The following is a 72,089-nucleotide window of genomic DNA, read 5'->3' as shown; positions in this document are numbered from 1 at the left end:
GAACCGGTAGTTGAGAAGGTTAATGAAGATAACACAGTTAAGGATAAACCTTATGTTAAACCATACCAACCACCACTTCCTTACCCGAGTAAAATGAAGAAGGAAAAACTTGAAGCCGAGCAATCCAAATTCTTGGATATGTTTAAACAGATAAATGTAAATCTTCCTTTCATTGATGTGATTTCAGGAATGCCAAGATATGCTAAATTCTTGAAAGATCTGATCACAAATAGAAAGAAAATGGAAGAACTTTCGGCTGTCACTATGAATGCAAATTGTTCAGCAGTGCTGTTGAATAAGATACCAGAAAAACTATCTGATCCAGGAAGTTTCACAATTCCATGTTTTCTGGGTAGTCTTAGTTCAATAGAAGCATTAGCAGATTTAGGTGCTAGTATAAATCTAATGCCGTATTCACTATACGCTAAACTAGACCTTGGAGAATTGAAACCAACCAGAATAAGCATACAACTAGCCGATAGATCAATAAAATATCCTAGAGGGATAATGGAGAACATGCTAGTTAAAGTTGGTACTTTAGTATTTCCAGTAGATTTTGTTGTTTTGGACATGGAAGAAGATTCTCAAGTTCCTCTCATATTAGGAAGACCATTCTTAAACACGGCTAAAGCAATGATAGACGTGTTCGGTAAGAAACTGACCCTAAGTATAGAGGATGAGAGTGTTACCTTTTCAGTTAATAGAGCAATGCAACAACCACAATCTGCAGATGATACATGTTATTATATTCAAACTATAGATGCACATGCAGAATTATTAGAAGAATTTCCAGAATTACAAGGAACGGGAGAATGTTCTTTAGGAGAAGGTAATGAACCAATTGATGAAGCTGAAATGTTAGCTACACTTATAGCTAATGGATATGAACCAACAACAGAAGAAATTCAAATGCTAAAAGAAGAAGACAGATATCGATATAAATCATCGATAGAAGAACCTCCGAAATTAGAGTTAAAGCCACTTCCAAACCATTTGGAATACGCTTATTTACATGGTGAATCTGAATTACCTGTAATAATATCGTCTTCTCTTACTGAAAATGAGAAATCACAACTCATTTCTGTGTTGAAAGCTCATAAACCAGCCATTGCATGGAAGATTCATGATATTAAAGGAATAAGTCCTTCGTATTGCACACATAAAATCCTTATGGAAGAAGGTCATAAAACGTATGTGCAACGTCAACGAAGACTAAATCCTAATAATCTATATATACTCGTAGCCATTGATTATGTATCTAAATGGGCGGAAGCACAAGCTCTCCCAACTAACGATGCACGAGTTGTAGTCAATTTTTTAAAACGTCTTTTTGCAAGGTTTGGAACACCGAAAGCTTTAATAAGTGATCGGGGTACTCATTTCTGTAATAATCAACTTGAGAAAGTTCTTAAAAGATATGGAGTAACTCATAAAATCTCCACCGCATATCATCCACAAACAAGTGGACAAGTTGAAAATACCAACCGAGCTTTAAAACGTATTCTAGAGAAAACCGTAGGATCAAATCCGAAGGAATGGTCCATTAAATTGGAGGATGCACTCTGGGCTTTTAGAACAGCCTACAAAACTCCAATTGGAACCACACCTTTTAGACTTGTTTATGGAAAAGCATGTCATCTTCCAGTAGAAATTGAACACAAAGCATTTTGGGCTTTGAAAACATGTAATCTTGATTTACATGAAGCCGGACGTCTACGATTAAGTCAACTAAACGAATTAGAAGAATTAAGACATGAAGCATACGAAAATTCATTAATCTATAAAGAAAGAACGAAGAAATGGCATGATAAAAGAATCAGAAATTCAAAAGAATTTAAAGAAGGAGACAGAGTTCTTCTTTTCAATTCACGATTCAAGCTATTTCCTGGAAAATTGAAATCAAGATGGTCTGGACCATTCATAGTCAAAAGAGTTTTCCCATACGGAACGATAGAATTGATAAATTCAAATGGGATTGAATTTAAAGTTAATGGTCACAGAGTTAAACATTACATACATGGTCCGATGGAAGTCGACAACGAAGTTAATCACAATTTCGATACCACAGCTAACTAAGTGTGGGGAGAATCAAGTCTTTAAAGGATAATATGTATTTCTGTTAGAGTTAGATTGTCTGTTTTCGTGTAGTTCTCGAAAATGGAACACGTATGGTCTTTCCCTAGCAGACCCTAAAGAACTAGTCTTCTCCCCCCATTCTGAATTTTTTATTTTTTTAGGTTTTTACGAAATGAAGACTGCCTGTGAACTAAACCATGGTCTAATGCTACACGCTTTGATCACTAAACGTAATAATGACATACTACTGAGCGAATTAGTATCAGTAATCAGAGAAAGAATGGACGGAGTTAGAAAAGGATCCAGATGCGAAGATAATAAGTTACAATTTGGTAAAGGAAAATCAAAATCTGCAGCGAAAAGAAGAGCACGACACCTAGAACGATGTCACAAATGCGGAAAATGGTCACATGGAGGTAAATGTTCAAATAATCAAACCTATTCAAATACCGAATTTGTTACTTTATGCAGAGACGGACCGTTCATATGTTTAGAAGAAAAGACAATGAATGCTCGAGGTTACGCCTATGCAGCCATGGAAAACTAATTAAACCGACTATCTTATGAATATAATAGATCATATAACTAAGAAATCTATTTCACAGGTATGTCTGTACAATTTTTATTTTTATTTTTATTTTTAAACTTTTGATAATAAACGCTAATTTGTTCGCTAAAAAGTATTAAATTGGTATTAAATAAAATTAGGTTTGGCGACCGAAATTATTGATATCATTCAAAAATTTATTACATCACTGCGAAATTTAACGTTTATTCTTAAGGTATAAATATCTTTAATCAATCAACCCAAAATATTTCAAAAATTCGTCATGAGTTAAATTAGGTCTTGGAACCGAAATTACTTTACCGAAAAGAGGGGCGCATATTTTTGATAATATTTGATTGATTAAAGTGGGATAAAAAGACAAAAAGATTTTTAATTTTATTTTTACCATATTTTTAAAAATTAATATTTAAATCTTAAATTAATATTGTAAATTTTGTAAAAATAATATATTTAAAATTGTAAATATTTGAAAAATTAATATAAGTTTGGTATGAATTTATAATATGAATTTTTAAATTAAGTTTGGTGTGAATTTTTAATTTTTAAAATATGAAATTTTAATTTTATGCATTTCAAATTTTTAAGTTTGGTGTGATTTTTTTTTTTAGTATTAATTTTGAATTTTATAATTGAGTGAATTTAAAAACAAAAATTTACTTTATCTCATTAAGTTAAAAATATGATTTTTAAAATTCGTCGTAAGTTGAAGACTAGGTCTTTGAACCGAAATTGCTTTACCCGAGGGAGGGACGAGAACTTTTATTATCATTATTTTTAATCTTATTGATTAAAAGTATGCCAAAAACATTGAAAAAAAATCCAAAAATCTAAGCTTTTAAAACAATCGCTTGAAAATGACAAAATTTTAAAATTTTGTCGAGGGACGGACTAGGGCATCGTCCCAAAACGACCTCGTCCTAAAAAGAAACAAAATTTTTAAAATTTTATTAAATTTTATGTTTTAAAAGTATAACCTTTTTATAAAAAAAAAAAAAAAAAAAAAAAAAAAAAAAAAAATACCATAATTACACCCCATGCGAGTCGCATGGGGGTAAGAGCAAAACCATGCGACTCGCATGGATCAAAAAAACTGGACAGGATCAAATATTCAGTCGCTGCTTCTGTCTTTCACAAACACACATACACAAACACGAAAACCTCCCAAACTCTCTCAATTTTTCACCAATTTTCACCAAATTTCTTGCAAAAATTTCACAATAATCATGCCTAGATTCAGTAGTCTCAACCCCTTCACGAGAAAGGTAAAGATTTCACCCCTAATCTCTTTAAATTCGAATTTTTGTGTTCTTGAGCTAGAAATTTTATATTTTGATTTTGTTAAATTTAGGTGTAATTAGAGCTAAATTGTTGTTATATTATGCATGTATATCCTAGATAGAAGCTATTTAACATGAATTGAAGCTAAAAACTTCAAATTTTTAAGAATCTAGGGTTTGTGTTCTTGAGCAATTTGGGGCTTTTTGATATAAACAGGTTATGGCCGATTTTTGTCATGAATTGTTGCTAAATTGAGTAGTGTAACATGTCTAGGTAGTTAATTGATCCAAACTTTGAGCCTAAACATGTTTTTGAGAATTAAAGTGGACTTTTTAAGTCCAAAAATTCATGAACTTGGATAAATTGATATAAAGGCCATTTGAAACTTGTTTCATTGCTAGTAGTGATTATTTTGGCATGTTATTTGAGATAAATGCTTATGAACCTGATGTACATTTTTCGTATATGCTTATTTGATAAAGTGTAGACTTGACAAAAATATGAAAATGAGCACTAGTTTGATTTGAATGCCATGTAACAAGTGTTTAATTGCTATAATGATTATTGTTGACATGTTTAAGAGTTTAAATGTGATAAAACATTGTATACATTTTCGTATGTAAAAATGTAGAATTGTTATTGTTAAGAAAATGTGTATAAAATGTGTTATGAATTGAACATGTCATCATAATTGTTTCAAGTTATTATTTTGCTAACACTAATGCATATTTGGATGCACAATTTTTGTGTTTAATGTGTTTTACAGAAAGCCGATACTGGAGGTTCAGGAGCATCATCGTCCAGGCAACCAGAGCCCGAACCGGAAATGTTTCATGAACAAGAACAACATATGCAACAAGAAGAAGAAGAACATGAGGAGCAACATATTCCTTATCACGATCAAGATCAATTATTCGTGAATCAGTTTCGTCAATTCGCTCCACATCAAAGGATTCTGAGCTTAGACATTAATGAAGATCAGTTACACCCAAATCTGAGATTTGATCGATGTTGGATAGAGTATCCAGATTATCAAAAGAACATGCACATTCTCTACTTTAAGGTTGTTGAAATGCCAAGGGCAATTGACTGGGTACCTTTGGAAACAGTTGACCTTGCCGAACCGATTCGGGAATTATTGGTGCAAAGGTATGGTAATTCTCAGTTTAACGATTGGATGCGCCTATTTTCCATTCGTAGAACCATATATAGGGAATGGTGTATAGAATTACTTAGTACTATTAAGTTAAACAGTGATGTTAGGAGGATAGATGATAGAAGCTTTATTAGATTTCTGTTAGGTGGACGCATGTACAGAATGTCCATGATAGATTTAGCTAGGGCCTTACAGATTTACACCCCTGCTGAACTTTTGAGCCCCGACTGTAATAGCTTGATTGCCCAAGGAGAAAGGGTAGATAGGGAATTTGATATTAACGCTGTCTGGAGGCGTATGTCCCACTTTAATGAATTTCACGCCAGTGGAAATCATACATACTTAGATATAGACAGAGCTGAACTCCGGGTGATTCATAGATTCTTAGCAAACACAATTACACAAAGGGGAAGAAATAAGGAGAAATTGACCGTAAACGATTTGTTCTACCTCAAGTGTATTAGAGACCCGAGGAGTTTCGTTAACATTCCCTATTGTGTTGGTTATTATCTCGCTAATGTAGTTTCGGGGATGAAATCGGGGAGTATTATAGGTGGTGGTATTTTCATTACTCTCATTGGAGAGTATTTAGGTGTAGATAAGCACCAAGGGGGTCCAATGAACGAAATAGAGGACGGAGGTGAAACTATAAGTTCAAACCTTTATCACGGTGCAAGGGTATTATTAATGAGACGTGGTCGGGTATATCGATACGAGGGACCTCAGCGACAGGTAGAAAGAGGTTCGGATGACGAGATGGAGGATGCGAACAACATTATAGGAGTTGTTCGGGAGACTGCTCTTGATTTAGGCGTTCGTATGGAGGATGAATACATGACGAACTATGATAGGCATATGCAGTACGAGGCATGGCAACGTCGGAATGACTACGAGCATTCCCGGCAACGAGAGCATGGCCGATGGGATTATCATCAGCGCCAAATTATAAGCCAGTTGCAGCCTGGCGAGATGTATTATCCGACCCGACCCGCATACTATCCCGCACATCAGCCAGAAATGAGACCACCCTATGATTCATATGATTATGACGCAGCATACCAGTTCACCTATAATCAGCCATGGAACCCGGACGCGAACATGAATTGGGATCCCTATCCTAATTATCCTCCTAACCCACCTCCTGATCAGTAGAGATAAGTTGGTAATTTTTATTTTTATTTTAAACACTTAACATTTTATTACGTTTATGTAATGTTTGATATTCTTATTATTATTGTGTACTAATATTTTTCTTATAGTTTGAAAGTGGGATGCCAAAGTTCCATTTCAAATTGCATGTATGATTATATTTGTATTGTATGTATTCTATTTTATGCACAAAACAGGGTAAAACAACGCATTTTCAAAGACTGGCATTAAGTTCAGCAAAAGCAAGTAATTTTGACGACAATGATGCAAAATGTATGTGAAATAACAACAAGACGGAATGAACAAATGACGTGCACCATTTATCATTCAGCAAACAAACGCCAATATATTTGGAAACTTTGGTAAAAATTTAATCATTTTCACACTAATCACCCTCAATAATTTAAATTGTTACTGATTTCTTGCAAATGAGGGCATTGCAAGATCTTAAGTGTGGGAAGGGGTTAAATTCTTTCGGATTTTAAAATTTTTATATTAAACACTTGGTTACTATTAAAAATACTAGTAAAGCAGTAGTTGTATTAGAATCTAGTGCTCTCTGATAAAAAAGAACAGCCCTAGTCTTATATACTGACTACCCAATTCTAGTAAAATTTTTCAAAATTTTTAATTAAATGAATTCAAATCATGTTTATACATATTTATGAACGATAAAACTAGGTTTTAACACCGAAATTATTGTTACCTCGGAAAGGACATAAATTGAGAAACAAACGAAAATGTTAAAATTCATTTAAAATGGAATAGAGGACGATAAAAAGGAAAATAAAAGCCAAGTGTGGGAAAATTTACCAAGTTATTTTAAACATATGTCACATATATCTGTAACAAATAACTAAAAATACTTTTGCTTTGGACTAAACTAAACTGTTTTACCCGATGAAAGAAAAGAAGAGATGGATCTACACGATGAATCAATTCCATCACTAAAAGGAAGTAAAGTCTTCCGAAAAAGACACGCGCTTCTTGATTTAGGTCATGAAGTTGTCGTCCAGACCAGCTGTAGGTTGACGAAAAATCTAGAAAAGTCATCACTAAAATCAGCAGGAAATCCACGGACCTCAGCATTAAACAGGGTCGCCAAGTGGTCAGATTTATCCTAACCATGAGAAGGATTTATCTCGTACAATGGGGGGGCACCGTGCAAATTAGCTGGATAAGACTAATGAATCAGATCCCCAGAAAGGATAATCTCCTTAAAGATTAAAAATCAGCTTTTAAGACTGATATTACTCAATCCTAGAGATTGACCTTAAAGATTGAGAATTCAAACTCATGGAATTCAATGATATCTAAACTCGAGCTGAAACGAGAAAATATTTTGATCAAAATTATAAACCGATTTGTTTTCTGAAAACCCTATTTTCAATGCGTTCATTACCATTGAACGTAAAATCCTAGGAATTCACCTGGAATTCATTAGGTCACCTGAACTAAATCGGGTGTCAACCGTAAGAACGGTGGTTGCATAGCATGGTCAAAGACAGGACCTTGTGCCATACCGAAAAATTATAAGGGTGAGCTTTACTATTGCTCCTACCAAGGATAGTAATTGCGTCCGACACGTTATAGACCATAATCAAAAGCATGTCACGGGACATTGCCTTAACAGTTGCTTGTTCAACGCTTTCCTTTACAACCGGACAGTAGTTTGCCGAAAGGTAATATACGGGACAAGTAAACTGGACGTGTTGCTTTCCAAATACAAGGTTAGCAAGTGGGTGACACAAAACCGCAAGTTTTGAGCTAAAATTTTCAAATTTGAAACCCACCAAACCCACAAAAATATTTTGCAAACACCGGTAAAGGGTTATTCCGGAAAACTTATCTAGGGTAAAAACTAGATTTCAAAAGATCAAATGTTTTCATAAAGATCCAATTTCCTTAATGGATCTAAATTTTTATAGTCATGTGGGACTGTAAACCATATCGTTACTACCATTGTTTATACCGCCGTATAGAAATCACTGATGTACAAAGTGTGAAGAATAAAGAAGTGATTCTAGTATTTCAAGACAATATTGCTTGAGGACAAGCAACGCTCAAGTGTGGGAATATTTGATAATGCTAAAAACGAACATATATTTCATAGCATTATTCCTCAAGAAAGACAAGCTTTTAGTTGCAATTGTTCGATTTACAAGCAATATTCGTTTAAATATTAAAAAGTGAAGACAAAAGGCAGATTCGACAAATTGAAGACAAAAAGGTCCAAAGAGCTAAAAAGTACAAGATACAACTAAAAAGGTTCAAAATATTGATGAGGAACGTCTCAAAATGACAAGAGTACAAGTTACAAGACGCAAAGTACGCGATATAAAATAATACGCGAAGACGTCCGAAAATCCGGAACCGGGACCTGAGCCAAGAAGAAACGCCCGACGCAACGGACCAAAAATATCTAGTCTACTATGCACAAGAATATAATATAATATATATATAATTATATATAATTATATATTATATATATTATTATTATTATATTACGTCGGCAAGAAGAAAACAAACCAATTTGGCTGGATCCAGGGTGGCCATGCGACTCGCATGGCCAAAGGCACAAATCCATGCGAGTCGCATGGAGTGAGATTGCTGGTCAGGTCCTATATAAAGCCAGTTTTGTGCCGAGTTTTAATCATCTTTTTTCTTCCTCTTCATACGTAAATATATTTATATTTATAATTTATATTTTAATTTTAATTATAATTCTAATAATAAGGGTATGTTAGCGAATGTTGTAAGAGTGTAAGTCGAAATTCTGTCCGTGTAACGCTACGCTATTTTTAATCATTGTAAGTTATGTTCAACCTTTTTACATTAATGTCTCGTAGCTAAGTTATTATTATGCTTATTTAAAACGAAGTAATCATGATGTTGGGCTAATTACTAAAATTGGGTAATTGGGCTTTGTACCATAATTGGGGTTTGGACAAAAGAACGACACTTGTGGAAACTAGACTATGGGCTATTAATGGGCTTTATATTTGTTTAACTAAATGAAAGTTTGTTAATGTTAATATAAAGATTTACAATTGGGCGTCCCTATAAATTACCATATACACTCGATCGGACACGATGGGCGGGGTATTTATATGTACGAATAATCGTTCATTTAACCGGACACGGGAATGGATTAATAGCCACTAGAATAATTAAAACAGGGGTGAAATTACATTCAAGGGTAATTGGTGTAATTGTTAACAAAGTAGTAAAACCTTGGTTTACACGCAGTCGATAACCTGGTGTATTCATTAAACAAAGTATTAAAACCTTGTTACAATTCGAATCCCCAATTAGTTGGAATATTTAACTTCGGGTATAATAATAATTTGACAAGGACACTTGCAATTTATATTTATGACTGATGGACTGTTATGGACAAAAACCAGACGGACATATTGAATAATCCAGGACAAAGGACAATTAACCCATGGGCATAAAACTAAAATTAACACGTCAAACATCATGATTACGGAAGTTTAAATAAGCATAATTCTTTTATTTCATATTTAATTTCCTTTATTTTATATTTAATTGCACTTTTAATTATCGCACTTTTATTTATTGTTATTTTATTTAATCGCACTTTTAATTATCGTACTTTTTAATTATCGCAAGTTTATTTTATCGTACTTTTATTATTCGCAATTTCATTATCGTTATTTACTTTACGCTTTAATTTAAGTCTTGTATTTATTTTATATTTTACATTAGGTTTTAACTGCGACTAAAGTTTTAAGATCGACAAACCGGTCATTAAACGGTAAAAACCCCCTTTATAATAATAATATTACTTATATATATATTTGTATTTTTATAAAAGTAAACTAATATAGCGTTGAGCTTTGTTTAAAGATTTCCCTGTGGAACGAACCGGACTTACTAAAAACTACACTACTGTACGATTAGGTACACTGCCTATAAGTGTTGTAGCAAGGTTTAAGTATATCCATTCTATAAATAAATAAATATCTTGTGTAAAATTGTATCGTATTTAATAGTGTTTTCCTAGTAAAATAATAACTATTTTATATACACCTCGCTTCGCATCAAATGAATAATTTCTAACATTAGAGATTACATAATTACCACAGAATGTTTCTCCAATGAAGTTATAGATTAATACTTCATCGGTTATTGTTGTTGGTACTCCTTGGTATCTATGGTGCGTGTGATGTTGATGCTCGAGGTACAGATTGTGATCTTGAGGTGTGGGATGCGGATGTTATTGTTGGTTGTGATGATGGTACTGTTGTTACCGGTGCCGATTCTGGTGTTTGTAACCTTTGTACCATATTCTCCAAAGCCATTACCCAAGCGCAAAGCTCGCCGACTTCTTCTATTACTCCGGGATGATTGGTGGTTCGGACGAGTGGGTGAATAAGATCTAGAATGTGAGATAATATGTAATCGTGACGAGACACTCTGGAAATGAGAGAGAAAATGGTGTCTCGAACCGGTTCTCCGATAAGTGCTTCAGGTTCTTCACCAAGAGGGCAATGTGGTGGATGGAAGGGATCACCTTCTTCTTGCCTCCAATGATTAAGTAGACTATGAACCTGTAGCGACCCGACCAAATCGTCATTGAAGGCGCCGACTACTTAGGTCCCGTTACGTGGTCGTAGTCCCTATATGAGACTCGTTTGACCAAAATTATGTCGCATTCTTTTGAAACGTATCATGCTTGCAAAGTTTAGTTTACAAAACCGTTCGACGATAAGTTTAAGTTTACAAGAGTATAAAGTATAAATGAAATAACTTGTGACATAATTAGTTTAAAATCGTGGTTGCTATAAATAGCGTAAGTATGTAAACAATATGTTTGAATCCAAAGGTGCTATCACTAGCGTATGTATGTATGTATGCTTGACCCCAAGCAAGAAATCAGAGTGTATGCATGCATGCTTGACTCCAAGCAAGTATGAGTGTACGCGGAAGCATGTATCAAATAGCCAAGTATGAACCTGAGAAACATATAGAAAACTGTCAACGAAAAACGTTGGTGAAATCATAGGTGTTTTAGTAATCGTTGTATTTGAACCACAAGATTTAGTATTAGATGATTATCAAAATCATTTGCATTCCAAAGTTGTTGTTTGTATCCCGGGCACCCAATTATCAAACTTAACTGTTTTGCACCCTTTGCGTAGTGTTAGAACATACACTAGACCCGAAAATATATTTCATCCGCTAACGGTAGCGAACCGTCCGAATGAGGCTCGTCAAGCCCATGTGATCACATAATATAAGTTCACGTTTACACCCTGCAAGTGTAACTAATGATAATTGAATTGAGGCTTTTTGTTCAAACCCGTACGTGGAATGTTCGTTTTCGTACTTGTGTTCAATGTATAAAAGTATGATACGTATATGTTTCTCATCCCATAGTTTAAAGCATAAAAGTTGTTTGAAAGATGGGACTATGATCTCACCTCGAGTGCACGAGTATAAAAGTACTTCACAAAGTAAATGTGTGCATGATAGTTGCTTAGCCTTGACCTAAACAAATAAGTTTTATCAATTAACCGGTTACGACACAAGGTCGGGCGAAATGTGTTCAATTAGTCCTATGGCTCGTTACGACTCGATTATGTAGCATGTGAATCAAATTGTCAAGTTTCATGCAAGATACAAGTACAGAAACAAGTTAGGAAGGTTGCATAATCATTTGGTTAAGTTTGACAAAAAGTCAAACTTTGGTCGGTCAAAGTCAACGAAAGTCAACACAACTATTTTTCTGAGGTTTTTATTCATATATAAGCATGTTAGAATAAGTTACATGTGAATCGGATGTGCGTAGCATAGCAAACATTTTTCGAAATTTGACAAAGTAGGTCAGAACCCAAACACGGCTATTGCCGCGCCGCGGCCAGAGGTGTCGCGCCGCGACATTAGGCGTGGCCTGGTACCTGGTCAGTTTCAAAAGTTCAAGTCTTGATCCAAAATTCAATTTAGCACAAAACGCAAACCGTAAACACTTAGAATACGCATCTTATATCATTGGAAAGCTCTTTTGACAAGGAATACAATTAACTACCTTTCACCAATCAAAAACATCAATTACAATAACCGAAAACTCATCAATTGATCAAGAAAGGTTTATTTTCAAAGTTTCAAGTTCGTAAAACGTATTTTATGATTCGGGAATCCAATTTACACATACGATATGCCGTTTCGAAGGTAATTAAGCATACATTGCATCTAAACACTTGCTAACAACATTAACAAGCATTCAATGCATCAAAAGTTCATTTCAAAGTCTATCAAACCCTAACCAAAATTCACAAAATCAATAATCGCGTTTATGAAGTTTCTTTGATCAATCTATACATCAACATGAAGCTAATGATGCTAGTAACACTTTTAAAACATGAACTTTAACAATCTAACAACATTTAATCATCCAAAATCAAAGATTAAGCATACGATTTTCATTTTCAAGCTAGTCACACCAAAATCAACAAATCAAGCAAACAAATCATATATTCATGTTATACACGAGCCATAGACACTAACTAACACAATTTCAAGTCAAAAACACGAATTTATAGAAATCTAGAGTTTTTAGGAAGTTACTCAAACTTGATGAAATTGGTATCAAAATGTAGAGGATGAAGAGAGGATCACGAAAATGTAATTTGTTTTGAAGTTTGCTTCCAATCCCGAATTTAGATGATGATTTTATGAAGTTGGGGTTTGTGTTCAAAAATGGGAAGTAGAGAGAAAGGGAAGGATGAAGGTGGGTGGTGATAATGAATGGATGAGATGGGGTTTGACTAGTTGACCTAGTCACTAGTTAGGCCCCTTTGCAACTTTGGTCCCTCGAGTTTCAAAGCGGGTGCGGGAATTAACCAAACGAATATTTTTAAAGACGTTCGAGTAAACGGGTGACGTTATAATTAAATAACGAGGATATTATGAACGTTAGTTAACGAAAGATACAAATTTAAATAACGAAGGATATTATTTAAAAAAAAGACGGTGTTAAAATAAATTAAACGGAAAAACGCGGGATGTTACATTATCCACACCTCAAAAGAAATTTCGTCCCGAAATTTAGTTGGAAGTAGTAGTCGTTGTTTCTTCCTCGAGATCTTGTGTTGTCGGTTCTACGAATAAGTGAAGGTACTTCCTTGGGCATTTCAACGAACTTTGATAGTCGGGGTTTTTACGTTGGTTTAAAGTTTGGTTCCACGATTTATAGTTTCACCAACGTTACCTCCTTGGAAGTGAGGTTTATCGTTGATAGTAAGTTCATCAAAGAGGATAACAAGTTCTTGTCTCGCAAGACATGCCTTTAAGTTTGATACACAGAATGTAGGATGAACGGAATTTGTTTGAGTCGGAAGTTCGAAGCGGTAAGCAATGGGCACAACACACCCCAAAATTTCAAAAGGACTAAAAATATCGCGGATTTAGCTTTCTACGTTTTCGACACGGATTACACCTTTTCAAGGCGCGACTTTTAAAGTTACGCGGTTTCCCACATGGAATTCGAAAGGTTCACGTCTAACATCGGCATAGTTCTTTTGGCGACTACGATCCGCCTTGAGCCTTTCTTGGAATTGAATTTTTTTTTCGGTTGTTTCATGAATGATTTCGGGTCCGGTGGTTCGCTTGTCACCTACTTCGGTTCAACAATTTAAGAAAACGACAATTACGGCTATACGGGTCCTCGAAAGTGTGACGTTAAGACTTGAATGATAACCATCGTTGTAAGAGAATTTGGTTAAAGGCAAAAACTTTTCTCAAGTAAATTTGCAGTTGATAACACAAATTCGTATTACGGTTTCCAAGGTTTGAATCGTATGTTTGCTCGGTCCGTCGGGTTGTGGTTGATGTGCGGTACTCATGTCTAAACGTGGTCCCGAGACTTTTTGTGAGGCACTCCAAAATCTAGAAGTGAAACGAGGATCTCGATTCGAAACGAGGTACATCTCTTTAAGGTATATTTGAAAGAGTTTGTTAGGACGTGAAAACGTTTGTTGGAACAAGTTTCTGTTTCTCAAGAATTTCGCGCCGTGGAAGATTTATCGGTTTCCGAAAATGTTCGATAGGACTATTCACCCTCGAGGCGAATACTAGTATAGTGTGAAGAGTCTCTCTCTCCATTGAGAATTTAGATAAAATATTTCCTTAAACGGAAGTACGAGTGTAAGGCGAGAGAAGTTTTCGCCTCGATGTGAGCATACCAAGCATTTTGTAGTTCGTCTATAAAAACTATAAGAAAACGAGATAGTACACACGTGTAACATATGTTTGAAGTCGAAATAATTTGTCATTCATTCGGAAGCATCAATATGGTTCGACAATAATCGAAGATGTGTCCCGGGTATGGTTGTTATCAGTATTCTCGGAGTTTTCGGATGTTCAAACAAGAAAAATAAAGTCATGTACATGGCACATGGTGGTGATTAGGTTGATCGAGTCCAACCACCATCATGTGTCATTAGAACTTTGGTATGACTTACCGTAATATAACCACGTTGATCGAGTGTCGTTATATTACGCTAACTCATACCTCCATTCCCACATCACTCTATAGATTCAAGTTCGTGCAATCGTGAAGTTTAAAATAAATAAAGTGTAACGACGTCTCTAACGTGACTCGTATTGAATCGAAAGAATTAGTGCAACTATAAAGAAGCGTTCCCCGAGGGAAGTGTATAAATGATTGTTCACGTCATTGCGGTTCAAGTCAAGCGATAATGCCCTTAGGCACGAAAAGAGTAACGAATCATGATAACAGAAAGTACGCAACCGTAGTGATAATTAGCGATGATGATACTCACCTAGAGTAGTGATGGTAGTAACAAGAAGTGGTAGATAGTAAGGAACGCCGGTGTGACACCGATAGTAAGTTGAAACGGTGGCGAATCATAATCTGGGAGACAGGGTTCCCGGACAAGTGTGACCAATGAAGTCGTTGTTATCCTTACGCGCATGAATCTCGAATTTACGTGTGTTACCAGGAAGTGGTAGAATACGGATTCGTATGATGAAAGTTTGGTACCATTATGGAGTTCACCTAAGAAAGATTCAAGTATATATGCACAAGTAGACAAGTAAGTGCTATCTATAGCAAATGTATGTCAGAATGCAATGGCTAACTATCCGGTTGTAGTCTAGATTCACTAATGCGTCCCAACGACTCTGTCAGACACACTAATGCACATCCTAGTTCCCTACAACCAACGCTCTGATACCATCTGTAGCGACCCGACCAAATCGTCATTGACGGCGCTGACTACTTAGGTCCCGTTACGTGGTCGTAGTCCCTATATGAGACTCGTTTGACCAAAATTATGTCGCATTCTTTTGAAACGTATCATGCTTGCAAAGTTTAGTTTACAAAACCGTTCGACGACAAGTTTAAGTTTACAAGAGTATAAAGTATAAATGAAATAACTTGCGACATAATTAGTTTAAAATCGTGGTTGCTATAAATAGCGTAAGTATGTAAACAATATGTTTGAATCCAAAGGTGCTATCACTAGCGTATGTATGTATGTATGCTTGACCCCAAGCAAGAAATCAGAGTGTATGCATGCATGCTTGACTCCAAGCAAGTATGAGTGTACGCGGAAGCATGTATCAAATAGCCAAGTATGAACCTGAGAAACATATAGAAAACTGTCAACGAAAAACGTTGGTGAAATCATAGGTGTTTTAGTAATCGTTGTATTTGAACCACAAGATTTAGTATAAGATGATTATCAAAATCATTTGCATTCCAAAGTTGTTGTTTGTATCCCGGGCACCCAATTATCAAACTTAACTGTTTTGCACCCTTTACGTAGTGTTAGAACATACACTAGACCCGAAAATATATTTCATCCGCTAACGGTAGCGAACCGTCCGAATGAGGCTCGTCAAGCCCATGTGATCACATAATATAAGTTCACGTTTACACCCTGCAAGTGTAACTAATGATAATTGAATTGAGGCTTTTTGTTCAAACCCGTACGTGGAATGTTTGTTTTCGTACTTGTGTTCAATGTATAAAAGTATGATACGTATATGTTTCTCATCCCATAGTTTAAAGCATAAAAGTTGTTTGAAAGATGGGACTATGATCTCACCTCGAGTGCACGAGTATAAAAGTACTTCACAAAGTAAATGTGTGCATGATAGTTGCTTAGCCTTGACCTAAACAAATAAGTTGTATCAATTAACCGGTTACGACACAAGGTCGGGCGAAATGTGTTCAATTAGTCCTATGGCTCGTTACGACTCGATTATGTAGCATGTGAATCAAATTGTCAAGTTTCATGCAAGATACAAGTACAGAAACAAGTTAGGAAGGTTGCATAATCATTTGGTTAAGTTTGACAAAAAGTCAAACTTTAGTCGGTCAAAGTCAACGAAAGTCAACACGTTCGGGTCGGGTCCCGAACTATTTTTCTGAGGTTTTTATTCATATATAAGCATGTTAGAACAAGTTACATGTGAATCGGATGTGCGTAGCATAGCAAACATTTTTCAAAATTTGACAAAGTAGGTCAGAACCCAAACACGGCTATTGCCGCGCCGCGGCCAGAGGTGTCGCGCCGCGACATTAGGCGTGGCCTGGTACCTGGTCAGTTTCAAAAGTTCAAGTCTTGATCCAAAATTCAATTTAGCACAAAACGCAAACCGTAAACACTTAGAATACGCATCTTATATCATTGGAAAGCTCTTTTAACAAGGAATACAATTAACTACCTTTCACCAAGCAAAAACATCAATTACAATAATCGAAAACTCGTCAATTGATCAAGAAAGGTTTATTTTCAAAGTTTGAAGTTCGTAAAACGTATTTTATGATTCGGGAATCCAATTTACACATACGATATGCCGTTTCGAAGGTAATTAAGCATACATTGCATCTAAACACTTGCTAACAACATTAACAAGCATTCAACGCATCAAAAGTTCATTTCAAAGTCTATCAAACCCTAACCAAAATTCACAAAATCAATAATCGCGTTTATGAAGTTTCTTTGATCAATCTATACATCAACATGAAGCTAATGATGCTAGTAACACTTTTAAAACATGAACTTTAACAATCTAACAACATTTAATCATCCAAAATCAAAGATTAAGCATACGATTTTCATTTTCAAGCTAGTCACACCAAAATCAACAAATCAAGCAAACAAATCATATATTCATGTTATACACGAGCCATAGACACTAACTAACACAATTTCAAGTCAAAAACATGAATTTATAGAAATCTAGAGTTTTTAGGAAGTTACCCAAACTTGATGAAATTGGTATCAAAATGTAGAGGATGAAGAGAGGATCACGAAAATGTAATTTGTTTTGAAGTTTGCTTCCAATCCCGAATTTAGATGATGATTTTATGAAGTTGGGGTTTGTGTTCAAAAATGGGAAGTAGAGAGAAAGGGAAGGATGAAGGTGGGTAGTGATAATGAATGGATGAGATGGGGTTTGACTAGTTGACCTAGTCACTAGTTAGGCCCCTTTGCAACTTTGGTCCCTCAAGTTTCAAAGCGGGTGCGGGAATTAACCAAACGAATATTTTTAAAGACGTTCGAGTAAACGGGTGACGTTATAATTAAATAACGAGGATATTATGAACGTTAGTTAACGAAAGATACAAATTTAAATAACGAAGGATATTATTTAAAAAAAAAGACGGTGTTAAAATAAATTAAACGGAAAAACGCGGGATGTTACAGAACCCATCCCCAATTCATCCAAAATAAATGATGGCTAATTGGTTGATCCATTTCGGTCACACTGCTTTCGGAGCTCGAGTGAAACTCCATATCGGAATTCGAGGGACTTGAACTAGTGTAGAGTTCCATTTCGTACGATTGAATAAAGGATTTTTCGATATGAAATGATTTCCGGCTATCGGATGGTATTCTAATTACATAGAATATCTATATATATAGAGCAAAAGATTTCATAGATTACGGAGGAATTTACGGAATATGTTAGGCAAAGTTTACAGTAACAGATACGCTAAGATATGAATTTCGTCTATACACTATTCATGTAATCAATGCAGTAAGATGTGTCTAGACTAAGAATGATAAGCAGGTAATTTTCTAAGGGTGATAAGCAGATGATTTTCGACTAGAAATTATAAGCAAAACTTTTGACATGCAGTTAAGGTCGAAGTCCAGACTCACTAATGCATCTTAATAACTATCCGTTAGATACACTAATGCAAGACCTGGTTCGCTAAGACCACCACTCTGATACCAACTGAAACGACCCGTCCATATTACTATAAACGTAGTACGTTATTCATTGGTCCCATAGCGAGGTATTTGACCTCTATATGATACGTTTTAGAAAAATATTGCATTCGTTTTATAAAAAGCACACAATTATTATACATAATGCATGTTTTAAACAAGTGGGCAATTATTTAAAAAATAATCCCCATGATACATCGGTTTCCAAATACTACACACGTGACTTAACAGTCGAATATAATACATGACAAAGGTTTTATTGAATGCAACACTTCATTTAAACAAAAGCATGAGACTCCATGCACAGCTTGCTCAGATAATGCAACAGCGGAAGACTTTCTTAAGGACCTGAGAATAAACATGCTTAAATAGTCAACACAAAGGTTGGTGAGATATATAGGTTTAAAGCTAGCATCGATATAAATATAGACTACAAGATTTCATACTTACAAATATTTCAATAAAGATATTCTATAAGTTGTTGAGCGCTTCGGTAACCATACTTAACCATTAATATGTCATATTCCCTTTATTATGAAATCTCCCTACACTGTACCAAGTGTAGTAAAAACGAAGTACTATGCAACCGTTTACGATACTAGAGCGACTAGCCCGGTTGGGGTTGTCAAACCCGATAGATCTATCAATAGGATTCTCGTATACATGTTCTTACAACATGTAAATATTAGTTACCAAGCTATTAGGGAAGATATGCAAAGTGGTACAACTCAACGTAGAATATATTTTAAGTACTTGTGTCTATGGCGTAAAACATAAAATGCATGTATTCTCATCCCAAAATATTTGTAGAGTTTAAAAATGGGACTATATACTCACGGTAGTAAAAGTATATTAATAATAAGTTTTCAACTTATTAAAAATGTGGCCGTCGTCCTTGGATTCACGAACCTGTAACAAATATATATATATATATCAAAATGTAATACAACTATTATTCATATCATATCTTCAATCACATGTGATTGTTTAAGTTCATGCTTTCAATCACGTGTGATTGTTTAAGTTCATATTTTCAATCACGTGTGATTGTTTAAGTTTATATTTTCAATCACGTGTGATTGTTTAAGTTGTCAAGTTAGCAGTCCAATGTTAGTAGTCCAAAATTAGTAGTCCACAGTTAGTAGTCCACAGTTAGTAGTCCATAGTTAGTAGTCCAAAATTAGTAGTACATAGTATACACGTGTTGTATAAGACTCAATCATGACCCACAATACCGCTATTGTTTTTGATTTATCTGACGTATTGTGTAACCTTGACATGTTAGAATACATGTATAATACAAGAAAAGTTAGCTAGGATATGGTTAGTATAGATTTTAATGAATTAATCCCGTAATCAAATTATCCATTTTTAATTAATATTGTTTTGCCCATAATTTCTTCGTTATAAATCCGTTTTGAGTGAATCAAATTGCTATGGTTTCATAATGAACTGTAATTTGTGAAACTAAACTGAAAAAGTGGTGGTTTATAGTCGGAGTTACAAGTTATAATCCATATTTGAAAGAGGTAGTCATTTCCGTCGAAAGAACGACATCTTGATGACCGTTTTGAAAAACATACTTCAATTTTGAGTTTAACCATGATTTTTGGATATAGTATGATGTTCATATGAAATATCATTTTTCCAGAATAAAAACTTTTAAATCAAAGATTATGATAGTTTTTAATTATCCAACCCAAAACAGCCTCCGATTTTACTACGACGGCGTATGTCCGGTTTTACGGTGTTCTTCGTGTTTCCAAGTTTTAACTCCTTAAGTTAGTATATCATATAGATATAAAACATGTGTTAAGTTGTTTTTAAAAGTCAAGTTAGAAGGATTAACTTTGTTTGCGAACAAGTTTAGAATTAACTAAACTATGTTCTAGTTTATAAACTCTTATATAGATAGCTATAGACATATGAATTGAACAAGAGTTGAAACCTCAAGTTTAGAATGTAAAGTTGCTGGAAAGAAGTAGTAGAACAAAACTTAAGAGAGTTCTTGCAAGTGTGTGTGAAAATTGGAAGTAAAATTTGAAAAATGAATGTGTAAAAATGAGTTAGAAATGGTGCTTATTTATAGGCTTGAAAATTTGATTTTTAGTGAAAATATCTAAGATAAGTTAAAATGTATTAAGTCATGGATGAAATATTAAATTGATTAGGTCATGGATGACATATTACACAAATAATTGCAGATTTCTATTGGTATATACCAATAGTAAATACTTTTAGAAGCTGTGTACAATACGGGTAAAAATACCGTATGAATGCGAGTAGAATTCTTGAGGAAATTGAACGAAAATACGAGTATAGCTATCCTTTATATTTATTGGTATATTATAAAGTTTATTTAATACTTGTAAGGATGTATTTACACTCGTAATACTTTATATGTAAATACATTTTAACATAAGTTAATTACGTCGTTTAAATAGTAACATATATATTGTTCAAAAACTCTTTAAATTAGTAGTATAAAAATATATATATAATACTTTGTTAATATACATAATGAGATATTTAATTATCATATTTTCAAGTTAAATATATATAAATCCATATATATACACAATAATTAAACAATTAAACAATTAAATCAAGTCATGACGTTCGTGAATCGTCAGAATAAAAGGGTGACCAAAAGCTTGTGTAAAACTATTTCTGGATGTTCAAGACTTATTAAAATTCATTGCTTATCAAGTTAGAATATTTAAATCATGTAAATAGTATAATTAAGTAGTCGGAAAAATCCGGGTTGTTACAGTACCTACCCGTTAAAGAAATTTCGTCCTGAAGTTTGATCGAGATCGTCATGGATGACAATAAGTATGTTTTCATGACGAATACGAGTTGAAAATTAGATTTTTATCATCATTGAGTAATATGGATAAAACAATTCGATTATGTGAAGTGTATGAGTGAAGCTATCGCAAAATAGTGAAATGAGGAAAGTAAAGATTCGTCTTAACTTTTAACGTCGTCACGGTTGATTTCCGGATTAAATAAAATCTTTTTAATCTTAATAAGATTTGATTCTTCGGTAATTAAGGAAATTAGAATTTTCTTCGATTAGGTGCGTAATCTGCCTTGATTGCTATGTCTGATATTTTGCTATAAATTAACACCTCCCCTTTGTTTCCTTATTTTCACATCTCTCATCTTCTATACTTTCTTCCTTAATTCATACTTCCAAAACATTCGTCAATATGCTCCATCCAGTTCTGATTCTTGATATACTCCTAACTTTCATATCTGTCATTCTTCTTTTTCATCTACCGCCGGAAGAATCTATTTACTTCTACTATACTCTTGGTTTTATAGTGTTTTTAGTTCTCCCATGTCTTTATATTGCTATATGCATCGATATACATGGTTTGTAATTTCTGAGTTATTGTTGAGCTTTATTTCTTCCCTTATATTTCGGAATCCCTGCTTCTGTCTTTCTATAATCACTGACATCCACAGTTAATGCTCTCTTCTATTTGCTGCGATTTATACTCCCATTTCTATTTTGGAGCTTCATCCTTTTGTTTTCTCTTCCCGACTTTAAGTCAAGCGAATAATAGTCCAGAATTCCTAGACATGAATTTTTGGAATGAACATCGTTAATGTTCTAAGAAGGAAATTGTAATGGCACGATCTTGATTTGTCAAATTACCAGAATACCTCGAAAAAGACCGAATCATCAAGAAGAATATTTTCTTGATATGTTTAGAGGTTAAGTAGAATACCAGAGTCGTGTAACATGGCACATGATGACGTTATGATCTGTGAATCATCATATTCTATTTAGAAACTCAGCATGACTTACTGTAATATAATCACATTGATCAAGTGTCATTATATTATACTAACTCATGCTTCAGTTCCTAACACTACTTCAAAACATTCATATTTTAAACTCGAAGGTTTCAGAATTTAGAAACTAAAATAGTTTCTTTTATGATGTAACACTGATAGCGCGAAAAGATGAAGTATTTCCGATAAGAATAGTCATGAAAATATCTTCAAAAATATTGAGGATATTTATATTGAAAGATACGATGATATCTTATAATTTTTAATATCAGAGGATGATGAAGAATATTGTCCGCAAGGGTTCAGAATTAGGAGCAAGGTATTCGTTAATGACTTCAGTAGATACTGAATCATTTGGATTCTTTGAAGGTAGGTTTCGTCCTTGTGATTTGTCCACAGCCTTCTTCATGGTTTGCTCAATCCGTTTTTCAGTACCAAATCTTCTCTTTTTCTGAGCTTTGCCAACACACTATTCTTTATCATCAAACTTTTTATTGTTAAGGTCGTTTACAGTTTTTTCTTCTTCATCAGCATTTTTCAAAATTTCGAGAACTAGTTCGTAGTTTAGGGTGTTTTTCAGAAACTTCACATTCGAAGTCTGTAAGTCTTGGAGGTAGACGTTATATGTATATATATAACTGTTGGTGTAGAATTGTTGCGAAATTCGGGAATAATGATTCAAGCTTTTTGGTATGGTAACTACCATTACAAGATGCAGATGAGTATGTGATAGGGTTTCTATGAATAATTATAGTGATTTTTCGGAGAGGCTTAAGGATCAAAGAAGTTGTTGGTAAGTTTACTGCTAATGTGGCGAGATATGAAAAGGTTCCCCGGTAACAATGATGAAGGGGTAATCATTATAATAAGGCTTATTCGAATGAACAATTGAAGGTGATTTGCTGGAGCCGTGACAAAACTGTCTATTCTGAAAAGAGATTGAAAAGTTATTTTAGCTAATAAATGCCAAAGGGTCTGACACGGATACGTGTTAAACTATGACTTTGGTTTCGAGAGTTTTTCAGGTACATAACTGTGGGTAACATGTGGTTCAATCATCATCTCGATTGTTCATTATTTGAAGTGTCTTCAGGAATTTCGAAAGGTTTGAACACAGATTGTAATCGTTAATATACATATGATGTTCTAGTACAGTTTTGAAGTCAAAGTATAGCTTTGAAAGATGTAGGAATCTAAGAGTGATGTCTTCTGTTAAATCTTGACTTGGATTTTGATTTGTCAAAATTAGAATATGTAATCAAATTTGGATGAAAATAGTTGTTTTGATTTCTATGAAAGAATGTATATTTTTGTGAAAGTAGTGAGTATAGTTGATGATTTGCTGAATTAAAATCTAAGGATATAACATATTGATTGTGAATTTTTATATATCTCTCGGGTATTACCTACCCGTAAAAAAAAATTCACAAGTAATGTTTTGTACCAGAGAATTTTATTACAATCTTTATGAAAATATATGTATATTTTCTTCAGATGTAATACATATTTGATGAGTTAAGTTCATTTGATCTTAGGCTGGAGTTAGAAATGAATAATCTCTAACATTAGAGATTACATAATTGCCACAGAATGTTTCTCCAATGAAGTTATAGATTAATACTTCATCGGTTATTGTTGTTGGTACTCCTTGGTATCTATGGTGCGTGTGATGTTGATGCTCAAGGTACAGATTGTGATGTTGAGGTGTGGGATGCGAATGTTGTTGTTGGTGGTGGTGATGGTACTATTGTTGCCGGTGCCGCTGCTGGTGTTTGTAACCTTTGTACCATATTCTCCAAAGCCATTACCCGAGCGCGAAGCTCGCCGACTTCTTCTATTACTCCGAGATGATTGGTGGTTCGAACGAGTGGGTGAATAAGATCTAGAATGTGAGATAATATGTAATCTTGACGAGACACTCTGGAAATGAGAGAAAAAATGGTGTCTCGAATAGGTTCGCCGATAAGTGCTTCAGGTTCTTCACCAAGAGGGCAATGTGGTGGATGGAATGGATCACCTTCTTCTTGTCTCCAATGATTAAGTGGACTACGAACCCATCCACAATTCATCCAAAATAGATGATGGCTAATTGGTTGATCCATTCCGGTCACACTGCTTTCGGAGCTCGAGTGAAACTCCATATCGGAATGCGAGGGACTTGAACTAGTGGAGAGTTCCATTTCGTATGATTGAATAAAGGATTTTTCGATATGAAATGATTTCCAGCTATCGGATGGTATTCTAATTACATAGAATATCTATATATATAGAGCAAAAGATTTCATAGATTACGGAGGAATTTACGAAATATGTTAGGCAAAGTTTACAGTAACAGATACGCTAAGATATGAATTTCGTCTATGCACTACTCATGTAATCAATGCAGTAAGATGTGTCTAGACTAAGAATGATAAGCAGGTAATTTTCTAAGGGTGATAAGCAGATGATTTCTGACTAGAAATGATAAGCAAAACTTTTGACATGCAGTTAAGGTCGAAGTCCAGACTCACTAATGCATCTTAATAACTATCCGTTAGACATACTAATGCAAGACCTGGTTCGCAAAAACCACCGCTCTGATACCAACTGAAATGACCCGTCCCTATTACTATAAACATAGTACGTTATTCTATAAGTTGTTGAGCGCTTCGGTAACCATACATAACCATTAATGTGGCATATTTCCTTTATTATGAAATCTCCCTACACTGTATCAAGTGTAGTAAAAATGAAGTACTATGCAACCGTTTACGATACTAGAGCGACTAGCCCCGTTGGGGTTGTCAAACCCGATAGATCTATCAATAGGATTCGCGTATACATGTTCTTACAACATGTAAATATTAGTTACCAAGCTATTAGGGAAGATATGCAAAGTGGTACCCTTCATAAATGCTTGATGGATGTTAGAAATAGTTTCTATATAGTTTATATCATGTTTTGAAGTGGTTTCATGATCAGATTGAGCAAAAATCAAGATCGGGGGTCAAAAAACTCAAAAACAGCGAGTTGGAGCTGTTCTTCACCTCCCACACTTTTGACAGCTCAACCACACGGTTGAGCACATGTTTAGGGGCTCAACCACACAGTTGAGGGCTCAACCGTACGGTTGAGGGCTCAACCAGGCGGTTGAGCACTTGTCAGCTTTTGGTAAAATTGAAAAAGGCATAACTTTCAAACCGTAACTCTGTTTTTTATGAATAAACTATTGTTGGAATCGTATTGAAGAGTAATTTTTAATGGTAAACTTTTAATAAGCTGGATCAAACTATATTTGGATTAGAAAACGAGGTTTTAACATGTATGTCTTGTTTCGCACGCACCCGAATGTCGATATTGAATGAATTTATGTTGTAGACTTATAATATGATGAATATATGATGATATGACCTAGTTTATAGTATGAATCAATTATATTATTGATTAGAACACTATACTGACTTTGTTTATGATGTTTTCAGGTGATCAGGAGAAGTAGAGACTCAGAAATATAAGACCTCTGAGTTCTACTCGTGCTGGTATTCGGTGTGTGGGTTAATCTAGCCGTTAAGGCATATAGTGACATGACCTATACCGTTGACCTAGTTTATGTGCTTCTGTAACACCTCGTTTTCCCCATATGTGATTTAAGGTACGTATTTGATCTTAAGAACATTTATACTTGGTCGTATATGTGATTAAATGATTTAAAGATTTTGTTGAAATACGCGAGATATATGTATATATATATACACACACACACACACATGTATACATGTATAAGTATATGCATGGTTTATGAAGGTTTTAAGTCGAGTGAGACCTAGTGGTGAAGTCTAAGTGTATATGCGAAGCGAGTATGAAGGGTACGAGTCATACTACGAGTCTTGGACTTAGTTAGTCAAAAATTGGACAAAATGCTTTGTTTGTCGCGCCGTGGACCAGTGGGGTCGCGATGCGAGGTTACACTCGAATCAGGATCAGATCCCACGTTTAACAGCTCAAAAATCATGAAGAAAGCCGCGCAGCAAGGGAGTACGGCCGTGCTGCGACATCACTGGCGAGCTGATTCGATTTTCAGTTTTAAAAAGGGGTGGTTCAAGGGTATTTTTATCTTTTCGCGTTTGGATCAGATTGTGGCTCAAAATCCCAGCCACATGTCTCATTTTCTTCATTTCTTTTCTATTTTCTTTCTCTATTTTCTCTCAAAACATAAAACCCACTTAGATTCAAAGTGAGATTTGAAGGTGAAGATTTGTGATTCGATCTTTGGAGCAAGAAGGAAATTTGTTCTCCTCGTTCTTAGCTACGATTTGATAGTGTTGGTAAGTCTTAACTCCGTGTTTTGAGTTTTAGTTGATTTATGGCTAGGGTTTGTTCATTTGAGACTTGTAAGACCCATTTGGGGGTTAAATGGGTGAATTTGGGTTAAATTGATGTAAGGAAACCCTAATGCTTATAATCTAGGGTTTGGTCATGTAAATTGATGTTTGTAAGTGTTAATTGTGTTGTAGTCACTAATACACTTGTGTATTGATGAAAGATTGTTAATGGGTTTAAGTTTGACCAAAATATATGTCTAAGTGTTAAAATGGGTCAAATGGGTAATGGTTGACCTAGTTTGGGTAAGATGGGTATGAAATACCCATAATTTGTGTTAGTTGGTGTTAGTAGACTTTAATCACTAGCTTTTAGTGATTAATGATGAGTCTTGGTCTTTAATGGGCGGTTTGGCGTAAATGGGTCATTTAATGCATTTGGGTCATTAAATGCTCAAGAGTTAAGTGTTGGTGGTTAGTTCCACTAGTTTGTGTGTTGATTTGGGTACTTAATGTATTAGGTACTTCGCTTGAAGCTTACGAAAGGGTTTAATCACCACCGACGTGATAAGGTGAGTGGAATAATTATATGCGTGCATATATAATGTATTTATTTGTGTACCATGAGTTGTGAAGTGTCGACGTGTTAAGACACCACATCTCACGTGACGAGTGAAGTGTCACCGTGTTAAGACACCACTCGGGGGTGAAGTATCGACGTGTTAAGATGCCACTCCAAGAAATGTCACGGGTGAAGTGTCGACATGTTAAGACACCGCCCGGGGTGAAGTATCGACGTGTTAAGATGCCACCCGTGGGGTTAGTGTACGACGTGTTAAGTACTCTAACGGTTGTTATGAACATCGATGGGAAATTCGAGTACCACTCATTTGTACGATTGGTTAACCATGGTTGTGTGTTGTAATGTAGCATATTATATTGTTCGGGTTATATGCTATTGTTATGCTAGCTTGTGTGGTCGAAGGTTTAGCATTATACTTGCGATGGTATGATTAATTATATTGCTAGCATGTATGCGGTAAGTGTGTAAGTGATTGCAAGTAAGTAGGTTATATATGTAAATGTATAATTATTGCATTCACTAAGCGTTAGCTTACCCCTCTCGTTGTTTACTTTTTAGATGCAGGTGCGGAGAAAGGGAAAGAGGTTGTTGGGCACTAGATTTCCCTTGTTGGATGCTGATGAGGCTTTTGGAAGTCGACCTAGTGTTTTGGGTAGTTTAGCCCCAAACCATGCTCGGGTGTTGTTTGGATTAAAACTATCACGTTAATGGGTCGAACTTGTAAACAATTAATTAAAGGCCTTTGTGCCTCTTATTGTAAACATTAAACTTGTTGAATGTTTAAATGGGTTGTATGAAACGGTTTACTTTATGTAATCACTAAATTGGCGCGTTAATGGTTTATTGTTTTAAAAAAAAAAATTATCGGGTTGCATACGGGTTGGGTTGTTTCAGCTTCGAACCTATGTTGTTGTGTGTTGTGGACTATGGCCTCGCGCGTTTATTGAACTGACCTTGCTTCTAATCAGGTTGGGAGAGATCAACCTTGCTTCTGATCAAGTTGGGCTTATTGATGTTGTATGATTAGTATAAGTCAGAATCACGCGTTCGTCGCGTGTGAAAGACTTATACTAGTGATACAGAGTTATGATTTTTCGGTAGACTCCAGTCTGATCAACTGGGGTCGTTGGCCCGACCAGGCTGCCGAGTCTCTCAACAGGTTGCTTTGGATTACCCAGACGGTTGCTTCTGATTGACCGTTGCTTGTGATTATTACGGTTGCTTTGGATTGACCGTTGTTGTAGATGTTTTTATGCTTTGGTGGTCTTTGAATTTAGTTGATTGTTGGCTATTGTATGATATTGTACTTATATTGCTTTTTATGTTGTATGCTAATGGTAGATCGCTCTGTTTATGTATGTTCTAGTGGTTATTTGATTAAGTGTTTGCCTAATTTAATGTTGCGTGTTCTAGTGATTGTATCTATGTGCTTTTGCTGTTAGATTAGTCCATTCACTTAGCTTCGTGCTAACCCCTCCACCTTCCCCTTGCAGGTTGTAGATCTTTTGCTTTTGTGGACATGGGAGAAGATGGGCGTGTTGGGTTGTGTTCGACAAGTCTAGAACTCTGATGTTGTCTATATGAAATCGGATATTAACGTAGCACCGGTTTTTGATAACAATGTATTTATGAATGAAGTTATAATAATTATGTTTATGTTTGTACATAAGTGCATGTTTTGTAAATATAAGACTTCCGCTGTGTATTAAAAAAAAGTACGGTGTTACACTTAATGGTTACGAGAGCGTTTCAGCTCTGAATGATTTAGCATTGAATTCTGAACCTTTCAACACCATATGTCATTCAAAGATCAAAAACAAACGCGCTGAATGCTGAATGGTTCAGCATGCAGCGTTGAACTATTTCATTAATAGGCAAACAAACACAATCTTACTGTGAAGTGATTCATCCTTACCCCAACAAAGTGGGGCTACACATTTATATGTAAAACTTGTTTATTTATAGGGATTTGCTAACATGTACCGTATGTCACATATGTACCGTATGTCACATGTTAAGAAACATTTATTAAGTTGTTCTATAAGTTGTTCTATCTGTTTATAAGTCAAAAACTCCCTCGAATTAAGGCTCAAACAGTGCGTGTTTTTGTTGAAAATGGAACTAATAAGTCAACAACACTGAATAAAGGATGCTCGTTACTCGCCCTCCCTATTACAAACTTAACCGGTGTTTAAGCCATCAAAAAAACACTAAAAAAAAGATATAACGCAAATTAGGAGTGTCAATGAGTCAAGTTGGATACAAGTTTAATTAAGGTCGAGTTTGTTTCATAAAAAAACTGTTAAAGAATTCAAACTTAAGTCATTTGATATTAAATATGTTCAAGCGGGCTTGTCTAAACTATTATTAAATCACTAGTTAAAATAAATAGTAATAACCTATGTATCTAAATGAAATGCTGGTTTAGATTTGTGAGTTTGTAATGAAGATGTGAAAAATAACTTATTAAGATTATTAATAATATGCTTCGTGTTAGCATTCTGCCAATGATTAAATACCTCGAAATGCAAGTTTGTACTCTTATAGACCACGATGAACTACCGTATTCAAAAAAATCAAAGAAATTTGCTAGAATTTGTATATCCGGCTTCGCCCCCTTACTTCAAATCCTAACTTCGCTCGGCTTATCTTCCCTTACTTCAAATCCTAACTTCGCTCGGCTTATCTTTAGGTAAATTTAAGTGAATTTATTTAAGAAATAAATAATAAGAGTAAATTTTCCTGAAACGGCTGATGTTCCCTCTTTTTGGGATCTGTTTGATGGTTACGGCTATCTTGTGGATGTTTACATCGCAAAAAAGAGAACCAAATCTGGGAAACGTTTCGCTTTTATTCGGTTTATGGGGGTGAAACATACATTGGCTATGGAAAACAGACTCGCCGATGTGTGGATGGGTAGCTTTCACCTGTTTGTAGAAGCATCTAAGTTTGATAATTCGGCTTCCAGGCATGTTAAAACTGCTTATGTACCTAAGAAGGATGATGTCCCGAAACAAGCTAAGGAGAATGCTCACTCATCTGTTGCTACAAACATTCCTGCAAAGGGCGTCGAGAAGGCTGAAGGTGATTCATATGCTTCTAAGTGCTCGGGAAGTAAACCTTCGGTTAGGAAGATTTTTTTAGATGATGGTGATTTGATCCCGGTGCATCAGAATGATTTTGTTATCATGGCCAAAGTTAAAGACGTGGGTGCTTTGTTCACGGTGTATCGACTGTGCTTAGCTGAAGGTTTCATAGATTTTAAGATTCAGTATATTGGAGGTCATTGGATTTGGTTGAAGTTTGTGGATGAATCGAGTTATGTGGCCTTTAAAAGTAACTCGAATTTAATGACGTTCTTTGCATGTATCAAGGATGCGTCAAATGATTTCATTGTTGATGAGAGGTTCGTTTGGATTGAACTTTCGGGTTTGCCTACTTGTGCTTGGGGTACTAATGCGTTTAAGAAAGTGGCTTCGGCTTTCGGACGTTTCCTTTTTTTTGAGGCAAATAGCACTATTCCTTTGTCGTCGGGTCGAGTTTGCATCGCCACTTTTGAGAAAAAACCTATTTCTATATCGGCCATTGTTAATATAAATGGCGTGGATGTGGAGGTATTTGGTCATGAAGTTGGTACTTGGGCGTTTGATATTGATTCCACGATCGATGTTTCTAATAATGAAGTGTCTGATTCAGAAGATGAAGAGCTGCATTCTACCACTTCTTCCACAACTGACTCTAAGGTTGATCATTTAAAGGAATTTGAGGGAGTATATATTGCATCTAATTCGAATATGAAAACAACGAGTAACGAGGATAACTCGGAGAATAGTCCTATTGAAGATGTTTTTAAGGCTACTGATGTTGATATTAATGTTGAAAATACTAGTTCCAGCAGGCCTTATCCACCTGGATTCACTCATGTTTATAATGAGCGAGAGGGGCAGCAAGTTTCGGGTACGTCTGTTAATTGTCATACTCCATTCACGGTAATTAATCAAGAATATATGTCTCGGCCTGGGTCTGTTTCACTCGATCAAAGTGAAGACATTTTCGGGTTAGGAGAACTTCTCGGTTACAACTTAAAAGGGTGTCACAATATTTTGAATCAGGAGCGTGCATACAACGGTTTTCAATGAAGGTTCTTTCTATTAATAGTTGCGGGTCTAAAGTGTTCGATAAAAGACTTTGGATAAAAGAAACGTGTGTATCTCTGAAGGTTCAATTCTTGGGTATTCAGGAATCTAAAATGTCTCGTTTTCAAATGTTCAGGTTACGGTCTCTTAGGGGAAATCCGAATTTTGACTATGCGGTCTCGTTGTCTCGTGGGTACTCGGGAGGGATCATCTCGTTATGGGATCCTTTCTCTTTTGTAAAATCTGATTTGTGGTGTGATGATAACTTTGTGATCGTTAAAGGTAAATGGGTCAGAAAGAACTTGCAAGTTTTCATGGTTAATGTTTACGCTCCTCAATCGTTGACGGAGAAAGTTATCTTGTGGGGTAAGATTTCTAATTTCATGGCTACTCATCCAGGCGATTACATTTTAATGGGAGATTGGAATTCGGTGAGAGTCATGGATGATCGTTGTGGTTCAGAATTTTGTCCTCTTGATGCTCGTGTTTTCAATGACTTTATTCTTTCTAATGCTTTGCTCGAAATCCCGCTTGGCGGTCTTCAGTTTACATGGCGTAACAAGGCCGGTAACAAATTTAGTAAGATTGACAGATTCTTTGTTACTAACAATATCTTGATTGTTGTAGATGATTTAAAAGGTACAGTTCTCGAGCGCGGTTACTCGGATCATTCCCCGATTTTTCTTTTCCAAGACAAATTGGATTTTGGCCCGACCTATTTTAAGATTTTTGACTCGTAGTTTGCACGGCCTGATTTTGAACCGACTGTCCGTAATGCTTGGCAATCGATAACTGTAACGACCCGGAAATTTCTGACCAAATTTAAACCTTAACCTTTATATGTTTCCGACACGATAAGCAAAATCTTTAATATTGGGTCTAGAATGTTTGAAATCTATGTTCAGTTAATCAGTTACCCCGTGACTATGCCTGACGATTCACGAACAATTATGTAAATAGTTATGTATGGGTATATACATTTGTGTGACTATTAAAATTGGGATTTTGTTTGTAAACTCTTTATCTGCCATTGTTGAACAACAGTGTTATCATTACTTAACATAAATAGAAAATTTGATATAATTGAATTGTTAATTATTACTTATTAATAATAATATTAATATAATTATAATTATTAATTTCATTATTTTAATTAATAGTAAAATTATAATTAAGTATTACGACTGTTATTTTTTAACAATTATCATTTTCATTTATAATCTTTATTATCAATGTTTTTATTACTTTTAACATCATTCATATTATTATTAGTATTATATTATTAATATTTTTATTATTTTTAGTATTATTAGGGGTATTGTTATTACTAATCGTTTTTATCAAATATTATCATTATATACTTATTATTACTAATAAATGTCCAACTATATAAAGATAGACATATACAGATATATACTACATAAATACGCGGATATATATAAATTCACAATTTAGAAGAATCAGAATTCGTTTTATTTAGATTATTATTATTATTGTTATCATTATTATTATTAATAATGTTATTAATAAGATATTTATTATTAATATTAAATTAAATAATAAATATATATAAAATCAGATTATGGATACTTGATAGATATATTTTTTTTGGCATTATATATTTTTTTCTTTGTGCTTCTGTATACTCGTGAGATGCTCCACAATCAGACAATTTCTTTTAAACAGCAATCAACTCTTTACATTATAAATAACTGGTATCATTTGTGAATTAAAAAAAAAAAAAGAAGATAAGCTGAAACAGAAAAAAAAGGTATCGACCCTGTTCGTGACTCGATTTTTTTTAAATCTTCGATTTCGAATAAAATTTGGAAATCCTTAAATGCCATTAAGCTAGAAATATTTCGTTTAATCTACCTGAAAAGTTCCAGGACTCAATTCTCTGTATTAAGATCGAATTTTGGAAGTTGACCCTTGTTTACAAAAGTCAAAACTGTATGATCTTTGATTAAATTCGAACGTATTTTGAAGTTTCCTGTTAAATTGACGATTCAAAAAGTTTTGTGGAGCGATTTATAAACACTTTCATGTTGAAACCCTGAGTTAAAACGTTCCAAAAATCCAAGTTTAATTATCGAGTTCTTGAATTTTTATGCGACACAGCAACTGTGATTGTGATTATATTTTTACGTATCTGCAATATGATATTACTCAGTATTTTTCATTCTATCTGAATAAACGAATCTAAATCATTAGTTAAATACCTGGTCATGTTTTTTTTTTTTCCATTCGATTATGAATTGAGGTTGAAGAAGGAAATATAACAGAAGATATTTACGAGTTATAAATAATGGGTTTGAGCGTTTAATTAGAAAAACTGATTTGGTCCGATGGTTTGAGGGTGTTGCGGGTTAGCGAGAGGTCTCCGGTTCGAGCCCTGCAGCGGGCTATTTTTTTTAGAATTCGTTTTATGAGGTAGTTTTCTTCTTATAACTATTATTATTATTATTATTATTATTATTATTATTATTATTATTATTATTACAAAACTAACACAACCTATTATCATTATCATTAATATTAGTATTAGAAACATTTAGGAGTTATTATTATTATTATTGGTAAAAATGTTATTATTAAGATTACTGTCAGTAATAAGATCGTTATAATTATTATTATTATGTACTAATATCAAAAATTATTATTTTCACTATCATTATTACTAAATTATTCATTTTATCAAAAACCACTAATATTATTATTTTGAGATTTATAATCAAAAACTATCATCAATATTATTAATAACAAAAGTATTAATTTTAATATTTTTATTAGTAACATTAGATATTATTATTATTATCAAAATGGTGAAAATGTTTATTATTATTATCATTATGGAAATAATACAATTATTATTATGTTCGTAAATATTAGTATTAATATAACTATGTATGTATAAATATTAATCATTATAAATCTATATATACATAATATAATTTAAGATATAATTTAAGTATACGTTTTAAAATGGAATTTAGTATAAAAATCTATATAGCTATAAACATATAAATAATACATATTAATAAATGAAGTTTGAAGATTTACATTATATGTATTAATAGATATACAATTGTTATAGGTTCGTGAATCCGAGGCCAACCTTATACGTGTTCAACGATGTTATATGTATTTTTACTACAAAATACAGTATTGTGAGTATATAGTTCCCTTTTAAACTTTAAATATTTTGGGCTGAGAATACATACGCTGTTTTTATAAATGATTTACGTTATGGACACAAGTGATTAAAAATGATATTCTGCGGATTGATGTGCTAGGTAATTTAGTTATATGTTATAATAGCATGTAAGCGCGAATCATAAAGATAGATCTATCGGGTTTAACACCCCCATCCAGTAGGCTGCACTAGACATAGGAACTAGTGGGCGGATGTTTAGTACTTCGAGGATTATTTATACACTTGCGAGTGTACATATCCATCTTTGCGAAGATGACTTATTATATTATTGTTAAGGTTGGTTACTGAGGCCTCAACATAAGCAGAATGATTTTATACACTTGCGAGTGTATTATATTTTTATATATGAAATCTTGTGGTCCATATTTATAACGCTGCTAGCATCAAACCTATATATCTCACCAACTTTATGTTGACATTTTAAAGCATGTTATTCTCAGGTACGAATTAAGTCTTCCGCTGTGCATTTTCTCATACTAAAGACATTACTTGGAGCCGATCATCGCAATGGAACCAAATGTTGAAGATTTCGTCCGAATGGATAAGGACGGGTCTTTACAGGTGGTATCAGAGCGTTGGTCTTAGTGAACCAGGTCTTGCATTAGTGTGTCTGACTAATAGTTGTTAGGATACATTAATGAGTCTGGACTTTGACCGTGTCTACATGTCAAAAGTTTTGCTTATCATATCTAGTCGGAAATCATCTACTTATCATCCTTAGGGAATCGCCTGCTTATCATTCACAAGTCTAGACACGTCTTACTGCATTTAGTGCATCGATAGTGTATAGACAAAATTCATATCTTAGCATATCTGTAGACTTGCCTGACATATGCAGTAAATTCCTCCGTAGTCTACGAAATTTTTAGGACTATATATATATAGATATTCTATATAGTTAGAATATCATCCGATATCTGAAAATAAATTCACATCGAAGATTCCCTCCATCCACCAAATTGTCCTCTTGGCAATGAACCTGAAGCACTTACCGGCAAACCTGTTCGAGAAACCATTTTCTCTCGTTTCCAGAGTGTCTAGTCACGATCATATACTATCCCATATTTTGAATATTTTTCATCCGCTCACTCCAACCGCCAATTATCCCGATGTACTAGCAGAAATTAACGAACTTCGCGCTCGTGTGACGACTTTGGAGAACACGGTGCGAAGGTTACAAACATCAGCAGCAGCACCAGCAGCATAATCTGTATCATCATCATCAACGCCAATAATACTCTTAACATCAACCACAATCACATTGTAAATCTCAACATCACGATCTGTACCTCGGATATCAACATCACACTCCTCCATATCATCATCTGTACTTCAAGTATAATCTTCGTTCTATATATCGTTCTACATCGATTACCTTCGCTTTACGTAACGTTCTACCTCATTACCTTCGTTCGACATGGTAATCTCTAATGTTTTAGAGATCATGTAATCCAGTATTAACGATAAAACAAATGAGTTTAATATCTTATTGACTCATTAAATCCATGATTACATCCGATGAAAATATATATGCAAGTATATTTTCATAAAGATTGTAATTAAAAATTCTCTCGTACAAACTGTTAATGATGAAAATATTTTAACGGGTGGGTAGTACTCGAGGAATATTTGGATTTCACATTAATAAGTTACACTGTACATTTTTCGAATCTGATTCAACGGTCATTTGCTATCCTACTTGCAATCACCGATATACGTATCCGTTCACCACAGAATAACTATTTCTATTCAAATTTCATATTTGGATTTTGACCTATCAGAATCCAACAAGTGGCATAACGAAGAAAACATTGGACAAAAATAACAAGTGTTAGAAACAAATGAATTAATTAATTGGAATTGTGATAGGATTTCACGCTAACTGTTCCGGCTAACTGTTCCCAGCTAACTGATTAACATTTAATTTATCGCAATTTACATTCTCGCAATTTTATTTATCATCATTTAATTTCTGTTATTTACTTTTACGCACTTTAAATAACGGGACACGTATGCAAGGTTTAGATTTATCATATCGACCCATCTATATATATATTTCGGAACAACCGTAGACACTCTATATGTGAAGGTGGGAGTTGGCTATACAGGGTCGGAGTTGATTCCAAATTATATATATACTTTGAGTTGTGATCGACACCGTGACCGGTACAAGGGTCACGATACGTATTATTTAATTCGAATATTATATATTAAATTATATATGAATCATTGAACCATCGGACTATTGGACTGCTAACTTTGGACAATTAAAATGAATTAAATTAAAATATTGATTATAACATATGAAACTAAATAATTCTTCAAGCTTGCCACTTGATTTCATCTTAAACCTCATTTGTATCTCGACAATTACAATGCGTGTTCAAATCTTTCATGATTCTTGAAAACCCCTCAATCAAGAGGATGAACCAACCGCTTTCATCTACGGAAGAAAAGACTTATGCTCCTGTAAGACTCTCGGAGACTGAGTCAACGTTTAACACGCAGCAGTGTTAATTTCTTTAGTGTTATTATTACCCAAAATAACTTTGCAATCCCTTTTCAAATTAGCCAATTTTGTCACAGCTCCAGCAAGTTAACCTCGACTTCTCAGAAAGGTTAGTTTCGATATATATACACGATATTCTTTCGCTGTCGTTACCGGAGAATCTTTTATATTCCATCATCAGCGTTTAACCATCTAAAAACACAATTCTCCTGAAACCACCTCAGTTTGATAACCGATGACCCAGATCCGTTAACTTTGAGAATGCTGACGAAGCAGTATGTTGTAGATGGTCTTAATAGCCAAAAGTTGATGATAAAGAACGGAGTATTGGAAACACACAATAGAAAATTTAGTACCAAAAAGCGGATTATGTGAAACTATGAAGTAAGCCGTGGACAAATCACAAAGAATAAGTTTGACATCAAAGAATTTAAAAGATTCAGTGCCTGCTGAAATCCTTAGTACATACCCTACTCCTTACTCTAAAACCTTTGCTGACACTATTCTTCATCATCATCCTTCGGCATTAGAAGCTCCAAGATATTATCATATCTTTCATTATAAATATCCTCAATGTTTCTGAAGATATTTTTATAACTATTCATATCGGAAATCATCTATCTTCCCGCGCTATCTGTATCACATCATAAAAGAAACTGTGTTAGTTTCTAAATTCTGAAACCTCCGAATTTAAAATATGAATGTTTTGAAGTAGTGTTAGGAACTGATGCATGAATTAGTATAATATAATGAAACTTGATCAACTTCATTATATTATAGTAAGTTATGTTAAGTTTCTAATGGAATGTGATGATTCACAGTACCATCATCATGTGCCATGTTACACGGCTCTTACATTCTATCCAATCTCCAAACATATCAAGAATATATCATCTAGTTAGTTCTATCCTTCTGGATATTCTGGTAATTTGACAAATCAAAAATCATTCCATTACCATTTCTTTCTTAAAGCATTAGTTATGTTCATTCCGAATTTCATACCTACGAATTCCGGACCATTACTCGCTTGACTCGAAGTCGGGATGGAGTATATTGGTGAATGTTTTAAAGTAGGAATTAAAGAGAAAGGGAAGAAGATGTGAATTGTGGAAAATAAGGAAACGAAGGAGTGGATTTATAGTAAAGTATCCGACAGAGAAATCGAAACAGATTACCGCATTAAATCAAAGGAAATTCTGTTTCCTAAATCGTCGAAGAATCAAATCATATTACATAAATCCCTTAAATTTTGGAAATCAATCCTAATCACGTTATCGGTTAAAACAATTCCATATTCAATCATTTCATTCTTTTGTGATAAGCTTCACTTGTGCGCTTCACATGATTGAATCGTTTTATCCATATCTTCCAAAAATGATAAAACTCTATAATTACCTCATATTCGTCATGAAAACATTCCTATTGTTATTTATGACGACCTCAATCAAATTTCGGGGACGAAATTTCTTTAACGGGTGGGTACTGTAACGACCCGGAAATTTCCGACCAAATTTAAACCTTAACCTTTATATGTTTCCGACACGATAAGCAAAATCTTTAATATTGGGTCTAGAATGTTTGAAATCTATGTTCAGTTAATCAGTTACCCCGTGACTATGCCTGACGATTCACGAACAATTATGTAAATAGTTATGTATGGGTATATACATTTGTGTGACTATTAAAATTGGGATTTTGTTTGTAAACTCTTTATCTGCCATTGTTGAACAACAGTGTTATCATTACTTAACATAAATAGAAAATTTGATATAATTGAATTGTTAATTATTACTTATTAATAATAATATTAATATAATTATAATTATTAATTTCATTATTTTAATTAATAGTAAAATTATAATTAAGTATTACGACTGTTATTTTTTAACAATTATCATTTTCATTTATAATCTTTATTATCAATGTTTTTATTACTTTTAACATCATTCATATTATTATTAGTATTATATTATTAATATTTTTATTATTTTTAGTATTATTAGGGGTATTGTTATTACTAATCGTTTTTATCAAATATTATCATTATATACTTATTATTACTAATAAATGTCCAACTATATAAAGAAAGACATATACAGATATATACTACATAAATACGCGGATATATATAAATTCACAATTTAGAAGAATCAGAATTCGTTTTATTTAGATTATTATTATTATTGTTATCATTATTATTATTAATAATGTTATTAATAAGATATTTATTATTAATATTAAATTAAATAATAAATATATATAAAATCAGATTATGGATACTTGATAGATATATTTTTTTTGGCATTATATATTTTTTTCTTTGTGCTTCTGTATACTCGTGAGATGCTCCACAATCAGACAATTTCTTTTAAACAGCAATCAACTCTTTACATTATAAATAACTGGTATCATTTGTGAATTAAAAAAAAGAAAGAAGATAAGCTGAAACAGAAAAAAAGGGTATCGACCCTGTTCGTGACTCGATTTTTTTTAAATCTTCGATTTCGAATAAAATTTGGAAATCCTTAAATGCCATTAAGCTAGAAATATTTCGTTTAATCTACCTGAAAAGTTCCAGGACTCAATTCTCTGTATTAAGATCGAATTTTGGAAGTTGACCCTTGTTTACAAAAGTCAAAACCGTATGATCTTTGATTAAATTCGAACGTATTTTGAAGTTTCCTGTTAAATTGACGATTCAAAAAGTTTTGTGGAGCGATTTATAAACACTTTCATGTTGAAACCCTGAGTTAAAACGTTCCAAAAATCCAAGTTTAATTATCGAGTTCTTGAATTTTTATGCGACACAGCAACTGTGATTGTGATTATATTTTTTCGTATCTGCAATATGATATTACTCAGTATTTTTCATTCTATCTGAATAAACGAATCTAAATCATTAGTTAAATACCTGGTCATGTTTTTTTTTTTTTTCCATTCGATTATGAATTGAGGTTGAAGAAGGAAATATAACAGAAGATATTTACGAGTTATAAATAATGGGTTTGAGCGTTTAATTATAAAAACTGATTTGGTCCGATGGTTTGAGGGTGTTGCGGGTTAGCGAGAGGTCTCCGGTTCGAGCCCTGCAGCGGGCTATTTTTTTTAGAATTCGTTTTATGAGGTAGTTTTCTTCTTATAACTATTATTATTATTATTATTATTATTATTACAAAACTAACACAACCTATTATCATTATCATTAATATTAGTATTAGAAACATTTAGGAGTTATTATTATTATTATTGGTAAAAATGTTATTATTAAGATTACTGTCAGTAATAAGATCGTTATAATTATTATTATTATGTACTAATATCAAAAATTATTATTTTCACTATCATTATTACTAAATTATTCATTTTATCAAAAACCACTAATATTATTATTTTGAGATTTATAATCAAAAACTATCATCAATATTATTAATAACAAAAGTATTAATTTTAATATTTTTATTAGTAACATTAGATATTATTATTATTATCAAAATGGTGAAAATGTTTATTATTATTATCATTATGGAAATAATACAATTATTATTATGTTCGTAAATATTAGTATTAATATAACTATGTATGTATAAATATTAATCATTATAAATCTATATATACATAATATAATTTAAGATATAATTTAAGTATACGTTTTAAAATGGAATTTAGTATAAAAATCTATATAGCTATAAACATATAAATAATACATATTAATAAATGAAGTTTGAAGATTTACATTATATGTATTAATAGATATACAATTGTTATAGGTTCGTGAATCCGAGGCCAACCTTATACGTGTTCAACGATGTTATATGTATTTTTACTACAAAATACAGTATTGTGAGTATATAGTTCCCTTTTAAACTTTAAATATTTTGGGCTGAGAATACATACGCTGTTTTTATAAATGATTTACGTTATGGACACAAGTGATTAAAAATGATATTCTGCGGATTGATGTGCTAGGTAATTTAGTTATATGTTATAATAGCATGTAAGCGCGAATCCTTAAGATAGATCTATCGGGTTTAACACCCCCATCCAGTAGGCTGCACTAGACATAGGAACTAGTGGGCGGATGTTTAGTACTTCGAGGATTATTTATAAACTTGCGAGTGTACATATCCATCTTTGCGAAGATGACTTATTATATTATTGTTAAGGTTGGTTACTGAGGCCTCAACATAAGCAGAATGATTTTATACACTTGCGAGTGTATTATATTTTTATATATGAAATCTTGTGGTCCATAGTTATAACGCTGCTAGCATCAAACCTATATATCTCACCAACTTTATGTTGACATTTTAAAGCATGTTATTCTCAGGTACGAATTAAGTCTTCCGCTGTGCATTTGCTCATACTAAAGACATTACTTGGAGCCGATCATCGCAATTGAACCAAATGTTGAAGATTTCGTCCGAATGGATAAGGACGGGTCTTTACAATAAGTACAGATTGTCAACTTGATTCCGTTGCTAAATTCCGTATGCTAAAGTCACACTTAAAGAACTGGATTCATTCTTCCCGTTCTCAGGAGTCTAATCGGTTAAAAGAGATTATTAGAAAAATTAATGAGCTTGATGTTGTCATTGATGCAGGAAACGCGGATGAGAATATGGTCAACCTTCGTAACGATCTTTTTTCGGAACGACAGGAAATTAATAATTTGGAAGCTATTGATTTTTTGCAAAAATCTAGAATCAAATGGGATGTTGAGGGTGACGAAAACACAAAATTTTTTCATGCTTCTCTTAAATATAAACGAGCTTCGCAACACATTCAGGGCCTTATGGTTGATGGTTCTTGGGTAGATGACCCGATTGCTATTAAGGATAAGTTTTATAATTTCTTTGAAGCCAAATTTGAGGAGTGCAAGTCTGGTGCTGAGTTCGGAAACATTAATCCTAATTACACCTTGTCCCTTGATGAAGCTAATTTTCTAGAGCGCGAAGTTAATGACGCAGAGATAAAGCGTGCGGTGTGGGATTGTGGTAGTTCAAAGGCCCCTGGCCCCGACGGTATTTCCTTTCGTTTTATTAAACAATTCTGGGACATTTTTCAATTTGATATTTGCAGGGATATTCCGTCGTTTTTTGCCAATTATTCGATGCCTTGTGATGCTAAATCGGCTTTTATTTCGCTTATTCCGAAAGTAAAGAATCCGGTCCTTATTACAGATTTCGGGCCAATTTCGTTGGTTGGTTTTTTCTATAAGATTGTTACGAAGATCCTCACGAATCGTTTACTGTTCGTAATTGATAAGATAATTAGTCCTGTTCAGTCCGCATTTATTTCAGGGCGTCAGATTCTTGATGGTCCTCTTATGTTGAACGAGATTATTTCATGGTTTAAAAAATCAAATAGGAAAATGCTCCTTTTTCAAGTGGACTTTGAGAAAGCATATGATTCTGTTAATTGGGATTACTTATTATTCATGTTATCTTCTTTGGGTTTTGGTAACAAGTGGTGCGCGTGGATCAAAGGCTGTCTTTTTTCGGCTAAAACTTCTGTTTTAGTAAATGGTAGTCCGACCCGAGAATTTCCTATTAAGAGAGGTCTCCGTCAGGGTGATCCGTTAAGCCCATTTTTGTTCATTATGGTCATGGAGGGGCTTCATCTTGCATTACAACGGGCCATGGAAACGAACTTTATTCGTGGTGTTAAAATTGGGAGGGAGCGTATTCATATTTCTCATTTTATATACGCGGACGATGTTATAATTCTTTCAGAATGGAACATACAAGAGCTAAGTCGTATTCTACTTATTTTAAAAGTTTTTCACTTGGTATCGGGCTTACAAGTTAATGTTAATAAATCTCATGTCTTCGGGGTTGGGGTTGTCTCCCATGACGTCGAGGTTTATGCGGTTGCTGCGGGGGCTAGAGTCGGGTCTTTCCCGACTAATTATCTAGGTGTTCCTATTGGTGCGAACATGAATCGTATCTCAAGTTGGGATTCTTTGGTTGCTAAATTCAGTTCTAAATTAGCTTCGTGGAAGGCTAGTTTAATCTCTTCGGGCGGTAGATTAACGTTGGTGAAATCAGTTATGGGCAGTCTTGGCATTTATCTTATGTCCCTTTTCAAATGCCCAGAAAAGATTTTAAGAAAACTTGAATCTATTCGGGCGAGGTTCTTTTGGGGCGGGAGTGACACCGTTAAAAAGATGCCATGGGTGAAGTGGGATAAAATTTTAGCTTCATTCGATCAAGGAGGCTTAAACATTGGCAGTCTCAAAGCTTTTAATATTGCCTTAATCAATAAGTGGCGATGGCGATATTTAAACAACTCAAACGATTTATGGGCCTCTATCATCAAATCGATTCATGGACATTATTTTGAGACCACAGACTGCTCGAGCATATGGTCTAACATCGTTTCTGATTGCATTTCGTCGACTTCAAATGGCCAGCTCACTCATGATGCATTTCTTTTGCAAGTTGGAAACGGTTCGAGTATAAAATTTTGGCACGATGTATGGTGTGGGAGCTCCTCGTTAGCGTCCCGTTACCATCGTTTATTCCATTTGGATGTTAATAAGGACGACTCTATCGCGGATAAATGGTACAATGGCGAGTGGCATTGGGTTTGGTCAAGGGAGATTATTGGTGGTAGAAATGCTCAACTTTTTAATGCTCTTCTCGATGAGGTAAATGTTGTCCAATTTTCGGTTGGAGAAGATTGTTGGAAGTTCACTATCAATTCCGATGGCTTATACACAGTGAAAGCTGCTCGCGAACATATAGACAGGTACAGTCTTCCGTCGAATACGGTTCCTACATTATGGTTTAAATTTGTCCCGCGAAAGCTTAATATCTTCTTGTGGAGGTTTCGTTTAAATTCTCTTCCGGTGCGTTGGAATCTTTCCGCGAAAGGCATTGAGATAAACTCCGTTGTTTGTCCGGTATGTGCGAATGGGGTGGAGACTATGAACCATTTATTTTTCGGCTGTAATTTTGCTTTAGAGGTATGGCTTAAATTGCGGTTATGGTTAGATTGTTCGATGCCCTCTTTTTCTTCATGGGATACATTTATTGTCTGGCTAGAAGGTGTTCAATTGTCGGCTTTAAACAAGAATCGGATCGTCGCGGCAGTGATTACTCTTCTTTGGGCTATTTGGAGATTTCGGAACGGGGTCGTGTTTAACGAGGCGTTTTGTAGTAAAAGTAGTATTTTTGATGTAATTAGATTATTTTCTTTTCGCTGGATAAAAAATAGAGGTCATTTAGTTTCTAATTGAAACTCATGGCTTTCTACGCCTTTGTATTTTCTCCCTTAGCGCCTTGCTAGGGAGCGTTTTATTTTTATTTTTATAAATTTTTTGGCCGTTAAAAAAAAAAATGGGATACATTAGAGAGTTTTTGTGTCTGTGTGTGTATTTTGTGTGTATGTGTGTGCATGTGTTGTGTATGTATGTATGGTGGTTTATGTATGTAGGTACTTACGTATGTATGTATGTATGTATGTGTGTAATTACGTACGCACGCACGTATGTAGGTATGCATGTATGTACAGTGGCGGATCCAGGAAAAATTTTCACCGGGGGCGAATTTTTTTTTTATAACGTAGGGAATTTTTTTTGTTGCAAAATATAGATGTTTTGAGACAAAATATAGAGTTTTTTGAGCAAAATTTGAAGGTTTTTTGGCAAAATACGAAAGGTTTTGGGGAAAAATATGAAGGGTTTGGGGCAAAAATTTTTTTCACCAGGGGCAAAATCGAAAAACCGAAAAAATTTGCACTAAAATTTCGAAATCCACCGGGGGCGGGCGCCCCCTTCTTAATACACTGGATCCGCCAGTGTGTATGTAGGTATTGGATGTAGGTAGGTACGTATATGTTTATACTTTTATGTATGTATATGTATGTATGTGTGTATATAGGTGTGCATATATGCTTATCGTTTACTTTTAATGTAGCTGTCCATGCATTTTTTTTTCAGTCTTTGGTCGGAGTATGGCTCTAGTTATTAAGTCGACAACAAGCGTCGACTTATTGGCGTCTTGACTGACCCCTAGAGCTTAAAGTAAATTTCCAGGTATGATCTAAAACTCATGAAAATTTGATGTTACCATTTTCATGGCGTCTCTTTTCTATTTTATTTTTATTTTATTTTATTCTATTTTTGTTAATTATTATTATTATTATTACTAAAAAAATTTTTTTTTTTAATTTTTTACTTTTTGACCGGAGGTCCACTCGGAAGCAATCTCTCTTTCCGGCGAATAGAGAGATGGACGACTTTCTCTACTGTTGAGAGTTTTACTCTGAGTAGAGAAATGACTTATCTATATTCTCGGATAAGAGAAAGATTGTCTACATCTCACCTCCCTCATGCACCACCTAGGTGGTATTGGGTTTGTTGTTGTTGTTGTTGTTGTTGTATTGGAGAGTTTTTATAATATTTAGTGGTTATTTTTTGCTAGTGAAAATTATTTGAGACATATACTAGTGAAAATTATTTGAGACATATACTAGTGAAAATTATTTGAGACATACGCAAACAGTAAGGTGAACACTTTTATTGTAATAAAATGAGTAATAATTTAGCCGGTATATTTTAATCTTCATTAGATTAAAAAATAAACATGTTCAGTCTTAAGTTACAATGAAGATAATTTATTATCTGACGTCTTAATATTTTTACAAGATGTTATCAAGTTCAAAAAAAACAACACATCTTAAATTGACGATGTAAATTATTCAAACGAATCTAGATAATTATATATTAGACTACGTACATATGCGAAAAAGTAAATTTGATAAACGGACTACCCACAAGGTCAATTTTACCTTTTTTATTCCTATAAACATGCTAATTCTTATTCTTAAATACTATAAAAAAAAAAATCCTAAATCATAATAGGGGACCAACTTTTGTCCTAAATTGCATGATAAAAAAGTCAATAACAGAAAGCCTGAAAAAAACAGAACACCAAACACACTCTCACTTAACTTATCATCTTCTCTTCTTCTTCATTCTCTAACAAATTCCATTCTAAAAAACTGATCACAATCATACAACAATGGCCAATAATCACATAATTCAGTTACTTTTATACATAATCCTGCATGATTTACATCTAATCTGTTCATGTATCATATCTTACCCTCTTTATTGTTCATACTTCATATATTTCTTTCCCTACTTGATCAAATTCTTTTCCTTAATCCCTCCGTATCTCATCGTAACCGTGTTTCTTTCGTTACTGATCACGATCACATTGTGTTCGAATTTGCAGCAATTAGAGCTTGGAATACTTCAAATTGTCGTACAACAACTTAAATCCAACTTATACGAAGTAAACAATCACGAAATTGATCGTCAATTTGAGGATCTTGAGATTTACAAAATCGTGTTCGATAGTACAAATGTGATCACATATTTTGATGATAAAGTTGACGATGAATTACCTCAAGAAAAGAAGATTCTAGAAGAATCGGTTACATATCTAACTGGTGTGACTGATGTTAAAGAACAAGAGGAGTTAGGGTTAGAATGTTTGTTTGAAGAATTTGATAAATTTGAGGATTGTAAGACAATTATTGAAGTTAACGTGAATTTTGAAGATTTACAAAAAGAAGAGAAAAATGTGGTTAGTGGATCGGATATGGAATTATTGGTGACGAGTGAAAATAATAAAGTTAGTCGAAATTCGGATAGATTGAGCTCATGGAGATCGAATTCATCGAGTAATTTTAGTAGTTATGGATCAACGAGGGAGGAAAAAGAATGGCGAAAAACGTTAGCGTGCAAGTTATTTGAAGAACGACATAATTCGATTGGTGGGGAAGAAGGTATGGATTCGTTATGGGAAAATTACAATAGTGATAATTTAAAGAATCATAAGAAAGAAACGAAGATAAATGATAGCTACAAAGGCGGAATTAGTAGTTTTGTTGATGACTACGAAGATGGAGATGAAGATGAAGACGAAGATGATGAAATGGAAATGAGTAATGGGCGTTTGTGTTGTTTACAAGCTATAAAATTATCAACAGGGAAATTGAATTTGGGTATGAAGAAACCTAATCTTGTTAAGATTACAAAGGTTCTTAAAGGGTTTGGATGGTTGCATCATGTTAAGAAGAACAAGCATGGTAAAAAAAAAAATTAAGTTTGATTAATTAAACTATTTTTGACTAATATTATGTGTTTATAGTAGGCTTGTTTGATTACATTTTGACTAATATTATGTGTTTATATAATGTATATGATGATGATGATGATATCTTGATCCATGATTCTATTCTATGCATTTGCTCTAAAGTTCTTGGCTTGATCTTGATTTTGTAGGTGCCAAAAGTGTAAAAGAAATGTAATATATATAAATATTTGATATTTGATTTGTGCCAAAATTAGCTTTTTGTGTGCACTTCCAATTTTTAGTTAAAACAATTTGGTTATAAATTAATTGTTTTGTACCTAATTGTCATGTGTCACAAAATCAGAGTAATTCGTAACGGTTTTTGATTTCTCCTTTTGGTGTATCGAGTGTAACGGGCTTTTAGTTTATGGGCCTTAAAAATGAGCCAGACTAATACGTTAGTTTGTATGGGCTCCAGTCATTATATTTCGTTTCGGAAAATTGATCAAAATATTTCAACTAAATATATATATTTTTTTTAAAACCAATTGAGATTTTACACCATTAGTTCGAGCGATTGAGCGAACTCGAATTCCTTTTGGTTGAACTCACCATAACCCTGTTTTCTAAAACCGTGACCGATAAAACTCACATTTAAGAATCCCTATGTACCCGTTCGTAGTAGGGGTTCCTCGTAAAATGAAGAAAAAAAAAAAGTTCTTGCAGTATGTATATTTTTGGGGTTCTCGTTCAAACCATTGAGTTTATATATACTGAAAGATAAAATCAACCCTATATCGCCATATGGACCTCTTGGAGACATGGAAACGAAGTTACTTTGAACTAGAAAAATCTCAGAAGTTTTTCTATGTAATTAAGTAACTTGTTTATTGTTTGCGTAAGTTGACTTGTGTATCGTGATCTAAGGTTGGCTTTCCAGTTTTGCAAAATTAGTCTAGTTTCTTACTACAACGCTTTCTAGTTAATGAGATCATAGCGCATTAATTACGGGTGTGATTAATATTATTTCTAATACTTGTAGGGTTATTAAAAAGTACAAGACGACTCAATGGTTGGCATCCTAACTTTCTTACTAATAACAAGTTGTGGGGTGGTCAGAGGAAGAGTCGGTAACATTTACGGGATAACTTGATTATGCCAATAAAAATACTCGACCTTTCCGGTTAGTCTGAACATATAAAAACGTTTTTTTACTCGTTTATATATTTGTTGGGCTATTCTCTTGAAAATACTTGCATCCTATGGGCTATTCTCTTGAAAATACTTGCATCCTATAAGACAATCTTGAAAATACTTGCATCCTACAATACTTGTTGAAATTTTTTTTTTTTGAAAAGCAAAAATATTATTATTATTATATGGAATATTACAATACAAGTCCCTATATGCTTTTATACAATGCTATAAACGAAACGGATCAGCTGAGAAAATATGGAATAATTATCTGAACTTATGATCGGGGGAGACGTAGACTAGATAACACTACGAGGGACGAACTTGCGTAAAAGAACAACAAGCGGGGAAGGAGGGGACAACCGTGCCGATCAAGCGACTACAAAGTTGACACACAACCAACCCATTTAATCTAACCCACATAGGCTATATAGAATAACGAAACCATCCCGATTTGAATTAAGTTATGTTAACCGACGCCTATGCGGTTTGAAGGAGGTGACACGTAAAATGACGGGTTGAGTAGCCATTGATGCCAATCGATAGGTGTTTTCTTCCGTGAACGATTTGAGATCCAGCTAAAGCTTTGAGATTGGATCTCGGAGATTATCACAGCGGGGTTCCATATTTTTCCGGAAAAAATCTTTAAGTTCCTATGTTTCCAAATAATGTAGCACGCAATCCATTTAGCAGCTTGCCATATTGAAGAACCAGTGGAATTATGTGATATGCCTTGATCCGAGATGATGGCATCATTGATGATAGAGATACTTATGTTGTTTTGATTCCACCAATCGAGAAATTGTATCCATATTGAAGATACTTTTTGACAATTTAACAACGCGTGATCAATGGTTTCAATTTGGTGCTCACATAAGGGACATAAGATGGTGTGAAGGTCAATTCCTTTTTTATCGAGTTCGCTTCTAACCGGGATTTTTTGTTGAACGGCCCTCCATGAGAAAATGAATATCTTTTGTGGAACGAATTTGTTTTGAGGTAGTGAAAGGTTTCTAGAGTTTGTGCCGTATTTAAGCTTATTGATCAGATTTGACAGTGCTGCTGAAGTGTAGATGCCGGATGTGTCAAGGGAACATTTCCATGAGTCGGGGCGATCTGAAATAATAACAGATGTTATTAGGTTGTTGAGCTCCGTGAGATAATCCTTTGCACGACCACTAGGAGGGCGGGACCAATCCCAATTACCGATCGAGGTAGAGTTAACGTTCATTATTCTATCAGCAACAGTTGCTTCTTTGCGGGATTCCAACATGAATAGTCTATGAAATGTATCTTTTAAGCACTCAGATCCGATCCATATATCATGCCAGAAGCTTATTGATGTGCCATTTCCTATGCACTTTGAAATCGAGGATGTGAAGGTTGTGCCTATATTGTCAGCAACTTTTCCAGCTTTAATAATCTCTTTCCAAATGGTGCGACCTGAAATGTTCCTGCATAAAAAGTTAGTATCCAACCCTCCCCCCGGCCCATAAATGCTTTTGATTATTTTTACCCATAATGCATTATCTTCGTTTTTAAAACGCCACCACCATTTACAAAGTAATGATATGTTTTTAGCAAAGAGGGACCCCACGTTTAAACCCCCACAATCGTATGGCAAAATTATTTGGTCCCATTTGATCCAATTAATTTTATTATCGTTTGAAGATCCTCCCCAGAAGAATTTCCGTCTTTTAGATTCAAGTACCTTAAGGATAGCGGATGGTGCATGAAATAAGGAGAAGTAGTATAATGGGATACTACTAAGAATTGATTTGATGGTCGTAAGTCGACCTCCGAAAGAAATAGATTTAGCAGCCCAATCTGAAAGCCTTTTGTCGAATTTCTCAACGATCGGCTGCCACGAGGAGGCGTGAGATGTGGGTACACCAATAGGAAGTCCAAGATAGGAGAACGGGGTATGACCCGCAGAGCAGTTCATGTAGCAAGCCATTTGTTCGGTTTCGGTCGTAGATGTACCTATACCGTAAAGTTTGCTTTTACGGAAGTTAACTTTGAGGCCTGAAATATTTTCAAAACATTTTAGTAGTTTGGAGATATATTTGGCGTTTCTTTTATTCCATTCGCCGAAGAAGATTGTATCATCGGCATATTGGAGGTGTGTAATATTGAGATTGTCATGTCCGATCTTTAATCCTTGCAAATGACCATTGGCTAATGCTCTTTTGACAAGTATGTTAAGACCTTCAGCAACAATGATGAACAGGAATGGCGAAATGGGGTCACCTTGTCGAATTCCCCTTTCAGGGGAAAATTCTTTGGTGGGAGAGCCATTGATTAGTACAGAAATAGATGATGACCAAAGGCATGCCCGAATGAAACCAATCCATTTTGGACCAAAATCCATGAAGTGCATGGTTTTAAATAGAAAGTCCCACTCAATGCAGTCAAATGCCTTTTCGAAGTCAACTTTAAAGATTAAACCTTTTTGTTTTTTACGTTTTAATTCATCAATTATTTCGTTTGCAATTAGGACACTATCTAGGATATTTCGACCTTTGAGGAAAGCTGTTTGTTCACTACCAATGATTTTATGAATGACCATGGCAAGGCGATTGGAGAGTATTTTGGTGAGAATTTTATAGTAGCTACCTATTAGACAGATTGGGCGATATTCATTTAATCCGATTGGGTTGGGTTTTTTCGGGACTAATGTGAAGAAAGATGCATTACATCCTTTGGAGATTTCTGAGTTTTCCCAGAACCAATCTAGAGATTTAATGAGGTCGGTTTTAATCAGTTCCCAATGTTTTTTAAAGAATCTCATGTTGAAACCGTCCGGCCCAGGAGCTTTAGAGCTATCGCAATTACATATGGCTTCCCATATTTCTTTTTCGTTAAATTTAGCTTCTAGGAGTTGATTGTCCAAGGAGGAAATGTATTCAAGATGTGAAACATGATCGAAAGGGCATTCGTCACGTAAGTGTTTGGATCGGAAGATGTTGTTAAAATAGGAATATGCTTCTTGTTTTATTAGATTAGGATCTTCAGTCCATGATCCCTTGAAGATTATGCAAGGACAATATGTCATAGGTTTGTTAGTTTGGAATTTGAAGTTTGTAAATTGTTTTTTTGTATTTTTATTCTTTTTTTACAAGTTTCGATCCAGTTTGAACATCCACTATTCTCCCGCTCTAACCATTGATATTAAAGGATTATTATCTATGTGCACAAAACATAAGATCGGACATGAAAGTATTACAGAGAATAAGTAAAATTAAGTTGATCTAATGGTGAGAAAATAGGGGCATGGATGGTCTTTTTTGTAATCCAATGTTCCTAATCAAAAATCAATTTTCATTAATATCTCAATACAGCGTTTATTATAATAATGTATAATAAATATAATATATACTCCGTAATATATTATAACAATACTAAAAATACATCACCATCTTTTAAAATATCCTTGATGTCAAAATATCACCTTGAATGCAAAAGTAATCTTTAATCTTAACTGTTCAAAAAATCGTATACGTATCTTTCTCATTATGAACGTCACCCGTAAAGTCAATTTACATTGATCTCCTCCTACACTAATTCCTTATTCAACTGAATAACAGATAAAAAAAAAATTTTGCCACCATTAATTCCGATTCAAAATGCTTCGCGATGAAACCCTCACCATCTAACAAATCAGTTTCATGATCATCAAGATGTGGAAATCCGATGAATAAATGAGTCTAAAATCTATTTCAACAGAGAAAGCACAAAATGGTCTAGGCTAGTGTTGCCTAACTATTATACTTTATGTTTGGGGTTAAATGTCACTAGTAACCATAATATGATATTTTGTCTTTTGCAGTGACAAAAATACCTCTTACCTCTGCATATATATTTTATGTTAGTATTACTCACTAGATGCACATAATAGAACCAGAAGAAGTAACTAATAATGATAATTTTCATCATTATCAGGCAATTGCATACCCAACAATAACATCACAATCTCTACTCTACCAAAATCCACTTCCAACAAATTAAAAAACAAATGCAAATAGCTGGGACAAATACTATAACTACAACACACAAATGACCAAAAAACCCCCCCAAGTTAGACAAAAATTTCCCAACTAAACCAATCAAAGTCTTTTACCATTTTACCCCTACCAATTCCCAACAAAATCACTCAATCGTTCAAGCAGTCGCAGTAACTCGTGGTGCCATATTCTTGGCTGTTCCATTAACAGCGACACCCCGATTCACGCGATCCCTCGGATATCCATCGCCGCCGCCGCCGCCACGGTTTGATGGCGGTCCACCACGTCCACCGCCTCTATTGCCGCCATAATCATTCCGTCCTCCATTAAAATCACTGCCACGATTAAAACTTCTTCCACCATTAAAGTTTCCTCGGCCGCCCCTAACACCCTCGTTTCTAAAACCACCACCTCTGCCACCTGGAAATCTTCCACGTCCTCCTGCTAAACGTTAAGAGATTATTAAAAACGGGTTACTTGCTTAACAAGGTAAACTTTATTTTTATCGCAAAAAGGTTTGAACTTTGATAAGGAGTTCATTAATCTTGAAAGTAAACTGTATTTAGAAGCCATGTCAGCACCACTTTAGTATCAATTTCATGTAAACTTTATTTTTATCACAAAAAGGTTTAAACGTTGATAAGGAATTCATTAATCTTGAAAGTAAACCGTTTTTAGAAGCCATGCCAGCACCACTTCAGTATCAATTTCAAGTAAACTTTCTTTTTATCACAAAAAGGTTTAAACTTTGATAAGGAGTTCATTAATCTTGAAAGTAAACTGTTTTTAGAAGCCATGTCAGCACCACTTCTACATCAATTTCATGTAAACTTTATTTTTATCACAAAAAGGTTTAAACTTTGATAAGGAGTTCATTAATCTTGAAAGTAAACTGTTTTTATAAGCCATGTCAGCACCATTTCAGCATCAATTTCATGTAAACTTTATTTTTATCATAGAAAGGTTTAAACTTTGATAAGGAATTCATTAATCTTGAAAGGGAAATGTTTTTAGAAGCCATGTCAGCACCACTTTATTATCAATTTCATGTAAACTTTATTTTTATCACAAAAAGGTTTAAACTTTGATAAGGAGTTCGTTAATCTTGAAAGTAAACTGTTTTTATAAGCCATGTCAGCACCATTTCAGCATCAATTTCATGTAAACTTTATTTTTATCATAGAAAGGTTTAAACTTTGATAAGGAATTCATTAATCTTGAAAGGGAAATGTTTTTAGAAGCCATGTCAGCACCACTTCAGTATCAATTTCATGTAAACTTTATTTTTATCACAAAAAGGTTTAAACTTTGATAATGAGTTCATTAATCTTGAAAGTAAACTGTTTTTATAAGCCATGTCAGACCACTTCAGCATCAATTTCATGTTTTGAAACCTTGAGCCTTTTTGTGAGTTACAATACTAATCACTAGAGATAAAAATTGACCGAAAGTAACTACCATTTCATGTAATTGGCCCATTGGAAATATATAGATATGTATATATAAATAAAATAAAATAAAAAACACACACACACACACATTTAGAACTTACCTCTGGAGTTTGTGGACCGCTTTTCTTCAACAACGGCATTGCGTCCACCAATTAAGACAGGTGAAGCCTAATACATCATAAGATACATGTCAAAACAATTAACATAAGATCTAGTATTGAAATTCTTTTATCTATTTAAACATAAAAAGAGATACAAATGTATGAACATCAAGTTATACGTACATCAATTGCCTTTTGGACAGCATCGGGAGCCTCAAATTCAACAAACCCAAAACAGAAACCCTGTTGCTACCACGAGTTAGTGAGAATTAAAAAATTTATAAAAAAAACAAATTGGTAAGTTGGTTTAGAGGGGTGGATTATACCTTGTTGCTTCGAACTTGAATGCCATTGGGCTTAATGGGCCCAAACCTTTTAAACTCGTCGCCCAACATAGCAGGTGTAGCACTCATTGGGAGACCCTTGATGTAGATCGAATAACCATCAGCTGCCCAAAACAAAAAGGTTGCAACAATTAATTGAACATAGATACACAAGAAAGAAAAAAAAAAATTACTTTTTTAAGGTTAGGGTTTTTTCTTCTAATGGTCAAGATTTAGTAGGTAAAAGTCAGTTTTTTTGGTCAATATCATTCAAAAACAATCAAAGTTGATACATAATCCACATTAGAAGCATATATTATTATAAGATATATCAAAAAAAGAATGAATATATCACAGGAAAAAAAAAATGTAGGCATACCTTCATCATCGTGAATGTTGTTTTCAACAGCATCAACATTGGAAGCTGCTGTCTCGGGGGCCAAGACAGTTGGTGAGACATTGTTCACATGTTGCTCTTGTTTCCTAGGTTGAGGTTTCCTTGGAGCGGGTCCCGGTGACGAGAATGGCACGCCATTCTGCTTCAGATCCATTACCTTTAACAACAATGAAAAGTCTCATAAATAGTATGTTTATGTATAAGATATAAATCAAGGTTGCAAACATCGCTACTCGGGAAGTACACGGGTGTTGACCAAGTTTGACTTTGACAGATTTTGACCGTGTTTTGACCAATTTTTGGCCAATTTTCAGAGTACTCCCGAGTTTTGACCAAGTTTTGACCGATTTCCCAAACAATCCCGAGGATTGACAGAGTACTCGCCGAGTTGCAAAAACCGAGTACTCGTCGATTAAATTCTGAGTTCTGCAACACTGATATAAATATTAATAGAAAAAACCAAACCCAAATCGACCAATATTAACATTTATAAGGGTTGAAAATGCCACTTCTGAAAACTATTGAGCCCTAAACCTACTTGAGACATGTACCCCAAAGATTAATGGAAAAAAATATATAATCAGCCAAATATTCCTAAATTATCTTAAAAAAATTTGAATGAATTAGCTTCTCATAATAAATCATTGCAACTGTCAAATCACATTCGCAAATCACAACAAATAAATAAGCATGCAAACAAAAGCAAAAAGAACATGCATAAAGATTACTTACAATAGATGCATACGACTTCTTAGGCGCTTCCTCAATTTTTGTGTTGGAATCCACAATTACTTGTGATACCTCTTCCTGAACTTCATCGATAACTTCGGGTACCGGCTCGGGTTCTTCCTCATCAACAATTGCAACTTCAACCTTTTCAGGTGAACTGAACACCGTCTCCACCTGAGATTCGTTTTCTGGTACAGAAACTTGCTCGGGAATACCATTCTCCACCACAGGAACACTTTCAGGCACTGCATATTAAATAAATAAATAAATAAAATAAAATCAGTGGCTGAACTTTTAAAACATAAAAAGCCTGATCCAATAAGTTTATAATAAACATGTACTGTCTGCTATCAAATAAATAAAGATGGAACTGTGATTATAAAGCAAAAAAAAAAAAAAAAAAAAAATCTCAAATGAAAACGGGACATACACGTTTATAAGTAGTCCAAAAAAAATTGTAATTAACTTTGCCATTAATTACATATTTTCTAATTGGAACTCAGAATACAGAATTTTCTAATTGGAACTCAGAAAAAGGAAAGCTTTGACAGTAATAGCGGTCTGTATTTGTTCTATACCTGGCCAACGGGTCATGTTGGGTCAGTTTGTGTAACAGATCAAAGCAGTTTTGGTTTGATATAGGTCATGGGTTAAACGGGTCCGATTTTTAAATGGGTCCAAATGGGTCAGGTTGGGTAGGGTTGGGTAACGGGTCAAATGGGTCATGTGTCAATTGGGTCAGATTCTTAAAGGGATCCAACTGGGTCTGGTTGGGTCGGTTTGGGCAACAGGTCAAATGTGTCATGGGTCAAATGATTGACAGAAAGATATTAACTTTAATTTAATTCTGACTCTGATGATGAATTATGGTCGAATGAAATGATTGACAGAAAGAAATTAAACGATCAATATTAAATTATCAACTAAATATGCATGTTTATAGTTACCTTGTTCAGGAGTGATAGGGGCCTCAATGTCCTCGGTAGGAACAATGTTTTCTTCCGTGAGATTGGAATCTTCAATGTAACGGAACATGTCGTTTAAGACAAAGTAGCCTTTGTCTTGTGGAGCAAGAAAGAAAGATTGAGCAAACTTTCGAAGAACATTGTCTTTTCCAGTTAGACAACCAGTGACAAGGACAGTGACACCACCATTCAAAGATTCTTGTGAGTCGACGGATTTGATCTCGGCCTTGAATTCGTCGTAGTTAAGAGATAGTATTTTTGAATTGATCTCCTGCATATCCAAAAAAAATGATCAGAACATATTTTTAGAATTAAAAAAGTATCAAACTATTTGATTTTATCAGCTTGTGTTCGTCAATATCTCTCTCCCAGATACCATTGTTGTAAAAAAAAACCCGGTTACTTCTTTTTAAGAACAGAGTATTCCGATTTTAACACGTTTAATTAATCAGTCAATGTCGGTTAACAGGTCAAAATCGAATTTGTTAGTCATAGTCGCTCAAAGTTGAAAATTGGTCAAATTTTAACATGAACTTAAACTAGAATCTTAGAGTTTTAGAACAATGAACGATTATGTTTATGTTTTTGGACAATTATGTTAAAGTTTATGTTTAAGGTTTTATTCTATATTTGAACATAATTTTACGATGTAGTATTTAAATGTATAAAAAGTCCAATCCAATTAATCCCCGAATTGCTATTTACACCCTCCGAATTCCCGACCCATTACTCCCCGAGTCGCGAGTTTTGCAACCTTGTTAAATGTAGTGAAACAATTAAACTAATTATTCAAATAAGCAAATGAACTAATGTAGAATTAAAATTAAATTTCTAAATATCAAACACAACAAGTATAATTATAATATCTCACATATCTACATGTTCACACTTATGCAACCACTTATTCCCACTTAAACAATTATTAGATAGAATGTCAAGAACCGATTATCAAAGTTTTAGTGACATGAACCTTTGAATCTTTATTGCAGATATCAGCTAATTTGCCACAAAATAGATCAGGGCAAAGAAATTGCATCGTACAACTAGACATTTTAGATAATAAAGATCATACCTCCATGGTAGTCGTTATACTCAACGAACCGTCTTCCTCAGGGCGTCCAACTTTACTAATATCCTGATAAAATCGGTGCACTAAACCAGGAGATTGGTGTAATATATGATAATATTGCTGAACAAATGCATTGCCAACCTACATATTATCAAAACATGTATACTAAATAATGATACTGTAAAATATACAACATAAGATTACATGAAAAATTATAGTTCAAAGCTCAACTCACACAAAAGTATACTACAACATTAAATTTAAATTCTCATAATTTTCCCACCATAACCGATCGATTTGCTTCTTAACAAAAAACTATATACTTTAACACACAAACAAAAAAATATAGTCTACGTATTTAGTTAGGTACAAAACAATATATTAAAAGATAAAAAAAAAAATTACAACTGCCATCAAATTTAAAATTTTTAGATTTATATACAAATACAGCATACGCAATAAGCAATCTAAAAAAAATAAAATACGTACAACTTGAGCTGAGACAGGTTGCTGAGGTGTAGCTGCAGGAGCCGCCATTGTTGATTATATCAAACCCTAAACGAAATTAAGCTCGACCATAAATCATAAATCAAATCAAAAGCAAAAAACTTTTAAAACTTGCATATCATATTATTATATACTACATATGAGCATATATGAATAAATTGATATAGATCGATTTGAAGAGAGCATAAGTAAATCTGTACCTGTAGAGAACGGAGATGAATGAGGAAGGAGATTGAGAAAGATTGAATCTTTGATTCGTTACTACGATTATAGATGTATGTATTATTATGTGTGTGTATATATATGTATGTATATTATGAATATGAATTAGGGTTTGTTGTGTGAGGCAAGTGTGTATGGTTCGAGGGATCTTAAAAACAAGAGCGAGTTCGTACAGGGTAAAAGGAAGCGTAGCTGAGAGGGCTTCCAAGGTAAATAGGGAATCCTAATTTATTTTTATTTTGTTTCTTATTTGAACTTGACATATATAAATTAATTCCTAAATTATAACATAAACATGTCAAATATAAATATATCAATAATTAATTTATAATTAATTAAACAAAATTTATACACTTAATTTGATTTTGAGTGTGTTTGGCACACCAGTTTATTGAGCTTGAGCTTATGATTTTAATAAGCTCTAAATCATAAGCTTTGTTTGATAGACGTAAAAAGTAGAGCTTATGAAAATCATAAGCTCTTAAAAAATAAGCTACTTGTAGTAGCTTATGAAAAAAAGTAGAGCTTATGAACTGCAAAATAAGCTCGGCTAGTTTACCAAACACTTATAAAAAATAATATGCTCCAGCTACCATCTTTAAAAATAAGCTACTGTGACAACCCGGAAATTTCCGATCAAATTTAAACTCTATCTTTATATTATTCCGACACGATAAGCAAAGTTTGTTAAGTTAAATTTCAAGAATTTTAAACTGTGTTCATACATTTATTTAATCTTGACCGGATTCCGACGATTCACGAACCATTATTTAGTTGGATATGAACATGTATATATATATATATATATATATATATATATATATATATATATATATATATATATGTGTATATTTTATAACTTGAGAATATTAACAAAGTATTAAACGTATAATACTTTACGTGAACGTATTTGTTTCAATATGTTTATCGATGGAATTAGAAGATAATATCAAATGATTGATTTATCAGATACATTGTATGATTACAAGTCTCGGTTGTGAGGCCCACATTGGTGTGAGAAATCTTTCCATTTTAACAATATTCGAAAAATGGTAAAGTGGTACAAGTAAGAACAAATGTGCCATTAACGAGGGTTAGTCCAAAGTTAGTAAAGATTCCCGTTTAAATTTCAAAAGCGTGCTTTACATTGTTGCCTCGTGTCCCTTGGTAAATTAATTATATAGTTATCATATTATTAAAAACATTATTTAATATAATAACTTCTATTATTTAAACGAGTTTAAATTATATAAAACGGACTTTGAAAGATAACTGATTTTGAAAACTGAATAAATATTTCAATTATATATTATATATATAAATTATATTATATTCTTAAATAAAGATATATATATATATATATATATATATATATATATATATATATATATATATATATATATATATATATATATATATATATATATATATATATATATTTTACAATGTAATATTAATATAATTATAAGACGTTTTGATTTAAGTAATATTTTAAATTTTAAATATATTATTAAATATATTTTAATGAATAACGAGTAGTTGATTTACAGAAGCAAATGATCAAAACACCAAATGTATAAGTTATACTTCGTGTAACATAGTTTATCAATGATTTTAGTTTATATTTTGACAAGGGTACGAGTCACGTAACGTAAAGTGCAAGTTTTCTAAGTGTACGAAACTTCGTTTGAAAAACCGGAACCGAGACATTAGTCGAGTGACAACGTCCAAGTCAATGGAACTAATTTTAGACGTTAACTAGACACGTAAATATAATATAATATATATATAATTATATAAATTATTAATTATTAATATATATATATTGTTATATAAACCGTCGGCATGAAAAACAAACGAGTGTGAGCTGGACACCAGGGCCATGCGATCGCATGGCCAGGAAGACCAAACCTCATGCGATCGCATAGGGGGTTGGTGGCAGCCACACCTCTTTAAATATCGAAATCTGGCTCGATGCAATTCACATTTCACTCATCTCTCTATCTATATTACTAGTATCTATTATTTATATTATTATTATTATTATTATTATTATTATTATTATTATTATTATTATTATTAAAGATTAATATAATATTATTATTAATTTTATTATTATTAGTAGTATTATTATTATTATTTATTGTAACAACCCAACCCGATATACAAACGATCACACGGAAATATCAATTAAAAAAAAATTTCTTGGTGCAGTAAATGGCGCGGCGCGCAAAAGGGGCCTGGCAGCCCGCTGTCCAAAAAGTCCCAAAATGCGAAAATGTTTGACCACTTCCCGACGTATTTAGACAAAACGCTTTTCACAACATATTCATATATGAAAAACTAACACGTTCCATTCATAAAATAAGTTTTACGAGGCGGGGCCCACATCGACCCAATTTACCCTTTAAGTACAAAATACAAGTTTCGACCCCACAAATTTGAACACAAAATAAAAGCCGAGCATGGCGATTGGGGATACGCTACCCAATCCTAAGTAATCCAAAAGCAAGCCTTCTAAAGCAACTACGCGAGCCACTAGTTCCCACGCTTACCCGAGCCACCTCATCCAAGCAAATCTATAAAAAAAAATGTAAACAACGAGAGGGTAAGCTAACGCTTAGTGAGTGAAAATATACTACATACATATATATGCATAAAATGGACACGCCACATAAATAAATAAATACTGCATACCGGAGCATCCAAGCATAAAGGCAAGCTAATCTAAGCATACCGTACGATCACTAAGCAACAAGCTAAATATGGATCAACAAACATAAGTTCACCAACGACGATGTGAACAGCGCCAAGAAGCTACACCCGGAGGGTTAGCTACATCACGACAATACAACAATATATATATATATATATATATATATATATATATATATATATATATATATATAGATATAGATATATATATATATATAGCAATATATGACGAATAAGGTTAACCCCTTAACCCATTACCGAATACCAAACACCACAATGAAGATTGGTCGAACTATACGAGCCTTAGTAATCCGAAACCACACGAGATTACTATCTTCAACAAGACAACATCGAGGTTGGCCGAACTACACGAGCCTTAGTAATCCGAAACCACACGAGATTACTACCTCAATAAGATGACCGAACTACACGCGTCATCGTGAATCCGAACTACACGGGATTCACTTTCACAATACAATGAGATGATCGAAACCACACGCGTCATCGTGAATCCGAACTACACGCGACTCACTTCTCAACATCAAAACCCTTCGCCATTGGGGTTATATCATCCACATCACAAACACGTGTGATTACGTATACACAAAATGTGCACCTCGCCAAAGGTGGTTAACTAAAACGCACAACCGTGCCAATTGGACCTATACACAAGTCCATCAAATCCACCTATATGTGAAGTGAGCTCTATAACCGAGAACCACTTCACCCGACCCGCACCCATCCTACAAATACATATGCACATAGGATATTAACACTCACCTTGAAGTCTTGATGGATGCCAAATCAAAATCCGCAATCGCCGATGGAATGTACCTATTCCATTTATCACATAACAAGTAACACAATTAGAGTTGACTTACAAACCAACCCAATTGACATTTAGTGCTATTTCGATCCAAATGCACTTCCAAGTACAAACCGCGCCCAAAGTTAACCAATAATCACTAACACAAGTGAGAATGGTCCTAATACGCCAATTAAACCCAATCATAGGTGTTAAACACCTATCTTGCCCAAAATGACACTTAAACCCTAATTTTGACCCATAAGGAGTCAACATCGCGCCATTAGCAAGTTTTGACACCAAAACATATTTAACTCAGTTTTATACTTCAACTTAATCCATTTTAAGTTTATAAACCTTATTAAATCGACAATTGGGTCATAATCATCAACAAACCCTAATTTTGACTCTAGTCAAAATTAGTCAACCACAAGAACTCTGATGGTCTCCAAAACATCAATAATCACTAATACTAGTGATTATATACCATTTACAAGTCTTAAACATGGTTAAATCATTAACCAACCCAAAACCCGCCAAATATCAAAATAGCAAGTTTCCATAAACCCTCTTCATCAACTAAATGGGTTTTACAACTAGCAATCTCAAACCCTAACTTGAATATCAAATCTAACAAATGAAATTCGGAGTTTGAACTTACCAATACCGCCAAAATGATGTCGTTGACGAGATGAACAACTTTAATACTTGAGGTTTGACCCGAAACACTCTTCTTCTTCTCTAATTGGAGCTCTCTCTCACTAAAATGGGTTTCTCCCTCTAGGGTTTGATGAAAGTGTTTGTGTGGGTGAAATGAGGATAAGAATGATCAATGGATCAGTTTTGATGACCCCAAACCGACCCCAAGTGAAAACACCAAAGTACCCCTCATTTAAACACTTTAAAAATGCTGAAAATTGCATCAGACGCATTCGAAGCGCCGCTCCATAAGGTGGAGCGCCGCTCCAACCTTCAGGTCAGTTTTCAGTAACTTGTTTTGGCCATAACTTTTTGACCGTAGCTCCGTTTTTGATGGATCAAATATCGTTGGAAACGTAATAAGATTTTCTTTCCAATGGTAAGGCTTTGAAACATCAAGACAAACTTTATTTGGGGTTGAAAAGATACATACACACCTTGTCACTTCAGACAACGTCCAGTCTCCTTCGACGTTCGAGCAAGCAACACGTACATGCTTCGTACACTTCATACATGCATCGTACACCATAAATACATTATGTACAATAAATATTTAGGTCTTACAACTCTCCCCCACTTAAACTCGATCACGTCCTCGTGATCCTCGTCACTTAACCAAACGGACCTACACTGCACGGTCCTCAACATAAGTCACAATCTGAACTTTCCTAGATAATTCTTCCCAAATGAATCACCTTTAACAACTAAATCGTCACCCGCGATTTATCAAATCCACCAACCGAGCACTAAAACCTTGCTCAATCCCTCACATCGGGAAAAACTCGACCAATCTCGAACCGAGATATCAATCCCTTAGCGTACCCTTACCGAGTACAATGCTAAAAGCAACCAAGTCTCAACCTAAGGTCAACAACCTGAAACGATGAAGACCGAACTAAACGAATCCTTACGGATAACACCAATCACTAACATCCCTTGTTGTAACATCCTCAATCGGGCCTAGATGTAAGATTACTAGATTGCCCTTAAGTTAGTATTGTGTTACTATATGCTTTTATTTTTATTTAATATTTGTTATTATTTAATGATGTGGTTAGAATCAGTTTGTGACAAGGGTCACAGAACAGGTTTGTTTATTTAATTTGGACTCCGTTTGGGTTGCAAAATGAAGTACGAAAGATATCTGATAACTGATAAATACCCGTGTATCGCACAGTGTGGGAATTATCCACAATTAAGTGACTGGTCTGTGTTCTTTCTTTCTATTTCTAGACCCTTCTTCTCTAAACACCGTACCTTCCCTTCCACCTACAATCAAACCCTAATCCTTAATCTTTAGCTAGAGCTCAAATTGTTCATATCTTTGTGTTCCTTGTGATTTACTGATTCTAACAAGGTAAGATTCATAGCTTTTCATGCTTTAATCTCCAAGAAAATGGAGTTTTTGTGTTAGTTTTCATAAAAGTGTAAATTTGTGTCAAAACAAGTGATTTAAGTGTTGTTATGGTCAAATTTTTGTGGGTTTTGAGTCTATAACAAGTAGTGAACAAGTTGTGGTCGATTTTGGTGTTTAAAACGAGCTCTAGATCGAGATTTGAGGATTTCATCGTGAAGTCCGTAGCCTTTGTTCAGTTTCTAATGAAGATGAACACACTCGGCCGACTGTCGGTCGACAGTCGACCGACTGAGGGTTGAACCGACCCACTGTTGAGTGAACCGACCGATTGAGATTTATACATTGTGAAATCTATACAGATCATAAGAGTCTTCAATATATCTTTTGGCAGAAAGAATTAAATATGCATCAACGTCGATGTTTAGAATTGATTAAAGACTACGATTGTGATATTAAGTACCATCCGGGTAAAGCAAATGTGGTCGCAGATGCTCTGAGTCGCAAGAAAATCGTCGAAAACGTTAGATTTATGAGAATTGAGATAGTTTCAGACTTGATCAATCGTTTGAAAACCGTTCAGATAGTAGCTTTGAATGACGAAAACCTAAAGACTGAACAAATGACTAAAAGAAAATTTGACCTATGCAATGATTCTAGAGGATTAAAGACCTATAAAGATCGAATTTGGGTGCCTATGCTTGGAGATTTGAGGGATTTAATCCTTACTGAAGCGCATAAATCGAGATTATCAGTGCATCCAGGTAGTACAAATATGTATAGAGACTTGAAAACATTGTATTGGTAATGAAGACAGATGTTGCAAATTTTGTCGAAAAATGTCATATTTGTGCGCAAGTTAAGGCAGAACATCAGAAACCGTATGGATCTCTAAGACAGTTAGAAATTTCTCGGTGGAAATGGGATCATATAACGATGGATTTTGTAACTAAGTTACCCCGAACCCAGAAAGGACACGACATGATCTGGGTGATTGTGGATCATTTAACAAAGAGTGCTCACTTTTTAGCTACTCGTGAAACAGCTTCGTTAAGTGATTTGGCAGAATTGTACTTGAAAGAGATCGTTAGTCGACATGGTATACCGTTGTCAATAGTTTTCGATAGAGATACTAGGTTTGTATCGAACTTCTGGAACAGTTTACAACAGAATCTGGGTACGCGTGTGAATTTAAGTACAGCATATCATCCACAAACAGACAGTCAGAGTGAACGAACGATTCAAACGTTAGAAGACATGTTGAGAGCGTGTGTCTTAGAATATGGTGGTTCTTGGGATTCGCATCTTCCACTGATAGAGTTTGCTTACAACAATTCGTATCATTCTAGTATTGGAATGCTGCCATATGAAATGTTGTATGGTCGTAAGTGTAGAACTCCGACATGTTGGTTAGAAGCAGATGAGAAACAATTTGCAGGTCCCGAAATTGTTCAGTTAACTGCAGAAAAAGTTGAAATTGCACGTGAAAAGTTAAAAGCAGCTAGAGATCGAAAAAAGATGTATGCTGATCCGCGTAGACGTCCGGTAATTTTTAATGTAGGTGATCGTGTATACTTGAAGGTATCATCGTGGAAAGGGGTGATCAGATTTGGCAAACGTGGTAAACTAGCTCCGAGGTTTATTGGGCCATTTCCAATAATAGAAATTCTGAATGATCAAACTGTTGTTTTAGATCTCCCATCAGAGTTAGCAGGAATTCACAACACGTTTAATGTGTGTTATTTAAGGAAGTGAAAAGTAGATGATGAAAGTCAGATTCTTCCATTGAAAGATTTGAAAGTCAACTTGACTAAGAAACTAGTAGAAGAGCCGGTTAGAATAGTGGACAAGAAAGTCACGAAGTTAAGAAAGAAATAGATTCCAATGGTGTTAGTAGAATGGCGGCACAGTTTAGGTCCTAACTTGACGTGGGAAACCGAGGAGTTAATGAGGGCGCGCTATCCCCAGTTGTTTGACCTTGACCAGATTCCGAGGACGGAATCTTCTTAAGGGGGTAGATTTGTAACATCCTCAATCGGGCCTAGATGTAAGATTACTATATTGTCCTTAAGTTAGTATTGTGTTACTATATGCTTTTATTTTTATTTAATATTTGTTATTATTTAATGATGTGGTTAGAATCAGTTTGTGACAAGGGTCACAGAACAGGTTTGTTTATTTAATTTGGACTCCGTTTGGGTTGCCAAATAAAGTACGAAAGATATCAGATAACTGATAAATACCCGTGTATCGCACAGTGTGGGAATTATCCACAATTAAGTGACTGGTCTATGTTCTTTCTTTCCATTTCTGGACCCTTCTTCTCTAAACACCGTACCTTCCCTTCCACCTACAATCAAACCCTAATCCTTAATCTTTAGCTAGAGCTTAAATTGTTCATATCTTTGTGTTCCTTGTGATTTACTGATTCTAACAAGGTAAGATTCATAGCTTTTCATGCTTTAATCTCCAAAAAAATGGAGTTTTTGTGTTAGTTTTCATAAAAGTGTAAATTTGTGTCAAAACAAGTGATTTAAGTGTTGTTATGGTCAAATTGTTGTGGGTTTTGAGTCTATAACAAGTAGTGAACAAGTTGTGGTCGATTTTGGTGTTTAAAACGAGCTCTAAATCGAGATTTGAGGATTTCATCATGAAGTCCGTAGCCTTTGTTCAGTTTCTGATGAAGATGAACACACTCGGCCGACTGTCGGTCGACAGTCGACCGACTGAGGGTTGAACCGACCGACTGTTGAGTGAACCGACCGACTGAGATTTACCTTCGGTCGATTAATGTAATATCAAATGAATCGACCAACTGGGAAGGTCAGTCGACCGGTTGTGTCGACAGTCGACCGACTGTAAGAGTCAGTCGATCGACTGTAAGAGTCAGTCGACCGACTGAGTGTCCAGGGCAGAATATTTTACCTAAGTGTTGATTTTTTAGACGTTATGCTGCCCGTTTGTATTTTGGTGTTTAGGATGTAAATTTTGAAAGTGCATAAGTGTTAAGCAGAAAATTTTTAGTGGACAGTTTTCTGACAAAATTTTCTGTATTGTGTTATTTGGTGTTTATGGACATAAACTAACTCGTGTATATGTATTTCTCAGGAGAAAAGGAGAAAGAGAAGGTTCAGTGATTAGATAGCTGAACACCTTCTCGTTTGCTGGTATTTGGTGAGTGGGACTAACTGGAGATTATAGTATATAGAAGCATGTTATATTATGATTGTCATGCTTGTTAGATATACTTTTTGTTGTGGTTAGTTAGTTCTTGTGATGACTGCATGCTAGTTGATGCTTGTCTGCTGGAGCCCAGTGCATCCCTATTGTGTGGTAGCCTCGGTAGGAGAGATCAACCTGTGGGTTGGGTTCCTCTGTGGTAGCCTAGACAACCGCGGTGTATATATATATGTGAATGACGCGACCGTCGCGTGTGGATTATGTATATACATACGGTGGTGGAGGAACTTCTGGTAAGCCCCAATTCGATCAGCTGGTGGTTAATGGTTTGGCCGAGCCGCCAGAGTCTCTGTAGACGGCACTTGGGTGATGTTTGTGTGTTAGACTATTGTGACATGATTAGTATAACACTTATGTATGTTATGGCCTGTAGTTAGTCGTACTCACTTAGCTTCGTGCTAATTCCCCTCCATCTCCTCCCTGCAGGTTGATAGCTTTTGTAGATAGTACTTTCTGGGAGAAGACGGGCATGGTGATGTTATGTTTGACACGGTTAACTCTGATGTGGTCTTTTAGAATATGAAAAATGTACTTTTGAAAACAGAATGTATTTACGTCTCTTCCTGTTAATATGTAAATTGTTTTAATGACACGTGACATCGGTTTGTACAAATGTCGATATCGTATTTAATTAATATTATGCTTCCGCCACGTATTTATTAAAAAAAAATTTAGCGGTGTCACAAGTTGGTATCAGAGCTGAGTTTGGCAGCATGTGCATTGTGATCTACATGTCATGTTCCCAAACTTAGAAGAGTCATGTCAAACATAACATGCTGGGGATGGGTTAAGTGAGTACTAGGACAGGATATGTGTTAGTTGTTAGTACTAACAGAATTTATACTAAGCTTTGGTGTGAGTGTTGTGGTAGTGCAGCGATGACAGATAACGAAGCTAACGCTACTGGCCCTACAGTCCCTGGAACTGGTACTTTTAGAGCCCCTGACGAAGATGGACATGTATCTTCAGAAGAAGAAACTTCTCAAGAAGTAATAGAACTTCAAAGTCGGTTACTAGAAGCTCAGGAGAAAATTAAGGAATTGGAACAAGAAAGGGCGCAATGGAACCCTAATACCACTGTGTTAAATACAACCTTTCCTCCTAACTTTTATAATCAAGCCGATGGCAGTTCTCAGTCACAATTTCCACAAAATACCTATCAAAACTATCAAATGCCATTTCAGTTTAACCAGACTTTTCCTAATCAAATGATGTATCCATTTCAAGTCCCTGAGACAAGAAGGAAGTGTACCTATAAACAGTTTATGGACTGCAAACCCCCTGAGTACAGTGGTCACACAAACCCTACAATGACGCTCAATTGGTTAAGAGAAGTGGAACGAGCATTAGAAGCATGTTTCTGTGAGCCTGAATCTATGGTACTGTTTGCAAGTAGGCTTCTCAAGGGCGAATCAATGGAATGGTGGGACTCTATCACTGCATATTTACCTAAAGAACAGATCAGTCAAATTACCTGGGAACAATTTGCTGCTAAAGTTCGTGAGCAGTATTGTTCTGAGTATGAGATGGAAAGATTGAAAACTGAGTTTCTGAGTATGAAAATGACAGAAAGTATGACGATTGATGAGGTTTTCAGAGATTTCACATCTAAGTTAAGGTTCGTTCAATAGTGGGTACCAATTGAGAAAGATAAGATTCAGCATTTTATGCGGGTGATTAAGCCAGAATATAGAATAGTTGCGAGATTTGCAACCACATTGGCACAGGCTCATGAGATGGCTAAAGTTACCGAAGGTTATATCATGGCAGCGAAAAGAGAAAGTTCGAGAAGTGGATCTTTTAGGGGTAAATCAGAAGGTCAATCGGGTGGACAGTCAAATCAGCAGTCGAGTAAGCAATCCGGTTTTCGTGGTAAAAAGTCAGGCGGGTTTAAATAGAAAGTTAAGTCTGGTATTAGTGGATCAGGATCAAGTCAGTCTGGGTGGTGTAATGTTTGTAAGTCAACCCATATCGGTCCGTGTTCTCCAATGACCAGAAGGTGTTTGAAATGTGGAGTGTTAGGTCATAAATCAACAACTTGTTCATTTAAGTCTAATGTTTGTTGGAGTTGCCATCAAGAGGGGCATAGATCAGCGAATTGTCCATCTGCATCGAGAGCCGGTTCTGGGGCAGGGTCAGGGTCGAGGTCAGTTACTTCTGGGGGATCTTCTGCTTCTACTGCCGGGCAGAAGAGAAAGAATCCTCCAACAACAGAGGCAAGGGCGTTTCAGATGACGGTAGACGCTGCAACCGCTACCGATGACGTCATTACTGGTATGTTCTTGGTTAATTCCTTGCCAGCTCGTGTGTTATTTGATTCAGGAGCGAATCGTTCTTTTATGTCCTTAGGCTTCTGTGATAAGTTGAAGTTGCCTGTTAGGATGTTAGATGAGCCTTTGGGAATAGAAGTAGCTGATGGTAAAATGGTTCCATGCACATCATCTGTGTCTGGAATTACCATCGAAATCGACGGCCATTCTTTCCCTTTAACCTGTTTGCTGATGTGATAATGCCAAAAATGAACACATATTTTATAGCATTATTCCCCAAGAAAGACAAGATTTTAGTTGGTATTGTTCGATTTACAAGCGATATTCGTTTAAATTTTAAAAAGAGAAGATAAAAGGCAGATTCGACAAATTGAAGACAAAAAGGTCCAAAGAGCTAAAAAGTACAAGATACAATTAAAAAGGTTCAAAATATTGATGAGGAACGTCTCAAAATGACAAGAGTACAAGTTACAAGACGCAAAGTACGCGATTTAAAATAATACGCGAGGACGTCCGAAAATCCGGAACCGGGACCTGAGCCAAGAAGAAACGCCCGACGCAACGGACCAAAAATATCTAGTCTACTATGCACAAGAATATAATATAATATATATATAATTATATATAATTATATATTATATTATATATTATTATTATATTACGTCGGCAAGAAGAAAACAAACCAATTTGGCTGGATCCAGGGTGGCCATGCGACTCGCATGGCCAGAGGCACAAAATCCATGCGAGTCGCATGGAATGAAAATGCTGGTCAGGTCCTATATAAAGCCAGTTTTCTGCCGAGTTTTAGAGACCAACAAAAACACCATAATATCTATCTCCCTCTATCTCAAACATATGATATAAATAAATATTTATAATTATTAATTTTAATTAATAATAATAATAAGGTTATGTTAGCGAATGTTGTAAGGGTGTAAGTCGAAATTCTGTCCGTGTAACGCTACGCTATTTTTAATCATTGTAAGTTATGTTCAACCTTTTTATATTAATGTCTCGTAGCTAAGTTATTATTATGCTTATTTAAAACGAAGTAATCATGATGTTGGGCTAATTACTAAAATTGGGTAATTGGGCTTTGTACCATAATTGGGGTTTGGACAAAAGAACGACACTTGTGGAAATTAGACTATGGGCTATTAATGGGCTTTATATTTGTTTAACTAAATGAAAGTTTATTAATGTTAATATAAAGATTTACAATTGGGCGTCCCTATAAATTACCATATACACTCGATCGGACACGATGGGCGGGGTATTTATATGTACGAATAATCGTTCATTTAACCGGACACGGGAATGGATTAATAGCCACTAGAATAATTAAAACAGGGGTGAAATTACATTCAAGGGTAATTGGTGTAATTGTTAACAAAGTAGTAAAACCTTGGTTTACACGCAGTCGATAACCTGGTGTATTCATTAAACAAAGTATTAAAACCTTGTTACAATTCGAATCCCCAATTAGTTGGAATATTTAACTTCGGGTATAATAATAATTTGACGAGGACACTCGCACTTTATATTTATGACTGATGGACTGTTATGGACAAAAACCAGACGGACATATTGAATAATCCAGGACAAAGGACAATTAACCCATGGGCATAAAACTAAAATCAACACGTCAAACATCATGATTACGGAAGTTTAAATAAGCATAATTCTTTTATTTCATATTTAATTTCCTTTATTTTATATTTAATTGCACTTCTAATTATCGCACTTTTATTTATCGTACTTTTTAATTATCGCAAGTTTATAGCACTTTTATTATTCGCAATTTCATTATCGTTATTTACTTTAAGTTTTAATTTAAGTCTTTTATTTATTTAATATTTTACATTAGGTTTTAACTGCGACTAAAGTTTTAAAATCGACAAACCGGTCATTAAACGGTAAAAACCCCCCTTTATAATAATAATATTACTTATATATATGTTTGTATTTCTATAAAAGTAAACTAATATAGCGTTGAGCTTTGTTTAAAGATTTCCCTGTGGAACGAACCGGACTTACTAAAAACTACACTACTGTACGATTAGGTACACTGCCTATAAGTGTTGTAGCAAGGTTTAAGTATATCCATTCTATAAATAAATAAATATCTTGTGTAAAATTGTATCGTATTTAATAGTTTTTCCTTGTAAAATATAAACTATTTTATATACACCTCGCATAACATCAAGTATTTTTGGCGCCGCTGCCGGGGATCGCCGAAGCGAAACGCCATATTTTTAAATTTTAAGTTATAATTTGTTTTTGTAAAATTTATATTTTTGTTTAAAAAATTAAAAAAGTAAAAAAAAAATATAATATTTTAAAATCTATTTTTAAGTTTATTTATAAAATTATAAAGTACTTTCTTTTTAGTTTTAAAATTTTAAAAGTTTTTATTATTTATATATTTTATTTAATTATAAAACAGAAAAAGAAAATAAATATTAAATAAAAATTACGATTGAACCTGTCATTGACCCCCCTGATTTGAACCTACAAGGAAGGTCATGCGACTCGCATGACCCCCTCCCTAAAATCATGCGACTCGCATGATGACCCAGGTCAGGCCACATATAAACCCTAATAACGCATTAATTACGGAGTTTATTTAATTATTATTATTCTAAACCCTAAAACTATTATTATAATTAAGTTTTTAATTTATTTAGTTATTTTTACTTTTGTTTAGTTTTATTATTTATTTACTTAATACTATAATATAAAAAAATATAAAAATAATATTTTTATAAAATCTAATATTTTTATAACTTTTTATAACTTTTATATTTTGTTCCTTTTTAATCGTTTTAGCGTAACTTTTGTATTTTTAGCTCATATTTAATTTTAAACTTAGTTTTTGCTATAGTTATTTTTACTCCTAGATTTTTAGGCTTTGCCGTAAACTCTCTTAAGTGCTTATTCCTT

At 34.3% G+C, this 72,089-nt stretch overlaps 2 protein-coding genes across 2 annotated transcripts; one reads left to right on the top strand and one right to left on the bottom strand.

Moving 5' to 3' along the window:
• Positions 1-31,286: 31,286 nt before the first annotated feature.
• LOC139874558 (uncharacterized) lies at positions 31,287-47,131 on the top strand. Its single transcript, XM_071861973.1, has 3 exons — positions 31,287-31,926; positions 41,615-44,193; positions 46,256-47,131. The coding sequence occupies exons 1-3, from the start codon at positions 31,287-31,289 to the stop codon at positions 47,129-47,131; spliced, it is 4,095 nt and encodes a 1,364-aa protein (XP_071718074.1).
• A 5,093-nt stretch (positions 47,132-52,224) lies between these two features.
• LOC139877092 (nuclear transport factor 2-like) lies at positions 52,225-58,146 on the bottom strand. The gene is made up of 10 exons (XM_071864505.1): positions 58,042-58,146; positions 57,824-57,889; positions 57,338-57,475; positions 56,248-56,536; positions 55,304-55,545; positions 54,554-54,728; positions 54,178-54,299; positions 54,035-54,100; positions 53,852-53,918; positions 52,225-52,743 (listed from the first exon to the last, which is right to left on the bottom strand). Exons 2-10 carry the CDS (start codon positions 57,869-57,871, stop codon positions 52,457-52,459), a joined length of 1,434 nt encoding a protein of 477 aa, XP_071720606.1. The 5' UTR covers positions 57,872-57,889; positions 58,042-58,146; the 3' UTR covers positions 52,225-52,456.
• Positions 58,147-72,089: the final 13,943 nt, after the last annotated feature.

The sequence above is a fragment of the Rutidosis leptorrhynchoides genome, chromosome 11 (assembly GCF_046630445.1).
Source record: "Rutidosis leptorrhynchoides isolate AG116_Rl617_1_P2 chromosome 11, CSIRO_AGI_Rlap_v1, whole genome shotgun sequence".
Lineage (NCBI taxonomy): Eukaryota > Viridiplantae > Streptophyta > Magnoliopsida > Asterales > Asteraceae > Rutidosis > Rutidosis leptorrhynchoides.
Note: the sequence above shows the minus strand (reverse complement) of the source record. Positions and strands in the feature narration are given on the sequence as shown.

Bases quoted from the DNA above. Each gene is read 5' to 3' on its own strand.
- LOC139874558 (XM_071861973.1), top strand. From the start codon at position 31,287: ATGAAGGTTCTTTCTATTAATAGTTGCGGGTCTAAAGTGTTCGATAAA. The intron at 31,927-41,614 runs GTACAGTTCTCG...TCATTGATGCAG, and splicing joins TGTTGTAGATGATTTAAAAG to GAAACGCGGATGAGAATATG. The intron at 44,194-46,255 runs GTAATTAGATTA...TCGAATTTGCAG, and splicing joins GTAAAAGTAGTATTTTTGAT to CAATTAGAGCTTGGAATACT.
- LOC139877092 (XM_071864505.1), bottom strand. From the start codon at position 57,871: ATGGCGGCTCCTGCAGCTACACCTCAGCAACCTGTCTCAGCTCAAGTT. The intron at 56,537-57,337 runs GTATGATCTTTA...TTGGATATGCAG, and splicing joins GTATAACGACTACCATGGAG to GAGATCAATTCAAAAATACT. The intron at 54,101-54,177 runs GTATAATCCACC...AACTCGTGGTAG, and splicing joins TTCAAGTTCGAAGCAACAAG to CAACAGGGTTTCTGTTTTGG.